At 41.3% G+C, this 63,653-nt stretch overlaps 3 protein-coding genes across 4 annotated transcripts; all 3 read right to left on the bottom strand.

The window, feature by feature from the left end:
* Positions 1 to 20,526: 20,526 nt before the first annotated feature.
* On the bottom strand, positions 20,527 to 25,105 carry LOC106659214 (synaptic vesicle glycoprotein 2A-like). 2 transcript variants are annotated; one of them, XR_002763459.1, is made up of 12 exons: positions 24,102 to 25,105; positions 23,769 to 24,014; positions 23,505 to 23,682; positions 23,298 to 23,419; positions 22,957 to 23,201; positions 22,726 to 22,874; positions 22,485 to 22,647; positions 22,249 to 22,366; positions 21,932 to 22,091; positions 21,578 to 21,705; positions 21,162 to 21,484; positions 20,527 to 21,039 (listed from the first exon to the last, which is right to left on the bottom strand). XR_002763459.1 is itself a non-coding variant. In XM_023459005.1 (11 exons), exons 1-11 carry the CDS (start codon positions 24,139 to 24,141, stop codon positions 21,405 to 21,407), a joined length of 1,629 nt encoding a protein of 542 aa, XP_023314773.1. In that variant the 5' UTR covers positions 24,142 to 25,105; the 3' UTR covers positions 20,527 to 21,404. The 2 variants fall into 2 exon arrangements, 1 of the variants encoding a protein (XP_023314773.1); XM_023459005.1 differs by having other exon boundaries at positions 20,527 to 21,484.
* A 1,374-nt stretch (positions 25,106 to 26,479) lies between these two features.
* LOC106659213 (synaptic vesicle glycoprotein 2B-like) lies at positions 26,480 to 30,990 on the bottom strand. Its single transcript, XM_014381633.2, has 12 exons — positions 30,469 to 30,990; positions 30,315 to 30,374; positions 29,305 to 29,466; positions 29,049 to 29,226; positions 28,861 to 28,982; positions 28,443 to 28,687; positions 28,212 to 28,372; positions 27,929 to 28,085; positions 27,690 to 27,807; positions 27,455 to 27,614; positions 27,258 to 27,385; positions 26,480 to 27,179 (listed from the first exon to the last, which is right to left on the bottom strand). The coding sequence occupies exons 1-12, from the start codon at positions 30,482 to 30,484 to the stop codon at positions 27,079 to 27,081; spliced, it is 1,608 nt and encodes a 535-aa protein (XP_014237119.1). The 5' UTR covers positions 30,485 to 30,990; the 3' UTR covers positions 26,480 to 27,078.
* Positions 30,991 to 58,737: 27,747 nt separating this feature from the next.
* LOC106659216 lies at positions 58,738 to 59,546 on the bottom strand. The gene is made up of 2 exons (XM_014381636.2): positions 59,244 to 59,546; positions 58,738 to 59,170 (listed from the first exon to the last, which is right to left on the bottom strand). Exons 1-2 carry the CDS (start codon positions 59,501 to 59,503, stop codon positions 58,807 to 58,809), a joined length of 624 nt encoding a protein of 207 aa, XP_014237122.1. The 5' UTR covers positions 59,504 to 59,546; the 3' UTR covers positions 58,738 to 58,806.
* Between the last annotated feature and the right edge of the window lie 4,107 nt (positions 59,547 to 63,653).

The raw sequence follows: 63,653 nt of genomic DNA, 5'->3' as shown, positions 1-63,653 counted from the left end.
AAGACCACAGGTGAACACGAATTCAGTGCAAAATTTTTTCAGTGTACGTATAGCGGTACACCACGCGCTTGTACGGGCTAACCACCGCGCGAAACCTATGTGGGCTGTTTTTTTCCCCGCTGCTGCTACTGCTGCTGCTGCTGCAGACGCTAATTACATTTTAACGATCTTTTTGCAGACGCACGCGCGCGCGTGGCGCATCGCCCTGTGACATGTATACACGCACGCTCGTGTGTGTATGTGTGAATGGAAAAAATGAGAGAGAGAGAGAGAGAGCGAGAGAGATATAGAGAAAAATTATATCGTTGTCGTAAAACAAGCGGCGCGCGCGCTGAAAAGAAAATAATATCATGCCGGCGGAGCGGGGATGGTGGGGGAGGAAAAAAAAAAGGAAAAACGCTACAACTCTCGACGCGCGCGCGGTGATCGCGATAAATTTAATGGAGGGCCTTTTGTGTGTCCGCGATCTCGAGTGAAGTATGTATCAGCGAAGAAGATTTTTCATTTTATTTTCCGAAGCTTAAACCACGTGAAATGTTCAAAAAATTTAATCGATTTTTCGAAAACCGACCACCGCGCGTGAAACTTACACATGTAAGATGCCGAAGCCAAGTCGACGAGAAAAATCCAACGGTCCAGCCGGCGTTGGCAATTTTCTCCGCAACGGGGAATCAAATCTAATTACCGATGGCGAGAGATATTTACTCCTGCCTCTGCCTCTCCCTTTCTCTCTCTCGTGGAGTACGAGATTTGCCGGTATATAGGGGCGAAAAAAAAGCCGCGCAGCACACGCTATTTTCCACGGACGCCCGCGCGCCGCGGCATCTTCCAGTTCGTTTGCTCGTGTACTCGTTAAAAATTCTCATTCGCCTGGAGACCGCAAGCTCGAGGCCGCGCGCGTACACTTCCGCACTCGGCGGCGGCTCTACGTTCATTAGAAGAGAGAGAGAGAGAGAGAAGGTGGAGAAGGAAAGCAGCTCTTGCAGCTCTTGCAGCCAGCTGTCGAAGCACGAAATCCCAGACGGCGTGAATTTTTTACTTTACTCACTCAAGGCTTCTCGCGCCGTATAATAAGAAGAAACGTCGTGTTTATATGCTGCGTATATATACACACGGCAGGACTATATGTGTATATACGCAGCGACGACGACCCGTGGCTCGAGTCGTTTCTCTAATGAAAATATCGATGCTGTGAAATTGCAGCTCGAAAAGAGGAACGGAAATAAAACTACAGCGCGTGCTCCTCTATACTGTGCACACACAGGAAGCGCTTAAAGCTTATTACGAGCTTTGACGGCAATTTTCCTAAGGCTTGGAATGGCCCTCCCCCCTATTATTATTTAATGCGCGACGCAGCCAAGCTCCCAAGTACCCCAGTGGTGGCCCGATCTATATATTTTTATAAAGACGAAAAGGCCGTACTTGGAAATTCAAGACACGCGCGAGCGCGCGGGTCGATCTTTAACAGTTGAATAAACTTGAATTACTTACTCTTAATAAATGGGATTCTTTTTATTTGATTGAAAAAATTGATGAACATGTTTCACATCGGGCAGCTGTTCATAAACAGTTCATTTAAAAAAATTTTTTTTTAATTTTTTCAATTTTTAATTTGTATTTCGTTTGGATTTTTTTATTGAAAATCACGTCGTTTTCGCTTGACACCACTAGGTGGCATCTGCTCGCGAGCATCGCTCTTATAAGCGACTGAGCGAGGAGAAGTTTATATTGAGAGAGGACCCTAAGCCTAAATCCTAACTTTATTAATTTTCTCGACTCGATATTAGCGAAGAAGATAATGACGCCACAGGTGATCTTTGTTCTTTGTTCTTTTCGAAAAGTTTCTGGGACCGGTTACAGCGTTTCCGGGCAGGACGGAAGTGACAAACTATGTACATTTTTTCTTGAATCAAAGTGTATTCTTTTCGAATATTTCGACGATCTGTCTCGCAAGTCGGCTCAGTATGTGCAGGCGTACGTTGTCTATAAAAATTCGAAACATCTACGCCGATGTATACAGCTACTGTACGATATGCGTCTCGCGAGTAAACAACTATATGTAACAAACGAACGGAGCAGGTGAATCGAATCTCGACAAATCTAGACGTCAATGAGGCGTGGAGCTATTCATCGATTAATTTTCACCGAATAAGAATAATTTTTGTGTCTGAGACTTTACTCTTTCTTTTATTTTAGGAGTCGAAATTTCGGACAGACATTTTAGAGATAAGCATTTTTTTCAGCATCACTGCGTAATACATACGATTTTTAATCTCTCTCTCTCTCTCTTTATATTATTCGTTAATTTTCTTTCGTCACGCAAAGTCAACACGGTGAACGTTAATCAATGAAAAATACAGTTTACCAAGTCTCTTTACATATTACTTATGCATGCACGCATTATACACGTGCTGCACAATCAAGTCGGAAAATAATTAGCTTTTCGCGCGCATATTCGTACATATACGTACTGATTGCATTGCTCGGCACACGCGTGTATTAATATACGTACACGTACGCGCGCGATTGTTAACTTTGTTTCGCGAAAGATGCGTCCTTTTGCCAACGCCGCCGCTCGCAGCAGCTGTTCAGCGCGTTTACTACAAATCGAATCTGCCTGGGCGCATGCACGGAGGCGTGCAGGACAATATAAACGGGATACATATTACATGAATAATCAAGCGACTCTCCTCTTTCCATGCGATATTACTTTGTACGATATTCGTGTTCGTGTGTGTATATGCGAGTACCTTACTTGCATTTGTAATCCATGCGAGAACCTAGAGTCATATTGTTGTTTTTTTTTCATCACATATTCGTTCGCCTCGTTGCTTTTTTTTTCATCATCCGATTAATGCTCGATACCCACACACACACACACACACACACACACACACAATCACTCGCGAACACGTTATAAACCGCAACGATCCTCGGTCACCGACGTGTGTTTACACGAGAAAATCGCCACCGCCGCCGCCCGCATACATTACGATACCCGGTGTGTACATATACGAAAGGCCTCGAAAATTTACACGGGTGAAAATTTTCAGCTGAGCCAAGCTACATCTAGCTCGAGCGAAAGATAATAAAATGTGTGTACCGAGGCTAGGCTCGGTACGACGTGTAAGCGAGACACGCTTTTTACCCATTCATATATACCTCCTGACCTTGTTACGGGGCGCTGTTACGTATAGGACGTGATATTTTCAACAGGACCTCGTCTCTCTCTCTCTCTCTCTATCTCGCTGTGTATGTATTACGCAAGCGCGAAAAGTGTCAAGTCGATCCTCGTTCCGAGATTGAATTTTGCAAAAATGGGTAAATTGATACCGAGCTCGAGGAGAGATATCGTGCCTAGAATTTACATTTTGTTTATATTCTGTATACACTATAGCTTTGGAGCTATATACAGTGACGATTAAACCTCGTACCGGCGATACGAAAAATCGAGTCTCGCGGCAAGTCGGGTGTTTTCTTATGCATTTATTCATACACAATATACGTAATACCGTACCTAAATGTATATATATTCGTTGCGAGAATCGCGCGCGCGCGCGCGGCAACAATCATTTTCAAGATGCGCTTCGTATACCCACTCGGGTTGCTGCGCGCTGAATATAATACGCTGAAGATTTCTTCTCTTTCTTTCGTTTCCCTCTTTCTCTTTCTTTCCGTTTCGTTCTCTTTATATGATATTTTGTCGCCGACGTGTATCTTCATTATTGCACCGGCGTATACATACATATATACAAAAAAAAAACAACAAACCACAGCGAGCAGCATAACAAACGAACAAAAGAAACGAGAGAGAGATAGAACGAGGAAGACCGTATACACAACGCACGACGAGTGTCCCGGTCGTCGTCGGCGGTACATCCTCCTCGCCGCAGTCAAAAACTAGGCCCTTCGTTATGCACCATACAGAAATAAAGGAAAAAAAACAATTGCAACACAATGCGAATTTACCCCCGGGACGCCGCTAACTAGGCATCTCGCTCACTCACTCCGTTTTTTTTTTTATTTTTTATATGGCTCTCGTCGTTAAAGGAGTACCACTGCAAGTGCACGAGCGGGGGGGTTGGTGCAAATGAAATATATCCGACGGCGACGTTAGCTCGCGTGGCACGTCAGTAGCAGCAGCAGCAGCAGCGGTACACCGGTAGTGTGTAGCAATGCGTATACATGTGCGCTACGTCATCGACGTTGGAGTGCATGTGAAGTGCGCATATATACTTGCTATATAATAAAAAATTGTTGAAAAAAGTATAACGAATTGCGACAAAAAGACACTGTGTAATTGCGTATTATTATTTTTTTTTGTTCACTTTTTTGTCTTTGATAGGATCGAAGAAACGAGTACACCGAACGATATTAAGTGGGGGGGTGCAATGACCAATTTTCGCACGAGGCGCGCGACTCGGTAAGCCGGAAAAAAGCTCATAATAATATACGCGGGGGGCGAGAGCATAGAGAGAGAGGTAGGTAGGTAAGGAATAATTGCAATTTAAGAGGTAGTCGACGATCCAATCCAATTAAGAAGCTGCTGCACCGAGCTGCTGCTGCTGCTGCTGCGAAACCTCCTCGAGGCGGCACGAGCTGTATATACCAACCTGTGTATACTCCTTTACCCTCGTCGTCATTCTTGGGCGCGCATTATAGTTTTGCTGGCTTTTTTTTTCTCACTCTTTAGCTGCGTTTTCATTTTCATTCCGTTTGGCTTCGGGTTTCGCGCGTAATCGTTGGGCAAAAAAATTAAAAAAACAGTACCGAATGCAAAAAAAAAAAGGCAGTAATCGGATTAATTCCTCCCGAAGAACGAAGAGGCGGGCAGATGTTGCCGCGCGCACCTTTGGCCCCGAAACTACTTTATCGATATTAGATTATAATAGCCACGACGTTTCGTTATAAGACGTAGATTCTCGGTCGTTCGGAAAAAGAAAATGGAGAAACGAGAAAAAAAAATATCGCAATTTTGCATCTAGCAGTTGCAGCTGTACACCCGCTGCTGCTCTCTCGTTTGAGCGCGCGCGCGCGCGGAAAGTCGCGCTAGCGGCGAGTTGAAAAAAGAGAGAGAGAGAAAAAAAAGTAGGTTCATACGAAACTCAATTAAGAGAAACGACGTAACGACTTCTCCGAACGGTCGGGCGGAAAGGAAGTGTGAGAGATGCGCGGGGGAGGAAAATCGCGTACAGTAGAGCTGCAGCGGCGGCAAGCGGCTTATAATACAATTATCAACGAACGACGACGACGACGACGAAGACGACGAAGACGACGAAGACGACGATTCGAATGGCATTAGAGAAGCGTAGTACCCCGAGAGCGAGAAATTGAGTTTGCGGCCGAACGAAATAGAAATGCTTTCCCCCCAGTGCTTGTCTAAATACCTGTATATGTGTGTGTGTGTGCCTATGTGCGCAACGTCAAATAGGCAAGTGCATCTTCGCGCGCCGATGCCGATTCTATTCTGTGTGTGTGTCTATGTATAGCACAGCCACTGTCACTGCTGTCTATCACCCAAACCGAAGGGATTATCCACGCGACGAGGAGAAAAGGATTAGAATAGACTCGGAGGCTGGCTGCAGTTTCTCTCGCTCGCTGCGGCTCGCGTCGATCGATAAAGAGAGATACGTTCGATTGGTTTAGAATTACTTAACTGTATATACTCGGGGCTCGCGATTTTCGGGTCTCGCAGCCACAAGTGCGAGAAAATAGAATCGAATCGTCTTGGTCGCGGGAGAATCAACGACTGCATTTTCTGGGTGAGTTATACGAACGAGTTTTCAAGTGGCCTCGTGAATCAAAAGTTACGTATACTTCCACATCGACTATATCTTTCCACCCGGTGTTTTCAAACTTAAAAGCTCGGTATCTCTCTTCGCTCGAGATCTCGAATCGCACGGGTCTTCGGGAGCGTTTACTCACCCGGTGTCGTCACTTTTTAACGTCACTTCGATACAGCGAGTTCGTGGAAATTTTTCATACGTACAATATTTGCTCCGAGCGCGCATGTATACACGCGATATACGGTAGGAAAAAGCTCGCGCGCTTTCGCGAGAGTGCGTCGGTGGCGTTACCGTTTCCACCCCCCGCTTCTCTCTTTATTTTTTTTTTTTTTTGTTTTTCAACTACTTCATCTCTTAGCTTCTCTCTCTCGCTCGCGAGGCAAGAGAGTGTTTGAACAGACACGCGACACTTACGTTTGTTCTCCTCGCTCGGCTGTATATATACTTCTCGCGTCACTTCTCTCTCCATCCATTCTTCATTTCTCTCGACCCCCTTTCTCCTCGGCGTATAGCCTGGGCCTTTGTGTCTCTCTCTCTCTCTCTTTCTCTCTCCGTGTGTGTGTGTTTACATGTATTTTTTTTTTGCGCACAATAGAGCGCGACGCAGCGCAGCGTACTCGGCGACTTTTCAACCCCTTCTCTCTTTGTGTATAGTATATATGCGCGTTTGTAGGTGTGTGTATACGTGTGCACTCGCACACACATTTGTACGTCAAATGGAGTGTCATTCATTTTCGAATTGCGCGCCGACTGAGAGGAATAAGGGCACTACTACACACGGCGCGCATCTATGATATTTATCTGTGTGTGTGTGCGTTGTATCGTGCATGCGGACCTTGGGCGTGTGTTCGTTTCGCGATCCGAGATTATATAGGCGGAAACAATGAAAAGTATGCGAGCGAGAGTTTGTATCTTGGATTTTTGAGATGTTTGCGCGTCGATCCGAGCTCGACGCGTGACTGCGCGATACTTTTTGCCCCGCGCTAATTGCTAAATGATGCTGGTTGAAAATCGATTAGGGCGTGTGTGATCGTTTTGGGTTTGAGATTATTTAAGCCAAGTAATTAAATAAATAAATTTGTGAATTTTTTTTTAGTTACAGATGAAACGAGGAGCAAATATTTTATCAAACATCCAGGAAGAACATTGAAATCCTATGCTATATTAGTGTTAACGAATTGAAAAAACACCGAACGAAACACATCTCGTTAAAATGCAGCACCGAATCTGAAGAATTTTGCACAAGAGAGTCAATCAGAAAGCATACAGAGCAAAATGAAGATTATGTGTCTTTATTTTAATGGTGAAAATCTTCGAAATTCTCTTAAAATGATTTGTATACGAGTCATCGAAGAATACATATTTTATGCGACCATTTTTACGACAATAAAACAATTTAGACAACGTTTCGATCAATTTAAATTCGATCGTATTACTTTCAGCCTTTGACACTAGATGGCGAGTACCCTCTCATTTGTAAAACTGCAAGTGGCAAAATGAAATTAACTGTATAAGTTAAATTTCGAAGATGGTTTCCAATTGAAAGCCCATTGTCCAATTGTTGACCATAGCTTTTTGAAAAAAACGTTATACTACCAATGTTCCCTCACCTCCCGTTTATAATCAAGAAAATTTTTTGTTCGGCCTCAAACAAGTCATAAAAATATTAAGTTATTTTTCCAGAGTTCTCATTAATCCTTGATTAATAATCAAAACAATCAATTAGCACTTAATATGGCGTTTACTGCTGAAAACCCGCAGTCGAAACAAATCTTGACGATTATTTTTCTCAAGGCAACGATCGCGGGCAATTTTCCATCAAGAAAAAGTGACTATACACGATCGGCTAGAAGTTTTATACACAGACGAAATGATATATACAAGCTGCCATCGGGTTTGTGTACACGTGTACATAATAATATAGACAAGCTCGAGCCTCGAGGGTTTCTCCCGCCGAGCTGCGGCTATAAGCTTTGTTCCTGTCGAGTACATCCGGTCGGGGAAACTTTTCCCGGGCGCGCGCACAACATCCGCTCATCTCTCTCTGCAGTATAGTCGCGGGACGCAGTATAGTCTAGCCGCTCCCGCGTTTTATTATATCGGCGAAATAAAGAGAAAGAGAGAGAGAGAGAGAGAGAGAGAGCAAATAATAAAAAAATAAAAATAAAAAAAAAAGTATAAACGAGCCGCGTTTCGAGTGGACTTTTAAAATGTTTTCGATTGACACATAATATACCCGCGCTGGCATGGCTCGACGTTGTTATCGTAGCGTTTGGTAGAGAGATAGTGCGTGCATATATATATATATCGCGGCCGTTGATGGGTACGAAGTGCGGGCTAAAATTTTCCCGACGAAATTCAATTTATGGCGTAACAGGTGACGCGTGACAAACTGCGTTAAGTGCATTTAACGTTGCGTATCTCTCTCTCGAGCGATGATTTCGTCAAACATTATTATAACTGCCTAAATTTGAACGCGCAATATTGGACGCTCGCACCCCCTACACCCTACCCCTCTCTCAGCGCATCAACGTGTTTATTATACAGAAAAGCTAGCCCGAAAACTTCGGTATATACAAGCGCGAAAACTAGAAATACAAACTTTTCCTATAAATTATCGATCGATTGTGCTATTTCGTACTGTATGCGAGCGCGGCCCTCCCGAAACTTTTGCCGCACGTTTTTGCTCGAGTGCGTGTACAGTCGCTCCCCGACTCGACGTCCACGTAACAAGGACGTTCGAACGGAAAAGCAAGCCGAGACAGCCAAGAAAGAGAGAGAGAACGAAAAAGAAGAAATATCAAGAAGTGTACGCACGCAGCGCGAGACGCGCCCGTCGAGCGCAAAAATTTCATTTTCACAGGCACCAACCGGTGTGTGTGTGTGTGTGTATACGCTATACGCTGTGTATGCAAAACACTCGGTGGAAGTAAGAGGAGGAAGGCAGCAGCAGCGCCCGAGCGCGGCGCGTCGAGCTGAAAAGTCCAGTGACGTTTCGTGTGTATATATAGCGAGCAACATTGACAAAAAAGCAAACAATTTCTTTGAACGAGAAAGGAAACTTTTTTTCTCTCTCTCTTGTATTCTCGCAGGCAGCGCAGCGTCGAGTGCGAAGAGCTCCCTGCTGAGCTTGCGCTCGCAGATCTGCTTCTTCTTATACTTTTTTTTTTGTTTTTTTTTTTTGTAGATGTGAAAATTCTTATGGCATGTTTGATATGGAGGAGGAGAGGGCTAGTTCGTGAAAAATTCGAGCGAGCGAGGGGTACTACAGTGCAAGATTTTTGATTCTAATGACGAATTATCTTAATAATCAATTTTCAATGAATATTAATTCATAAAATCAAGTGTATCTCTTGAATCGTTTGAATTTTCAGTTTTTCCAGCCTCCTTTGTTGCTGCCTTTCCATTCGTCTCGCTCTTCTTCTTTGTCTCCTTCTTTCACGCACCTATATCATCCCACCTTCAGCGTGTCCTGTGGTGTATACTACACAGCGAAGAAAGAAAATAAAAGGTGAAATTGTGAGCTCGAGTCCCACGTCAGCGCGTTGTGTGTACGCATCGCACAAGAGTTCGCGTCGCGGGTCCTGCCGCGCTTGCGACCCAGCGAGCGAAAAAGTATATATATGTATCTGCTCGCAAATACGCAAAGGTTTTCGCATTTCGGAGTTTAAATATTTACGATCCTTTTTCTATCCGTCCTCGGGGCTCGTCTTCAGAGCTTGCTGGACGTGTGTGCGTTATGTGTATACACATCTTTATATATCTGTATATACGTCTTAGCATCAGAAGGACGCTGAGAAATTAGATTTCAGCAGCAGCAGCAGCAGAGAGGGAAAAAGAGAACGACGTCAGCGACTTTCGAGTGCAGCGCTCGAAAAGCGAGGAATACGGCGAGAAAAAAGGAGGAAAGGATCGAGTCGCCATAGCAGTGGTGTAGTAGTAGGATCGCGCAACGGGTGAAAAAAGCTCGTCGCAATGAAGTATATATACAGAGCTCTCCTCTTTCAAAAGCATCAGAGGCAACGCGTCGTAAAGGCAGTTCGAAGTTAAAGGCGAATCGTCCGGTTCATATAATACGTCGCTAGAGCTCTAGCTAGCTCTCTGACTCTCTCTCTCTCTCTCCCGCGCACTCAACAAAGCTGGACTTATGAAGGAAAATGGTCATCTCGTCTCTCTGGGTAGAGCTTTTTATTTTCTCTCACTCGCTCGCTCTCTTTCCCTTGTCGAGCTTCCATAGTAAAAGTTTCGATGTTGTTCGCGAGAATATTATTTTTTTTTTATTTGTCTCGTTTCGTATTATTTATTTATTTTTGTTTTTTTTTTGTCGCTATACAGTCGAGAGCCGAGAGCAATATCAAAATCAAAGTGTATACACGAGTAATAAAATTTATCGAGCCGTAAAAACGCGTAAATTGTTTTCGATGGCGCGCGTTTTTTTGTCTTATATAGGCATTTACGACGCGATTTGATTTGTTTGACTTGCGGAGCGAGAGAACGAGCGACGACGACGACGAGGCTCGAGAAAGAAAGAAAGAAAAAAAGAACGAGAGTATATCGATACCTCGAGTTTCTCGAGATAAGGCGCTGCAGCTGTCGAGATCCTTCTTCTTTCTTTTTTTTTTTTTTCACGAACTTAATTGCGCGAGTGTTGGGTTGTTTTTCTCCATTATCGTCGCGGGACGTTTTAATTTCGAATGGGTTTCTTTCTCGAGATCAATTTTCAGGTAAAGAGAAAGAAGAGAAAAGAATCGAAAATGGAGAATCGGTTCGCGTTACACTTACGGCCCAATATACGATACGTGTTATATAGTACATCTGCTCGATATATTCGAGCTCGATATAAAGCCCAGGCGAGAGGGTACTTACGACATTGTCGCGCGACGAAACTCGCGCGAATTCTATATTTTCACTGCACTTTATATATACCAGCGATATCAGCGAGCGCGTCGGGCGAAGGGGCTCGGAAAATTGGCTCGTTCCGAACGAAAGAAACTCACGTGCATAAAAAATCGATACCTCGAAATAAGTTCGCGTATATATATACGATGTATATACATTGCAGCCGAATTCCATACACGCAACCAAGTTGCGAAGTTACATAGCTGCCTCTCTCGGCTTTATATACACAGAAGAGTCGAGCTTCTATATCCCTGCGTCGAAAAAACTGCCGCCGCTGGGGGTGCATCGGGCGCGAAATGGCGCGCGTCGCGTACACATACAGGTAGTATATACACGGGCTGCAGCCTCTATATACGTAATCCAATCGGGCGCGAGACGACGACGATTTTGTCGCTCAACGAACTCGACGTCTCGGCGGCGGCGGTGAATCTGTGTCTGCTGCTGCTGCTACGACTGGTAATAGGGCGAATTTTCTCCTCGCAGTCGAAAAAATCTGCGAATCTCAGAATTACGCGCTCGTTGCGCACACCTCGCGACACGCGCGAAGAGGCAAATTATACACGTACACACATCTCGTCGTCGTCGTCGTAGTCGTCATCGGGAGCAAGGGAGAGGAAAAAAGTTAAACTTTTTCTCAGCCCCGGGCTTCTGACTTTTCTTCTTCTTCTTACTTCTACTTGCTTCGTTTTTTTTTTCTGTTATTTCCTTCGCACGAGCTCGAGCTAAAAAAGACGGCGCAGCAAAGGCAGCAGCAGCAGAAGCAGCAGGGGGTGCAGCAACGCGGAGCACAGCACGAGGTACGCGAGTCGAAAATGAAACGTTACGTTTATATCTACTCTCGTCTTGTGCTTGAGCTGCTGCTGCTGCTTCTTCTTCTTTCCTCTCTCTCTTTGCCAGCATATAATATGAAATTCGTGCCACGCGTCGCGCGCGTTCAGAGTCAATTTCACACCGCGACTTCGCTCGATTTCGCGATGAAAAATCGTCGCCTTCTTCCTTTTTTATTTCTGCCCTCTTCAACGAAAAGAAAATCTTTCTATATATATACGAAAGCCAGAGAGAGAAAAGTAAAAAAGAAGAGAGAAATTTTTAAACGAGCCAGCGGTTAATTGTTACGGTATTAATTACGTTAATGGGCTAAAGAGTAATCCTTTTTTTTTCTTTCTCTTTTCTCTTTCTCTCTCGTTCTCCTTCTCCAACCCTTCATTCATCATCATCAGAGCGACTTTTTTTCTCTCTTTCTCTTTATGCTATATACCTCCTGCATTTCCTTTACTTTTTTTTTCAAAGCTTTTGGAGACGACGACGACGACGACGACGATCCGTATTGGCCTAAGGGAGCCGAGAGACGCGCTTTCAAAGACTCGGGCACGGCAGCCGTTTCTTCTGTCTTTTTTTTTTCTTGCCACGCGGCACATGTACACACACAGTCACGCCCACACATTCGTACACATTTTGCCAGAGCGTATAGTAGAACGTATTGTACGCGACGAAGCTCGAAGCTCGAGAATTATGCAAATTCGAATGCGTGAGCGCACATCGAGGGTGATTATAAATCGCGATTGTTTGCTGTAGTGTTCCCTGAAGTATATAAAGCCCACTCGATGTTGTGTCGCGTGTGTCTTTGCGGAGTATCAATGCGCAGCGCGTCGCTTTGCCAATCATTGGCTTTATTGTACATTTTTTTTCAATCCTCCGATTGCACTTTCGTCGCGTCGATCTCGAGGCCTATTTCGAGTCAATTTTTCCATTACTCCTCGGCTCTATTTCCTCGCTCGAGTTTACAGCATTCACCAGATATCTCCTTAAAAAAAAAAAAAAAAACAGCCCAAAGGCATGCCAAGATATATATCTGGATATATTTATGCTCTCTCCTCCTCCACCTTCTTCTCTTCACTCAGGGGCAATGTACGTTTATATGTATACCATACCTACTACTATATGTGGAGAGGCTGCTCGCGCAAGCTCGTAGTCGGTTTTACGATCGTAAGCGCCTGACAAGTATCTTGCGTGTAGGATTAGTAGCGGCTGGGGATAATAAATTGCCCGACGTGATTTTACTGCCTCTTGCAGCCCAGAGAGAGAGAGATGGGGGGTGAGTGAGGCGCCCGAGTTTTCCTCTCTCTCTCTCTCTCTCTCAGCCTGTATCATCAAAATTACGAGTCATTTTTAATCTCACCTGGGCGTATATACGTGCCGAGATATAATTTCAAAAGCTTCCTCTTCCTCTGGGTCCCTCTCTCATCTCGTTGTCGTCGTCGTCGTCAACTAGCTCTCGGCTCGCTTCCACCTATACTATATACACGTGTTTGTACAAGACGAGCTTCGTCCTTAATAATATCGACGAGCGAAAAGAGGATTTTATGTACACGAGCCTGTGCTCGTGCAGCAACAGCGAGGCAAATTTTCCTTTTTTTTTTTTTTTTTATTATTATATAACGCGCGTGGAAACGAGCTCTTGCGTAGGTACACGCGGCGGATTGCCTCGGGTACGTTTTCATAAGCTTGTTTTTGAATTTATCCATTGAGATGATGGTATCTCTCTTGTGTCATCACGGGGGGCCGTCACGCTGCGTAAGATGCGTTGATCTATAAAGCATAACGGAGTATCGAATACCGATACTTTTCTGTTCGGGGGCTTTTTTTTAATGTGAAACTTCTTATGGGACGTTTGGTGCAGGGAAAGGTTATAAGTTTCGTAAAAGAACGAGTGAACGAGCGTAATAATCTTATAGGAATATTGACTCCTCAAAGCCAAGAGTGACCATGAGCCCGAAAATATCACTTCTCACACTACAGCTGTCTATGGATTTTAAGAACGAGTTACATTTTTTTTGGGAGAACGTAAGGATCGATATACCAGAATTTGTTTTAGACTGTATCAAAACTTAATATGATCAAAACATGATTTTGAGGTTATCGATTCTACCGACAGATGGAGCAACGCAAATCCGCAAGTGGTAAAAAAATTAGTTGCGCCTATAAATTATTCTCGGCAGTCCTCGATGCATTATTTTCACGGTTAAAATTTCATGTCACGATAGAATCTAGATCAAAATCAAAGAATAATCCTGCACACGAAAATTATTAAACTCCAACCCAAGATATGTAAAAAACAAACGAGCATTCAAATTTCGATTCGCAAAAATGATGGAAATATTTTTATAAACACGAAGAAAGAAACGCAATTATGCGACCGTGTCTTAACTAGGACCTGCGAGAGTTGGGACGATCTCGCGCTTGCGCAGCTCGCCCAGCTATTTTTTTCTAATTATTTACCCTCTTTTTATATTTACAAATTTAAATCAAGACGACGCGACCGCGCGCCACGGCGCATTTAATCCGCGTAATTGGTTCTATGTAGATCAGATGCAAATCACCACGGTCTCCGGTGCAGCAGCGCCGTATATATATATAAATAAGGCTGTATCGTCGTAAAATACGAAGCACTCGTGTTTTTTTTCAACCTATACTATAATGGATCTGTATATACGTATATATATCTATAGATGAGAAGAGAGCCCCGGAGAGAGATCGGTTTTTCCAATTCTTATAGGTATATGTATACCCCGTTCGGCACCGCGAAACAGAGTCGATGGAGGAATAAATTTTGCCATCGCCGCAGTTCGAATTTATTTGCTCTACGCCGCGGTATAGCAGCAGCAGTAGTAGCGTTTGGCGTTTTGTATTGTTTCTCGCGCGCTCGCCTAGCGTCTTTCCTATTCCCGTATATAGATATATACGCGCGCATATAAAAGCCGCATCGATGATATCGATTTGACGACGTTTCGGGCGATTCGCGTTATGTAAATTTATCGCCGCTCTCGGGCTCCGTGGCGAATTCCGAAATGTAGATATATATAAAGCTTCCATCGTTCGGAGCTTGCGAGCTGCGGCATAAGGTACACACGCGTATATCTGCATATATACCGATACAAAAGTTTTCGATGCAATCTTCGAGGTGTCGATTGTATAAACATCAAGAGGTGATTTAATATGGTAAGTTGGCGTGGAAATAAAAGTTGACTCGAGTCTTTTTCCCCACCCCCGCATCGAGGCTCAGAGTTTTCGAACACTTTGCGAAATATACAACTCCGAGTCGATTTTCAACTCTCGAGCTTTCGCGTTTTGTATCCTGAAAGCTCCGCGATGCAATGGTGTATATCGATGTATACCGACGCGCCGTTCGTTCATAAATGTAAGCTCCCTCTCCCGGACCCGTGTGCTTAACGCCGCGTACAGCGCACGTACATTATTGCTTGGCTGAATCGCTCCAATGGGCAAATATCGAACCGGGGCGGGAAACGAGTGAAAAATTCGGCCAAGAAATTCGACTTTTGTTTCCCGTGCCCATACCCAGCCACAGCCTTCAGAGACCGTATTCGAGTCGCAATTTCGACCCGTGCTTCGGCCCGTGTATACACGCTCTTGGTATCAAAGGAAGCCAATCACCGAGCTTCGGCTTGCGGTTTTGTGCGTTTTGTATGGTATACGAAAAATGTTAAGAAAAAGCCTGAAATTTAATGCAGATTTGGAGTTAAATCCGAAATTGAAATTCAAGTAACCGAAATTGAGTTATATTTAAATTCTCGTGAATAAACGTCTTCAAAAAAAACCGGAAAAATGTAAGCGTACACGTTATTTTTAATGCAATAACGAAATAAATAATAGTTAATTCTATACTCGAAACTTCGATTTAAAGTTAATGTTTTAAAAATGATGATTATCGAAGAATTTACAAAAATTCCATCATTGTTAAAGCTAGCTACGACCGCTAGATGGCGAGTACCTTTATATGTGAATCTACTAGTGATTAAGTCGAAGTAATCGTATAACATTACTGAACACAAAGCACGGATCGAATAAAATGCTCGTAGCTTGCACGGTTCAAACAGACTGCTAGTAAGCCTTTTGCTTTATTTTAATATTATCATTTAATTTGAATGTTAATATTTTTAACAGGGTCTAAATTATCCTATCTATAAGAGTCTATGTTAACCGCGACTGCGTTTATACCAATACCCACGTATGCCTGCAGTTCAGCCGTCAAATACGCCGAAAAATTATCGAATGATAATTATCGATTCGCGTTTACGACGCGCGTAATATCGACGCGTCGCGAGTTCAACGACATCGAGAGTTTGTCGCTGTACGCACTCCGTCGTTGGGGCTCGTGCGCTCGCAAACGCACGCCGAACAATCATTCGGACGTCGAAAGGTGTGCTTACGATGAAATGAATGGCGTGTATGGATTTGATTTTCATTCCACCCCGCCCCCCACTCTCCAGTCCTTTTTTTTCCTTTTACATTCAGGACGCGTTTCTCTTTTTAATTGGCAGTTTTTTGTTTTGTGTCGTTGTTTTTCTTTCTTCCTTAACGAACAAACAAAATGCCGATAGCATTATATATACGCGCGTGCCCGGTGCCCCGCGCGTTCGTTTCAATCTGACGGACAAAGGTACGGGAGAATTTATTTTTTTTTTTTCTATAAACTCAGCCGTACACACATGTGGAACAAAGGTGTCGATTGCGTTTCGCGGATCACGTTTTCGGTCGTTATAATCTCTCGCACAAGCATAGTGTATAACTTTCACGGCCGATTAAGCGCGAGCTCGCAGTCACGGAAATGCCCCGTGTGGCCGAATGCAAGATTAGGTCAGCGTTATACACGTCCTGCCGCGCAGTACAGCAAAGTTACGATAGCGCACGAAGCTCGGGCTGTATAAGACAAACACAACGTGTGCCCGGCTTGCGAGAGATTGCGATTCTTATATTTACTTTTTCTCGTATAAATTATTGCATTTTATGCACCCAGTCTCGAGCTTCGTTTCAATTTGCTCGAGATTTCAAATTTGAACGAAAAAAAAAATGATAAAGCTCGCGCGCACTTTGTGTCTCACAAAGAAAAACGCTTGATGGCGAAAATGAAAAGGAGAAAAAAAGAGGAGTACGAAAACAGGAAGAATAATAGCCTCCAAGAGACAGCCGACAGGCACTCACTTACGGTTTTTTCTCTCTCTATCTCTATCTCTCTTTTAAGCGCGTGTCTCCTTTTCCCGGAGAGCTGAAATAAACTCGCGTATAATATCGTTAATTTGAATGTCGCTGGCATAAGCGCGCGGGCGAGCTCGCACAGACGCGCGTACGCAAGCTCGGTATGTAGTAGTAGTAGTAGTAGTAGTAGTGGAGATATAAAGCGCCCGAGCGAACGTGATGCGGCAGACACGTGCTAACCGGCTCGCTCGCGTTTATATACACAGAAAGACTCGTGAGCATAAGAGAAAGAGAGAGAGAAAAAAAGAAGGATGTTCTGCGTTTCACGGTCAATTAGTCGCGGGATTCAAAAAAAGAGTTTTAAACGCGCGTATAATACTGGGCCGCACGAGGAAGAGTGACGAAAGCTCTCTCTCTTTTTTTGTTGTTGATTTCGTTTTCAAGTACGCTGATTATAATTAAAAAATGTATCGGAGATACGAAAAATTGAGAGCGATGAAAAAACGAGCTTACCTTTTGTCGCCGAGAGCCTCAACGATGCGCGTCGCACAACGACGACAGAACCCAAAAGAGAGAAAAGCACAGCTTGTAGCAACACCTTGTCAATTTTTAACACCGGCGCGAGCACACAAACAAAGGATCCGAGCACACAACAACGAAAAAACAAGTGTTCTAATGTTAACAACGAACACCGGTGACCGAGTAGAGCTTTTTTTTTCTTTTTTCAAACGCAGAGCTTACACCACCAACTGTCGCACCTCGTTAATTACAATCGAATGAATAGAACCAAAAAATAACGAAAAAATATCCTCGGACTCGGATTTTATTTTGTCGATCGATTGATTAATTTATTTACTTATTTTTTTTTTTCATCAAGCGCGTCTCGATGCTTTGACGAAGCACCTGCACCTGCACCACCGGCAGCGGCAACAGCAGCACATCGAACTCACAGCGCGTGTGTCTGATCGCGCTCTCCGAGCGTGATACACTGTCGAGTGAATTTCGCGCCGCCTCGGCTTTCGGGGCGCGCGCGCGCAGGGCCAGCAGCGCAGCGCAGCCGGTTTTCCCTCGTCCAAAGAGGGAGATAGATAGAGCGAGTTCACGTGTGTGTGTGTGTGTGACTTGCGCAGCTTGCGACCGGCTCCTGGTATAACACGCGGACGACGACGCACTGCATCCCCTCTATCTCTCTCTCTCTCTCTCTCTCTCTGTACCCCATTCGCAACCCCACGGCGTTGTGTATAGCGCGTTGATTTTGCGAGAGATACAGAGATACGTGTATTAGGGTGGTCCACTTTTTCAAAAATTTTTTGTATCTCGGGGAATCCATCGGAATCAGAAAATTTGAGGTTTAAAATGAATTTTCCCATAAACTAGAACTCAAAAAAATGATTTTAGATGGTGTCGATGAATTTTTGAAGTTTAAAAACGAGCTCCAAAAAAGAAGCAAAATCGGGCTATCATTCGATTTATTTCAAACTCTGTTTAGAGTGTAAAAATAATCTTGACAATACATTTTCTTATTTGTTTTTGTCAGCAGAATTGAATGCTGTAGTCAGTTTTGACCTAGGAGCACAATTTCATTCAAAAAAATACACTTTTTCGATCGTTCTTTTTCGCAAATTCCGCAAAGTTCATTTTCGAGCGAGTGGCAAATGAACAGAAAAAATCTAGAAAATTTTTTGACACCACCAAAATTTAGGATTTTTCATGACAAATCAAATGGTATAAATTAGTATACACTTTGAAATTATTTTAATGCAGAAAAATACAACTTTATCCCAAAAAACGACATTACGAAAAATTGAAAAATCGAAAAGTGTATTAGTTTCTTTCAGGAAATGGCTAAGTAGAATCAACTATGGAAAAAATTGCATGGAACTATCTGATAGGTTTTTTTCTCACCTTTCCAACGCCGGTTTCAGAAGTTAAAAATTCGCAAGATTCGCTGAGATACAGCTATTTTTGTACGATGCATTTTTTAGGCTTAAAATTCAATAATTCTGAGCTAGCTCTATTCATTAAAAAACCAGCGAAGCAGAATTTAAGCTAAAAAATGCATCGTACAAAAATAGCTGTATCTCAGCGAATCTTGCGAATTTTTAACTTCTGAAACCGGCGTTGGAAAGGTGAGAAAAAAACCTATCAGATAGTTCCATGCAATTTTTTCCATAGTTGATTCTATTTAGCCATTTCCTGAAAGAAACTAATACACTTTTCGATTTTTCAATTTTTCGTAATGTCGTTTTTTGGGATAAAGTTGTATTTTTCTGCATTAAAATAATTTCAAAGTGTATACTAATTTATACCATTGGATTTGTCATAAAAAATCCTAAATTTTGGTGGTGTCAAAAAATTTTCTAGATTTTTTCTGTTCATTTGCCACTCGCTCGAAAATGAACTTTGCGGAATTTGCGAAAAAGAACGATCGAAAAAGTGTATTTTTTTGAATGAAATTGTGCTCCTAGGTCAAAACTGACTACAGCATTCAATTCTGCTGACAAAAACAAATAAGAAAATGTATTGTCAAGATTATTTTTACACTCTAAACAGAGTTTGAAATAAATCGAATGATAGCCCGATTTTGCTTCTTTTTTGGAGCTCGTTTTTAAACTTCAAAAATTCATCGACACCATCTAAAATCATTTTTTTGAGTTCTAGTTTATGGGAAAATTCATTTTAAACCTCAAATTTTCTGATTCCGATGGATCCCCCGAGATACAAAAAATTTTTGAAAAAGTGGACCACCCTAAGGTGTATACTATATACGTGCCACTCTGTCAACGCAATCCGCACCAGCTGCCTCCTTCTCCTCCACCCACGCACGTTGAGCCTTGTACTTGCCTTGCGAGTATCGTATACAACGACGACGACGACGCACGCGTATACACGCACACGACTCAGAGCTTATACGTTTTTGTTTATCCTTTCGTTTTTTTTCTTACTCGCTTGTTTTTTTTTTTTTTTTTTTTTCATCGTACCCAACGAGCTCGTGTGTGGATATACGTGTCGTCGTAGTGGCGGCGATGAAAAATAGCCCCGGCGGTTAGCCGCGCCAAAGCCGAGATGCGACCGCGATCTGCGGTATAACCGTATAAGCCCGGGGAAAAAAAGCCGTGTCCCCCCCCGCGGAGTATGAATTTACGAAATTGAATCGCCTTGTATATAGGTGTATAGAATGTAGACGAGTGATCTATCAATCATAATTGATTAAAATTTTATGGGGTATTTTGATAAGATTGATTTTTTGTTTTTTAGCTGAAGTTAGATCGAGGAAATATATGTTTTAGGTCTTAGGAGGTAGTCACGTAACAATGTTTTTTATGGATGAGATGAAGATTTCCAAAAATGTTTTTTATCAGGTATTTATTGAATTTTGCTTGGCAATTATGGTTACGCGTATTTTTAAAAAGTTCTGAAAAACATCTCATATTTATTATTACAAGATCGAAATACGCATTCGTATTTTGGTGAAGCTTTACGAATTTATTAACCCTACTTCGCATTCGTTTGTAGCGCGTCGAAGCTCGCATCGACGGTAGCGGCGAGCTTGCGCGGAACTTTTGCGATGCCGACCTCCGATAAGGACGAGCGATTTATCTTTGGTTGATAGCAACGTCACGTGAAACAGCAGGATCATGCGAGAGTAACTCGTGCGAGCTTTCGAGAACTCGAGCTTTCAAAGTCGAGAATGACATTACCAGCTGCGAGTATGAGAGGCAGTTCGCGTTATCAACACGAGTATTTACACGATCTAGTTCGAGAATCGTCCGTAAAAGAAAGGATAGTGCGAAAAAGACAACATGATATTTATAATTTCATAACAACTTTATTTAATTTACCTAGAATTGTAAAAATTTCATAGCTACCTAAAAATGAGTATAAAAATACGTGTATATTATAAAAAATCAGTATTTCTCGTGTATAAATCAATATCATACGCACCAGTCAGTTTCTCAATCATGCACAATTAAAAAAATAAATAACAACAACGATATAATTCACGATAGTCAGATAGTGTCTCCCGGCTTCGACCGGCCAGACGGCATCGGATTGAACTGCCCCGGAGACTTTGGCATTGGAGCAGTATAACACATTTCACGCACAACATTTATACATTTAGTCAATGATACATTTTAATAGGTCTAGTTGATACTCGTTGATGCGAGCTTTTTAATAATTCGCTACTAAGTCTCTTTTGCGTGTATATATATATATACGTACGCGCTTGTGTCTGTGTGTCTGTGTCTGTGTATAAATCGCACTTTAAAATGTACACGGCATCAATTGATACAATTGACGACGCCGCAACATCGTGTCTTACGTTCTCTCTCTCATCCGAGCATATATATCTCGTTTACTATAAGAAGAAGAGAAAAAAAAATTTGTCAATAAAAAAAGAAAAACAAAAACAACAATAATAACAACAACAACAACAGAAGTAAGATTTGTACGTGCTCTAAGACGCGGAGAGCCGCTTACCCGAGTGTCGTCTTGGGCCACCAACATAAATATATTGCACATTATTACAGAGACCCGACTCGCAGCGGGCCCAGAGAGAATTTTTATCGTTGGATGATCGAGCCCCCTGTATTAATAATAATTATATCATGTAATAGCAGTATTTGCTCTTTTGAAGATGTTGTATAAAATGGCAGTATTTGCTCTTATAATAAAAATTTTTAGTCAGATACTATCTCTTTATATCTTTCTTTTCTTCTTCGGTCAAAATCTGGTGGCCTCGACGACGTCCAGGTCCATTTTCTTCACCTTCTGCACGAGAAACACCGGCATGATTGTGCACACTGAAAGATTAATAAGCGTCGAGTTGATTATTGAAGTTATATTTCGAGCATATCGTTAATTATTAGATTTTTTAAAATGAAAAAATAACTCACGAAACAGGCAGACTCCCAGGCACAGGAAGGTCGAGGAGCAGTCGATATCGATGAGTATACCGAATATGACGTTGCCGACGACGGCGCCTAAATTTCCTACAAAATTGATTACGCTAAGAGACGTCGACCTGTAAACAATACACACACACACACACAATATTAACGAACGATAAGGGATTATATTATTAAACGCGCCGATAAGATTTTATATATATTATTATTAAAATAGCCTCGCGTCGAGAGATCGTATCGCTTATTAATTTTCCTCGTTTCGCTAATAATAATGTGATACAAGCGATGACTCGACTCGACGCTTTGTAATATATAATAATATTTGTATATATTTATATTTACCTCAGGTGCAGCGGCAATATTTCGGAATTGTAGGCGACGATCAGTTGGCCGGCGACGCGGGAGCCGACGATGGTCAGGGCGACCGTGACCAACATCCAGGGTATGTTGATCGCCCAGTTGGTGACGCAGCAGCCGGCGGCGGCGACCAGGAACAAAAAGACTGCCGAGGACGAAAAAAGAAACGACGATTATTGAAAAATTCAGATATCGTAAACAGATCGATGATAAGCGATATATAGCTGCAAGTTGTTATACAGCGCAAATGTGTACTCCGTCGCGAGACCGCAGACAGATGTCGTTATATCATGTGTACTTACCTAGTAGACTGATTTTTCGCAATCTCGTGGTGGCCAGCAGCACAAAGACGAAGCCGAGTGTCACGGCGGTCGTGGCGATGATCGTCGAGTTCACGTAGACGGCGGCCTCGACTTTGGGCTTCAATGGAAAAAAATTAAAGAACGAAGATTAATACGAATTATTATGAAAAAAAGTAATCGATCGATAATCCCACGAAAAGTCGCGGAACATTTTGACGTTTGAAACGATGACTCACCTGTACGTAGGTGCAGCCCGTGTGATCGATGTTCTGCAGTCGCGGATACAGCATCTCGCACATGGTGATGAGCTCGTCCTTGGGATAGAGGTGGCGCGTCAGCACCCTAAAGTGGTTCATGGTGACGTACAGCGGTGGCACCCAGAGTCTCGTTACGTGAAAGCTGCGCGCGACAAATTTTTTTCATGTAATAAATTTGAAATAAAATCGTTGAAAGGGAAATGATTTTGAAATGCCTTACCCCATCATCGCGAAAAATTGCAAAAACAGCACCGTGATCAGCGCGTGGCTGTAAGGCGCGGAAAATACCGATTTGTATCGTTGGAAATTATCGGCGAACAGTTCGCCGATCGGCGTCTTCTTGGCCTCTTGACGCTTTAAATTCGTTATCTACAATGTGCACCACAAACGTATTATATAAATTGTAAGTGATTCATTTTAACACCGAAATAAATTAAAATCGATCACTCACGGGATACTCGCAATTGGAGTCGCGATGATTCCAGCGATACATCTTGGCCAGTATTCTCAGGGCGTCCTCGCGCTTGCCCTGTGATATCAAAAATTTCGGACTCTTGGGCAGCAGACAGGCCGTGATCACTCCGAGAATCGACGGCAGCCCGTTGACCAGCAGGTAGATCCTCCAGGTCGGATAGAACTGGCCGTGGAGCGTGAAGTTCAGCCAGTCGGCACGATGCAGCAGTATCGCGGCCAGAGCTGCGATGGGACAGAAAATTCGATTAGATTCCATGTGGATCTCGAAAACAAGATATATACCGGTAGGACATAATGAAGATTTAATTATATGTTTACCTGCCGGCACGATGTTAGATACGGCGACGAGCAGACCGGCCCACCTCGTAAACTTGGCCTGGTAAGCGATCGCGTGAAACTCCGATAAGTAAGCCATTACGACGGACAACGGGCCGGCGACTCTGTAAATTATTAGAGAGGCACGAAATTAAACTTGGTAAATAATGTCGAGGAGATCGTTTACGAGATACATTATGATGTACTCACATCAGGCCGCTAATGAATTTGCATATAACGTATGTGTAAAAAGACGAAGTGTAGGTCCAGAATAGATTGCACAGGGCGTCCATTAAAATTCCTATTATGATGATGTTTCTTTTGCCCAAGTACGCCGTGCTGTACTCGCGCAGACAGGTGTCCCAGATCGGCCCGGCGACTATCATACCTGCAAAATTTTATAATTACACCGTATGAATTAACAAAGTTTTAAATTACATCGACGACGAAAAAAAAAAAAAAAACAGCTCATACCCATATAGATGACGCAGAGGGCTATGCCCCGGCGAAACATGGTCAGCTCGAACTCGCACTCCTGCGAGTTGAGCACGAACACGGTGCTGGTCGTGTCGATGACGGCCGACCAGGCGATCGGCAGACAGAGCAGGAGCAGGTGTACGTTGTACCAGCCCCAGCCGGTGGCGCGGATCGCCTCGTCGTAGCTCTTGGCCGGCTGACTCGGCTCTCGATGATCCTCGGCGCATTTCTCGGCGCGCAAATCTTCACACGGTAATTCACGGGGCGACGTTAGTTTACACCGGTACAAAAATTGTTGATTTTTGATTTTTTTTTTTCGTATGTACTTACCTATGGTAGCGATGCCATTGGCGAAAATCTCCTTATTCATTTCACACACCGAGCCGAGTATTTGAAATAGGCGAGAACGGACAGGAAGAGATCTTTGAGACGGCGTGCCTTGAACTCGCGAATAGCGTGTTGGCCGTTCAACGTAATGATGCCGACGTAGACGATCGCCGTTGGATGACGATCGACGCAGTAGAGATCGCACACAACGAGATGAGCTCGAGATCGCACGTTTCGTTGAAAATTTTTGGCAGCCCGCCGGTTAATATAGCACCAACGTCGAGTTGAGTCAAGTCTCGCAACGAGTCTATTATATCTCGTCTATATAATATATAGAGCACACGAGCACACGAGCACACTACAATACGATCGCACTTATTATCTCTCTGTGTCGAACTATGACTAAAAAAAATTTCGAGCTTTTGTGGTATATATACCGAGTACCGATGGGGGCGTGTGCGCGCCGATTAACCACGAGCGCAGCGGGGGGAAAAACCACGAAATCGAGCGAGATTAGAGGCGAGAAAGGCGTATACCTGAGTACACGACGATCGATTACGAATTATTAATAAGCATGATGATGATGATGAAAATCCACGAGGAAAGTCGAGAGCCGACGCGCAGAGTCTCGGCACACAGTTCGTGTTTGAACACGTAAAAATAGTAATAAAACGCGTGTTTGTCCAACGAAACAGCAGTCGTCGTATACCGTGATATTATACAGCCCGCGAATCACTTCTTTTTTTTTTTCTTTAATTTTATTGTATTATTTTCCTCCTTGTTGTACCGGTACGCAAATCGAAGGCCGATTTGTGCGTCTTCGCGTGAAAACAACTAACGCGCGAAATTGGAAGTCGTAAAAAAAAATGACGCAAACGTGACAGGTAAAAATTCTCGGATTCGTATAGATCGTAATTTTTTTACCCCCCCCCGCGCGTGTGCACTCGCGTGCCAAAATCTCGGCTCTCGCGCCCGCGACGATGCGCCACCGGCTGCCAAAATCTCGGCTTCTACTATGATTTACGAGCTAATGCTCTTGTATATTACACTCGGTCGAACGAGTGACCACTGCTTGTGCTGTGTACGGTACAGACAGAAGCAGACACCGGTGTGAAGCCTAAGTGACAAACTATCGGTTCGGCTCCCCACCTATTTTCCCTTTTTTTTTTTTCGTATACGAGTCTTTGTTCGAAATTCGTAATAAAGATGGATTATACGTGTGCTGTATGCACCTCGCGTGTGCCGTCATTGTGTTTATGATAAATCGCGACGACGCGAATTATTTAATTGTAACGCCGCTGCGCCTATGTAACTGCACGATTACGTTTTTGGCTTACAGGCCTACATATACGTCCGGGCATAATATGTGTGTTGTTGTTGTTTTTTTTTTTCGGGAAAAACTTCGGTCACTCCTTTGACTCCTTTTTTTCGCATTACGAAATTAAATCATCGGATTTCGAACAATGCGAGTAAATATATAACTCGGCACGTGACGAGAGAGACAGAGACAGAGATAGAGAATTGCGTAATTTCTTCTTTTTTCCTTTTTTGTTAATTTTTTACGCTAACATAATAAAAAACGATTGTCGGCTATATTTAACAGACGATCGAAAATTAAATATCGCCCAATGATTCACGTTAATGCGTATGCGGTGGGTCGCGCGAATCTTAACCGATTTTTCGAATAACAAGCTCTAACATCGAGCGCGTATTGCACGTGCGACTCGCGACTTTTTTTTTTTTTATCGCGAATCGCTTTTGGGTAAATCATGCGAAAGTATCGAAGGCACGTGACGACGATCGGGCCGCACGATTATGACAATATTTGTCTGCTAGTTTATATTTTGACGCACGGTGTAAACTATCGACCGAGATGATTAGTCTTGAGTCATTTATTGCGTATTATATATTATAGTGTTGTTGATAGATCAGCGCCGGATTATGGGAATTTGTGGATTTGTTTTGATTTTAATCCGTGGCGATCTTTTTGAATTACGATGTTTTTTCGGTATAGATATGTATCGGGATTGATAAGCGATTAAAAACACATTATGATTTTTATTGTTTTTATTTTTTGGATAATTCATCGCCATCATCATCCGTATTTGCGTACAATTTCATCAGCTTAGGTTTAATTAGAAAAACACATTTTTACAAAAATTGTGAGACCTTGATAACGAAGATTAGTGAGAATTATGCAGTGAGTCTTTGATGGAGTTCATGCACTGCAGTGTGTATTGATTAGGATCAAAAATACTTTTATCGTATAACCTAATATAAACATTAAAGATTAATATTAATGAATAACATTAATAAATATCAAAGACTAATATTGATGAAAGATTTATTTTTAAAAAAATTTTAATTAATATTTTTACATATTTTTTTTTTAAAGCTAAATGGGTGCCTTCATTTTCAAGTTATCTACCAATGTTAAGTGAAAAAACGGAGAAAAACACATTTTTCAATTCTCATTCCGAAACAATGAACATTAAAGTATAACAAAATTATGCATAAAACAAGTTGCTTTTTTATCTAACACAAAATTAACGCTAAAAAAGTAAATCATAAGTACTCGTACAAATTCCTTTTTTTTTCACACAAAAATTCGATGTGTAACGACTAACGAAGTACGCTTATAGTAACATCGATTATTTATTGTTTTTTACATATCGGCATAACACACAAAAAAAAATTCGTGCACATTGCCCCGCGATTCTCAGACGTGATTTATAATTAGTTAAAAAATTTCGCGATCGAAGTAAACAAAAAAAAATGAGTATTTTTCTTTTTTTCGCCGAAAGAGAGAGAGAGAAGATAATTCACACTTCTCCGGCGGCAGTTCAACACCGCGTGTCGAAACGGGCTTTCCTCGTATATACAAAAAAAAATACACACACAAAAAAGCTCGTTTTTGATGATCGTCGAATTATCATGAATTCTCCTTCGCGGAACGATTGTTTCGTTGTGTTACTATCTCTCAGTAGCGCTCGATTTCTGGTTGAGTCGTCGCCACGTCGGACTTGTCGATTTTGTCCGACTTTATTCCCTTCCAGAGCAGCAGCGGCATGCTTATGCAGACTGCGATCGAGACAAAAATCATTATACGCGATGAATAATTTTTCGATGAATCGATTTCGTGAGTTAGATGCGTCTTACCTAACGCTATACACCCGAACGTGAGAAACGCGGCGTAGCAATTGACGCTCAATAGGAAAGAGAACATTATGTTTCCCGCCAAGGCTCCCAGATTGCCGAAAAAGTTGATTACGCTGATCGCCGCTGGTCTGTCGAGGGAAAATAAATGATGAATTTAACAAAATAAGAGTCGAAATTTGTTTCTTTTTGCCAATTACCTCAAGACCTGAGGAACGACTTCTGCATTATAAAGAATTATGGTGTTTCCCGTTATTCTGGGAGAAACTATCACAGACGCTACCAGGACAAGCATGTAGGGTATCTGCACACCCCAATTGGCTCCGAAGCATCCGATGGTCGACACGAAAAACGTGAAAACTGCAACAGCACACGAAATAATTGCATAAATCCAATTACCAATCTAATCGCTGTATATCGATAAATCCTTCGTACTCATCAAGATTATCTTCTTCTTTGGTGAATTCGCCAGTATCGGAAAGACGAAGCTGAACGACACAGCTGCGGTGGCGATGATCGTGGAATTGATGAAGACGGCGTAATCTATGTCAGGCTATACACAGACAGACAGATCAGTCAAGGTCAATCGTCTCGTCGCGTAAATCAAAGAGCGAGAGAGAGAGAAAAAAAAACGAGAGAGAAGAAAAATTACATCGTTAATAATAACTCTTTACCAAAGTAAAATTGCAGGGCGTGCCGCGATCGAAGCGCGGAAAAATCATCTCGCACAGGGTGACGAGCTCGCCCTCCGGGTAACGGTGCAGCAGCAGCGCCTCGAAGTAATTCATCATGGTGAACAGCGACGGTACCCACAGTCTCATTACGTTGAACCTGCGGGTCAAAGTTTCGGGGATGTATATGCAAAAGTTCGCGTTGTATACACAGTTGGAGAAACGAGTCTCGCAGCGGCGAACTCGAGGGGGGGGGGCGGGGGTAAGGAATATATGGCGCACTTACTCGCTCATGCAGACGAATTGCAGCAGGGCAATCGTGCCGACGACTCTGACGTACGGCTTGGAGAACAGCGACTTGAGATGCGAGATGCTGTCCCTCGTCTTGTCGCGGCAGTAATCGTTGAGCTTTCGCTTGACTTTCTGCTGCCATATCAGCTCCTTGATCTGCGCAAAAGTAGTTTTTTTCGTTCATTCATTTTTTCGCGGATCATTTTTTTTTGTACTCGATGGTTACCGGATACTTGCTCGCCGGTTCGAAGTGATTCATGCAGTACATGATCTTCAGGACCTGCAAGGCCTCCTTGCTCCGGCCCTGGGCCATCAAGAATTTCGGACTCTTGGGCATGAAGCAGACCAGCAGCAGGCCGATCATCGGCAGCACCGAAAAGATCAGCAGGTAGACCCGCCACGAGGGATAGTGACGATTGTAGATGTACCAGTTCAGGTCGGGTGTCTGCGTCAGCAGAGCCGCCGCCAGTGCTGCCCGATCACGAAAAAAAAAAACACAAAGAAAAAAAAAACAAGACCCGACCGTGGGAAAAGAAAACACAATTAACAGAGTCGTTAGAGAGAAAGAAAAAACAGTCGCTGACGTAATTCGCGATCATATACTATATATTCGTATATATTATATTTTCAAAGCAATAAAAAACCTGGGGGCACGATGTTGGACAATAAAATGAGCAAACCGGCCCACCGATTGAACCGCTGTTGATAGTCCGGCGCGTGAAACTCGCCCAGATAAGCCATGAACACCGACAGAGGACCGGCGATTCTGCGAATCATATCGACGATATACGTCATTTATTGCGCGATATAACGAAAATTGATATTTACGTACAGTACTCCGCTAAAGAACTTAAAAACTACGAAGGTGTAGTAGGACGAGGCGTGGGTCCAGAGGATGTTGCAGATCGCGTCCAGGAACAGGCCCGCGATCATCACGTACTTCTTGCCCAGGTAGCCGGTTATGTAGTCGTTCAGGAGAAAGTCCCATATGGGGCCGGCTATCGTCATTCCTACGTGATTTTTCATGTTATCGTTCGAGGATGCGTACATCGAATTACTTGTAATATGGTAATCTTTGAGTTATATACCCATGTATATGATGGAGACGGCTATGCCTCGTCTTAACCACGTCAATTCGAACTCGCATTCCACGGAATTGATCATGAAGGCGGTGCTCGTCGTGTCGATGATGCACGTCCAGCCCACCGGCAGCAGCGCCAGCAGCAGCAACGTATTGAACAGTCCATATCCTGCATACGTTTATTGGCATAAAGATAAGGCGAGAGAAAAAAAAGTTTTGGGTTTACTGAACTCTGCTACTGCTGCCGTGCAGAGTGCGGACTTTTTCTTTGTTCAGTGGAAATTTTGTGGCACCGTTTATAAAAAAAAAAAAAAAAACAAATTGCAACGCAATGCAGGAGATTGAAAAACCGGTTTTCTGTTGGACTTTCTCGAAGATATGTTCGAAAGCATTGGGTCATAACTAAAATTTGACTTTGATTCCTTATCGAAACGCAAAAAAGAATTAAAAAAAAAAAAAAACATTATAATAGTGAGAAAATCATTCGCACAAAAGAGATATATTTTAATTTTTCTCAAATATTTGCGCACATTGTACGTCGAGCCGAGAGAGGCACTTTGAAAGATAAACGATTTCAACACATCGTTAATCGCGTTTAATGAATAAAACCAATGAACTTGTACTCAAGGACATAATAATTTCATCGTACGATTTTTTTTTTAGAATTTCTAGATTTTTCTTTCCTCTCTCTCTCTCTCTCGCGTATCGTATATAATTTCAAATTACGATCGAATTGATTGAAAAAAAATTAATTTTTTTTAATTGTGCCGAGATCGTTTGACCAAAAATAAAAAATAAAAAAATAAAATCTCGCAAAGAGCAAAGCGAGACAACGATAAAAAAAAAGAGTCTCTTTATCAAATCGCGGCTGAAAACGTTTCCCGAAATTTCACACTCGCTCGGAGAGAGAGAGAGAGAGAGAGAGGCAATAAAAAACGTGCAAAAAAAGTTTAATCGCAATAAACTCGAGGCAAGTTTTGCTCGTACATATACTCTCGCAGTCGGACGTCGACTCACCTGTGGCCGCTATTGCCTTGTCATAATTTGCCGCTTGATTAGGCGAATCTTGTGGCTCTTCTGCTCGATCGTAAAAATAGAAAACACCACAAATAGATTAGACGAGTATAAAAAAAAAAGAAGAAGTAGCAGTAGTAGTAGTAATATCGTGTACCCTCGAATATTTCCATTATCTATTATATCACTTATACACATTGCAATCAATAAGACAACTTGCTTGGTAACCGATGTATCTCGCTCGAAGATGCTATTCAAACTATACGTAAGCTGGCGGCGCGGGCACACACATCGTAGCATCCGTTGAACTTTTGCGCGAGGAAAGACGGAGAAGTATCGAATGCACGACGAGCTTCCAACCAGATATCGCAAAGGTAAAAAAGATAAAATGGCACGTATATACGCGCGTATATATCGAAAGATACACGCCGAGATTATAAGATCAGCTTTGCACGAAATAGCGCGTGAATACGAAAAGCGAATATTGCGCGTGCACGATGAATCGCGGAGCCGAGGCCGAAGAAAAATTTTTTTCAATGCATTTTTTGGGAAAGGGGAAGGTGACGAGGAGGTAATGACGAAGATCGACGCACGCGACGACGCGATGCGAAAGCAACGATTGTTTATTAGAGAGACTCGATTGTAAGGAGCAATCGCAGCCGTGTGCTTTTTATACTATTTGCTCTCGACGATCGCGCGGAGTTTGAGGATGCACAGGCTGCAGCTGCTGGTGGTGCTGCCACTGCAGACGATCAGCTGAGAGCTTTGATACGAGACGCGGTCATGTGAGAATCGTAGAAACTCGAGTTTTTATTATATACGGAGCATGTGAGACGTGCCGATATATATATACACGTATTTAAATGGTCTCGCATATTGTGCGTCGTGCAAAAATACAATTTTTTTGTAATTTATTGCTTTGCACTCAAATCACTCTCTCAAATCAAAGCGATTTTTGATTTTCGTCCGCATATAGTGAACTCGTGCGACGAAGCACACGTTCGAAAGCGGCACCTATGTAGATTCATAAATTCTCGAGTCTTAGAATTACGAAGAAGTTATCTAAGCCACGCTGCTGTGTTTGATGAGGTGTGTGTGTGTGTGTGTGTGTGTGTGTGTGTGTGTGTGTGAGTAAGCGCAAATATCAGCGCGAAATAATCTAATATTAAAATTACCATGTCAATAAAGTGGAATCACGTGCCTTAAAAAAAAAAAGAACTAGACGCACACACTATTGTTGTAACATACGTACGTCACAGACGAGCGAGTTTCTGCTGGAAACGATTACGTTATGGACGAGATCAAACGTCGAGGAAGCTTTCGCGAATTACGAAAAGTCAATTGATCGAGGAACGTAATATGCTGTTATAAAATTGCGCGTGTGACAAAACATCGTTGCGTCGATCTGCGATCGATGGATTATATCGATCTGTGCTCGGCCAAGGATTTGATCTAGATTGAAATTTTCGATGCGGCCAAAGTACGATGACTTGAGATTTTCATCTCGACAATAAATGTACCTTGTTAATTACTGAAATAATGAGGTAAAGGTCATTAATACGTAGATATAATCGTAAATTTAAACTAGTTAAATCAAAAAGAAATTAATTTTGATAAACAAGTGTAAGAATTTATTAATCGAAAATTATTAAAAGGGTCAAGGTTGATAAGGGTTAATTCGTAAAAAATAATTAATTTGAAAAAGAGTTGATCAAAAATCACTGATAATTTTTTTCGCTCGTTTTGATTCTCAAATCAAGTATATCTAATTGGATTTACAATCATCGATCGATATCTGCACACGAGACTTACGAAAAAAAGTGAGATATCATCTTTTTGCATAAGACGCCACTTAATCGAATCGATCGAGCAGAACGAAAGTTCATTAGCTTGGCCCAATCGGATCAGCCACGATAAAAGGCGTCAGAGTCTCGAATTTTTCTTTATCGAGAGTAAACATAAACCTCGAATGCACAATCGGGCACAATTGCGAAATTAATACGAATAGTAAATATTTTCTTTGTTACTGACGAAACGAGGATAATTTTTTGGCAGCGGCCAATCAAGGATAGATTTAATTTTCAATTGTTTCCGATAAATTGCGTTCGATTAGGGAAAAAATCTCGGAAATCTCTTTTTGTCGTTAGATTCGCGCCGTGCGGCGCCTCGATCTTTCGAGGCCTTGGGCTGCGTTATCAACCGCAGAGCGTCGAGCCAAGCTCGTTAGGGGCCGAGATCGCGCAATTACCGACTGCGGAGTTCTCGGAAATCCTCAGATCTCGAATGATAATATCTATCAATTAGTAATCGTACGATAAATCTTGCAGCAAAGTTCAAAAAGCTTCTCGATGCTGCATTCGAGTCATACATTAATTAAAATTTATCGATCTTTCGATAAGCTCTGCCGAACGATCGAGCTTTTTCATTCGCAGCTTGGCTCTTTTTGTTGTTTCAGCTCGTCCAAAAGAAAATAATTCAAGATTGAAAAAAGTCACGTTCGCACGAGAAAAGACCGATATTACTTCTTAAAAACGTTCGAACTAGCCAAAACCACAAAAACACCAAGATTAAATCGTTTGTCTCTCTATCCGTGGGAAAGTCGAAGCTTCTCGTAATAATTAATACGTTTTTGATGGGGAAAGCTACTAGACTGATTGGATTCACAAGTACGAATCTTCTGTATCACGCATAACACGACGAAAAACCGCGATATACAAGCTGCAAACGACACACACAGCGCGTGCCATAAATATCTCAAAGTCCTCGTCTCTCTAGTCTCGCCGCGAGGATCCTTTGCCAGTCCTCTTTAATCGTCTTCGCAAATACTATACATATACCGTATATAAAATACGCGCGGCTCGGGTATTAAACGACGCCGGGGTCATAGTCGAAGTTTTATATCAACATTTCGTCCGCCAAATAACGCCGCGCACGGCATAGAAGAGACAAGAGCTGCGGAGCATAGGAATATGCACACACATATAGCAGCAGCAGCGGTGGTGGCACATTCCCCGCGCGCGCGGACACACAATTGGGAACCTCGTGAGAATTTCGCATAGCGTCATCCCTATACTGCATGCCTCCGTACACACGTATTGGCTTGGCTTTGGCTCGGCTGCTGCAGAGATCGCCGCCGCCGCCGCAACCCAACGAGAGAGAAAGACGGTAGTATATAGGACCGCATATATATACACATGCACAGGTCAGCAGCAGCAGTAGCAGCAGCGCATGCGACGGCTATATACCGCATTTGACGGGGTGAATACAAATGCTGCGAGTGCGCGACGTTGCGACTATATCCCTGTGTATGTGTGTAGTCCTCTCATCCTACATATAGCCCACGTTGTCCACCCGCAGCCCCATGGTCTACGTGCTATATATGCGATGATCGTTTCGGGCTATATGGAAAATGCTTTTGTCCGATGCCAGTTTGCTGCTGCTGCTGCTGACCGTCGAAATATTGCGAACCACCCCAGACCAGAGCTCGGCTCGGCTCGTGTTCGCATTGCGAAAGTTATGATTAGAAAAGGAAAAACGAGATGGAGAGAGAGAGAATCGGAGGAAAACTATAGTCGACGAGGAGTTGGAAGCTTACGCTATATAATGGCATACGATAAAGTTTGCTAAATTATCCTTTTTCTTTTATCTTCCCTCGTCGCGCGCGCGTCCCTCCTCCCGCATTCTAGCTTTCTTCTTTTTTATCTTTATTTTTGCTTTTTGCTCGTTTTTGCGGGCGAATTATCACTTCGACGCGCCGAATAACAAAACGTATGGACACACTGCACACACGTACAGCAGCGACCTGTATTATACTTGGGTGCCAATTTTTTTTTGTTTGTGTAACATCCTACAAACAAACTCGAAACAATTAAATATCTTCGTTTTTTTCTCTGTAGCCACTAGCGTGGGTGCAAATTATCGAGGTGGAGCGCGCAGAAAAGAGAGAAAGAACGAAAAAGAATTAAAACAATGACTTGGCACGAGAGGCGAATCCGACACCACCACTGACCCCGCGCGCGCGCGTCTCGCTATTGCATCGCAGCGCGCTATATATAATATAAAAGCGTGCATTATATAGCCTTTCGCCGCACGCGCGGCCTGCAGTGGCATTTAAAGCGGAAATAAAAAGGGAAATCCTAGCGAGGTATAGTAGCGCCAGTGATTGCACACACAGCACACACACACTCGACTTCTCTAGTTCTTTTCCTACTTCTCTCTTTTTCAATTTTTTTCGTTTTCTTTTTTTTTACGTCCGTCGCCTCGAGTGCGAATGAAATTTCAAAGGAGACATAATGCGCGTTATTTATTCTTTCCTTCTACCATAGTGCCTGACCTACACCCCCGCCTATGGCATTAAAATCTCATCCCCCACACACATGGAGAGCTTTTATTTTGCCCGACGAAAGCTCGCGCAACCCAACAAATATACATACATACCATATACGAGTAAAGTACCTTACTAGTCCGCCTGGAAAACGAATTAATGTTTCACTCAACAGACAATCGGGCATAAATACTTAATTACCGCGAACAAACCGGTGTGTGCGGCTGCGGGAGAGAGTTGAGCATTGTATCATCATCGTATACTACTCTCGGCGGGCGATAGATGTAATATATAAATAGCCACTACTGCTGCTATTGCTGCTGCTGCTGCTTCACAAAGATGTAAATATAGAATCACTCGAGCCGTGACCCGCATCCTGTACTATAACACATATACACTCACGATCACACAATCACACACAGCTCGCGTATATCGTACGGCCTGCGATCGTCGTCGAAAAGTTTCTGATAGTATCGTCGGCACAATGTCGCGGTATAATACATATTGTCATTCCGAGCTTGTGCGGCTATATATACGCGCGCGTCCACCTATATACACATATGCATATTGTATCGCACGTACATGTGTACGTATACAGCGTCGCATCGAGTCACCCGCGTGCAATATTACCTTCCAAGCGGTTGTAATATAAGTGAAGTTTCGAGCTGCTGCTGCCCGTGTGCCTGCTGTGCTGTGCTTGCAGTCATAATAATGCAAAGCGATCGCCACCGCCGCCACCGCCGTGTGTGGCGTCATAATACGTTATATAGATTCGACGCGTCCTGCGTCGTCGATGAAAATCTCGAAAATTTAAAATGCAGCCGCCGAGCCGTGGCTGCCGCTCATGTTTATGTAGACGAGTGCTCGAACACGTGTGTGCGTTACGTATTTTTTTTTTTTTTTATTTTTATCTACGTATCGTGGGCTCGATCCAGCTCGTATCGAGGATAATTTCGTGCCATCGATTCGAGACATTCTATACAGATTTATATTAGAGAAAGGTGTCCGTTACAGCGTAATGTTTTTTACGATTCATTCAATGTCAATTTTTCATATTAAATTTAATGTGAGAATTCTTTGAATTTGATTTGGATCATATCAACTTTACATTTTTAAATATATGTCGGTTGAGTAACGAAAGTATCATGTAGCTAAGGATCAATTCGCAATAAACAAATAAATTTGGCTCGAGCGATTACTGAATCTATAAAACTGTTAGCCTAATATGCTTGTTTAGAAATAGTCGAAAGAAGTATTGCAGTATGTCCATTAAATAGTGACTAATGTTGTTGCTATTGAAATAAGATTTCTAGTTAATAATTCTCTACTTAATAATTTGAGAAATGCGTAATTTTTTTGCAGACAACCCGATTATATACAGTCGAGAGTGTTTAAAAGGGAGACGAAAACAGTACTTTCAGTAAATTCCCTTCAATCAGTCGCTTTTACAATATCCAGTTAACGAATATTTGATCAAGGCATTGAGTTTGGAGCCAAAGAACAGAAGGTTACGACGATTTTTTGTGGACAACAACATGATTCCCCTTCTACTAGTAAGCATTATATTAAAATAGGTGATTTTGCGGACGATCTGTTAAAGGTGACAAGAGAAATAGACGATTTCAAGTCACGTATCGACTGGGCCTGGATGATATACTTTAACGTCACTTTGCCACTTGCAGATTTACGAAATCAAGGTAGTTGCCATCTAGTGGTAGATGCTAGATTTAATTGATATTGAGTTATCATACAGTTTTTGTACTATTAATGAAAAAACTAAATCAGTATTGAAACATTAACATTAAATCAAATTGTTCAAATTTGAGTATCAATTAAAATTATTTTTGTTCGTTACTTGTATTAAAAATAATATATGATTGCTTTTTTATGCACTTTTGTGCGGTTCTTAGCAAATTAGTACTAATGCATTAATTTTCAGGGAAGATTTAATATAAAAGTACCGTACATAAAATTCAGTATAGTTTTCTTTAATTTTCATGTGTAATTCATCTAATTGCATGTTATGCAGCCACATCACGAGTCGGAATCAATCGTGAGCCGTTGATTTGACATTAAATTTTCCTTAAGTTTGATGTTTTTTTGTTTTTTCATACTTTACCATTCTTTAAATTTCCTTGCTTCGTTCAATTTCCTAATTTATTTAAATAAAAATTTAATCACAATACTTTGTAAAAAATATTTAATATATGAGTTTATATCCGAACTGCATTTTGATTTTTGCAAAGATAAGTAAGTTTGCCGTATTTAGTTAACGTTATAACGCTGAAGTGTTAGCAGCAAAAAAAAATCGCATGGGTTTTTTTTATGCAAAAATGTTGTCATTACATTAACCAAGTTATAGATCGCTGTATTTGCCCAGTGAAGACCGTGCCCAAGTGTGAACATCCAAGAAATATCGTATCAACTACAACAACTGATTAAAAGTGAAAATATCAGATCAACCATGTGTATAATATCCCAAATGATTAAAACTGAAAACTATGGGCTTATGGATGGCCAAACTTCAAGATGGATACAAATCAAAGCAGAGAAAGAAAAATAAATTTAGAGAACAGAGATGAGCGGGTTGCATTTCTCCGTAAACTTGAAGAATTACTGATCGAACTAGACCCACTTCCGAATTTCGATCTATATATTTGAAATATATTTGAAATCAGTGAAATCAATTTGATACTCATGGAAGCCGCGAAAGGCTCGAGCCAAACGAGGAAACGACAATTAATTACTGCGCTCAGAATCTATATAATTCCTGATCCCTGTTGCTTTGTATGGAGGTTTCTATGAAACAAAGATAAAGCCATCTAGTGGTCAGTCGTGACACGTACGCTTCCAAAATGTACATTACCTACAAAAATGTACATCAGCTTTGGCCAATCGCACAAAAAGTGGAATAATACAACAGTGCAAATGAAATGAATTATAGTTAGTGGGTCATTGAAATTAATCGCAAGGAAAAAAGAAGTGAATTATTTGCACTTGAAATAATTTTTCCTTCATAATATATTTTCCTCCTCGTCTCTTTCTCGTTTTTCTTATACACATTATGCGCGCATAAATATTCAACATTGTTGTACATATTAAAACAGCAGCTCCTCGAGCTTTTATATACATATTGATAAAATGGCGAATAATTACGGAGCCGTATAAATACTGCGCCGCGTATACATATACAACACCCGACGACGCAGCAGATATCGCACGTGAGCATTTATTATTCGATGCGTCGGGATAAATTTTGTTGCGTTGTGTTATATTGCCTATAATGGCACGCGAGTAGCGCGGGAAAATACATCCATATACAAAATCGCTCCAACTGGCTAATCCAGGATTTATCCGGGCGAATAACGCGTCGAAGCTCGTCCTGAACTCGGACTTTGATTTCGCGAACGCGAAAAAAAAGCTCGCGTTGTTCATTGGAAACGCGAAACTGAAAAAAAAATCAAAAACAAAAGGAAAATTAATAAATGCAATTCTTCGTACAGAGTCCCGGCGTTATATACACGAGCTCCGCGATGCGTGTAATACGTCAAGAGCAATGTATATACGCGAGCAAAAATCGATACTTCATCGAAACGCGCGGTATATTATTTCAAAAACCATAACGAGTTGGGAATACCGCTACGCCTCGCGGGTAAATATTATAATAATGATTCCTCGGGCGAAAGAGATATACCTGCATAATAATGGGCACTGACCTATAATACAAAGCGGCGTATAGAATGATTAAAGGCAAAATGATACGCGCGCGAGTGTCAGTGTCCAATTCGGCGCTTCTAAAAACGATAGATATGTTACGCATCGATGCTATTTTATAATATTTACGAGCGATGTCCATTTTCGAACGCACATCGCCGCGATCGATTTTCGCATTATTATTTATACGATCGTCCGAGTACTCGCGCGAACAAAATATGTTCGCGATCCGTTTTATTTATACACACCGACTTTTTGAAAGCTCCGCGATCTGCTCTACTCCGAGTTTTTTTCGGGGTGGGGCGTGACCGGGCGCTCCTTGATTAAAATATAATTGATTCGATCAATTCGAGCTGAAATCCAAGTATATCCATGTATAGGATGTACGCACATACGCACGCATTGATTTTAGGCGCTCGCTCGCACGGCTGGATATCTTAATTGACTTTTAATACAAATTGCTACGCTCTCTGCGAACATCCTGTCCTGCTTTCGAGGGTGCGAGACACAGCGTTATAGAGAGCGAATATGTGTGTCTATATATGTATATTCGAAATTACGAAAACAATATCTGACCCTGACCGCAGCAAGCCGGCATCGGCAGCAATACCCAATATAACGAGCGAGGGCTGTATTTCGCCTGCACATAGGGCAGAGAGACACGAGAGGGCAGAGGGTACATAATAGAAAGCCAGGGAGTTCCTCTTTCTCTTTATATCGTTATATGTAATACACTAACTGTGTGCCTCCACCGTCCTATACGCCCGTCTGCGTGAGCGTGTCTATATAGAAGCGTTGCAAGTGTATATCCTCACGCTAATTAATCGTACGTATATAACTGCCGGATCGTATCCTATACTTACTCATACCTGTGCGCCTATGTGTGTGTGTATATTCAATTAAATCGGGACCTTTGGAAATTCGTATTCGCGGAGATGTGCACAGATGCTGCTTCGGCCCTCCGCCTATAAGTGTATATATACACTCTTGAAGCGAATGAAAGGGGCATAAAAGAGAGATACTCCAACGTGTTTACGCTGTGTGTGTATGTGTACGTGTTCGTGACGTAGGTAGGGATATCAATGGCAACAACCGTCGACAACAACAAGACGATGTCTGTATTAGCCGACGACGACGACGACGACGTATGCCGTCCTCGGTCATTTCCATCTGCTGCAAGCTCGTAGACAGAGAGAGAGAGAGAGTCGCTGCTGGCCTGTGTGTGTGTGTGTATAGAGTCACGGACGTCGCGTTAGCAATGCAATATACATATAACGCGAATATAAACAAGGAGATCGATCAAAGTACACACGAGGTTTACACGTGTGACGGGGGGTATCGTATAGTAGTTACGTACGGTATATACAGGGTTACTCTGCTGCGCGTATACGCGTGGGTGTGTATATGTATTGTAATGCGCCTTTATATCCCGATCTCCGATGGAATGTCAATGAGATGACGAACGGACACCCACCCCTCGATGTCGTTTCTGAAGCGAGATACTCTTGATTATGTATTGGTCGTCTTGTTTTTCTTATCGCACCGTGAAATCGTTATTGTTTTTATTATCATTAACTAGCTGTGGTGACCGATGGGATGACAACGACGAATAACAGAGATAATACCTTTTTTTTTCTATAAATAAAACTCTCCGGCTCCGTATGATAAATAAATAAACCATTAGCTCGGGGAAATCGAGGTGAAAAAATCGCAGGATTTATATCAATGCCGATGAACGTTATAATAACTGTCGATTTGGCGACACTCGTGAAATTCGCTTTTGACACATTTGGTTGAATTGAAAAATTATGATTTAATAATGCATACTTTCACTCACTTTACTTAATTCGAATTTGTGCACAATTAACAATCGTTTCGGTATCTTTCGGCCATTCGACTATCGGAAATAAGAAGAATTGACTGTAATCTTTCCTTTGAGCTTACATCGTGCATAAAAGGTCGATTGGAAGATTGCATCTGATCGACGTTACTGTGTCTGTCCGGTCCGAAAGTAGATCGGCATTAGTCTGAAATGTACTTTTTAGTGTATATATACCCTAGAAAATTTCTCTTGTCACTTGCGAGTTTACAATACTCCATCTGTTGGTGAAATCAGAAATCTCACAATTAAACATAACTGCACCCATGATTACGAAAATCTTGTTACGATACAAAAAGAATTTGCGAACGTAATCTGTTCATATTTCTAAAAAAATGTCTGTAAAAGTGATTATGCTGACGAGTTGTCAATGACATTATATACCCTAAAAAATTTGTCTTGGCACTTGCGGATTTACCATACGCCATCTGTTGGTAAAATCAAAAAGCTTCCGATCGAACGCGACACCACCTTTCATTGCGATAAATATCTGCGTCGATAATCCAAAACGATTTCCGGACCCACTAATCTTGACATTTTCCATAAAATAAAAAAAAAATAAATAAATGAATAAATAAATAAAACTCATTTCGTTCCAAATCAATGAGCAGCTGCGTAAGAAGTCACGATCGGGGCCCAGGCGGTAGTCGCGCCCGTTCCACTACTCGCTGCAGATATATTCGCGCTCGAGGCCAATTATATCGTACATCCCGTGCTCGATCTTTCTCTCTATCTCCGCATCCGACGCATTGTACGAGCGATCGGCCCCCGCCTTCAGGGAATTGAATTCGTCTTATATGAGAAGCAGGTTCTCCTTAACGAACCGATGCCCCCCATCGAATCGTATATAGACGGTACGCGTCCGTCTCTCTCGTAGAACCTCTTCTTTTCTTTATTTCCTTTTTCTTCTTCTTATCCTCGCGATAGTATACGCTAACGGTGCGATATGTAATACTTGGTTCACGCACGTCGAGGCACGATCGATTATTATCATCATCGTAATTTTTGCCTCGTACACTTGTACACACAATTTTCTTATATATACGAGTCGGTTCGTATTATACTACAGAGGATACGAATTGACTTTCATCGAGCCATGCGCTTTAATATGCTTTATTGCGTCCAAGTGCGAGGAATAAGGATCCGAGTCTCGTGTGTATCATACGTATATATCGGTTCGTAATATCGATGACGATCTCGATAACTTTTTGCGTTGCTTATAGCGTATAGATTCGCTTCGTCGACAATCGAGTTATACGTTCGTATATTTCGCGAGAGAGGGTAAAAAAAAAGAGGGGAAGACCCGGCATCACAGTCGAGATCGTATACGAGCGAGCTGCGGCCGCGTCGTACGCATAATAACAATACGACAAACTCCAAGGGATATCACGTTCAGCGGCTACGTATGCAAATGGAACGACATAAAACTGCCTGTAATATATAATTTAAACTCGAGCGCGAGCTTTGGAATCGTATATATATACGTATACGGTCGCGCGGCATATATACATATAGAAATCCACTCGTGTCACTGTAAAAGCAATCAACGGAAAATTCCTCGCTGGCAGTTGGCGTTTTACACACACACACACACACACACAGATGTGAGCTTGCGCGAGCGGAGCTTTTCAAGCGTCCCTCGAGTGACTATTATATACTTTGGATAATTGGCAAGGCCGAAGAGAGAGAGATACGTATATATACACAAACGGGGCCGAGAGAACTTTGCAAGCTCGACGCTCGGACGCATCGCACGCGCGTTTACATCATACACACAGAGCATATTTCGCCGTACACGTAAAGTGCGCGAGAGAGTATATATAGTGTTTGCTCTGCGATGAGAAGTCCGCGCGCTCGTGTGCCATTCATAAACGCGAACCGTGTACGCGACATTTAGAACTCGGTCGTGATGTATACGTGTATGTGTGTGTGCGCGTTTGTACACTCACACACACGTATACTTTTGTTTATATAAAGGCTCGCTGGACGCTGCTGCTGCTGCTGCTTTGTTCGTGTAGCCGCGCGCGCCCATGTTTTTTCGCGTCGCGAGCTTGCGACGCAGTTATGTGTCCGCCTGTCCGTGATGGGCTGTAGCTCTATACACGAGAGCGAAACAAATTAACTTCGGGTACGCGGAGTTCGTTCGCTCGTTCGTTTGTTTACTGTCGGGGGTAGATTTATTAATAAAAAAAATTTAAAAAAGAAGGAGGAAATGGAAAAGTTTCGTAAATTCAAAAATTGCTGCCCCCGCGCGTTTTATAAAGTTAGCCGCGCCGTATATAAATCGTATATGTACACGCCGAGATGAGAAGAATATACAAAGAGCTTCTTTTCCATCGTGTCTTATGTGTGTATATATGCTCGACTCTTCCTTTCTCTCTCTCTCTTTCTCTCTGTGCTTCGGGGTTATAAGTGTACGTGTGTAGTTTTGGTGGCGGTGGAAAATGAAAAGAAAATTCTTGAAAAGACCAATCCCCGTTGCGCCCGCAGCATATACACAGACCTACATGTGCTTCGGCTCTTGTACTTGGATTCTCTCTCTGACTCTCTTTTAGCCGTATAGCACATAATCCACATCAGAGAACGAAGGAAAAGCGGCGGATAGCAGCGACATCTTGACAAAGCCTCGTCGCTTGCGCATACAGCACATATGTATACGGGGACATTCGAATGCAAAAAGAGATAGACGGAAAGAGAGAGAAAGAGAGAAAGAGAAAGAAAAGCGCCGTATATGCACCTCGACCAGCCTCGGCGATGTTTACTCCGTACGACCATTCGGCTGCACACACACATACAGCAGTAGCAGCAGCAGCAGCAGCATCAGAGGTATACAGCGAAAGAGAGAAAGTCCGCTTTTGAAACGTTTAAAGAGTATACGCGGCGATATACACACGGCTACATGTACAGGGACGAAGCAGCTCCGGAGAAAAGCAGCTACGAACATCTCTTGTGGCTTTTTCACCCTGAGCATACAGACGCGTACGTATATATATATACGACTTTTATGTATGTACAGTACGCGTATCGTCGGGTTCACGTACACACACACACACACACACACGTAAGCTTTTCCCTGTAGCTGCTGCTGCTGGTGCGAGTATTTTCTTTTCATTCCCGCGAGACTTTTCCAGCGGTAGCAGCGGCACATTTCGAAACGAAGACCGAACGACGAGCGAACGAACGAAGAAGTAGAAAATAAGGAGGGAGAAGCTGTGTCAGATGGCAAGAGAGAGAGAGAGAGCAAGACGAATAACATGTATCTCCTATCACTGTATATTCGCACTCGGCCGCTCCTTTTGTTTTCGGATATACTCTATACACATTCATCACTCGCTTTTCGATGTCTCTCTCTCGCTCTTTGCCTCATGAACTGCAAGCACACATACACATAAGAGAGCATCGCATCGAATGCCACGTATAAAGTAGCTTATATCTACGGATGAACTTTTTTTCGGTATACAACTCGAAGCGCGGGTAAAAAGATACTTTCCGAGCTGCGGAGCTACGGAGTAGTCGAGCTACTTTTCCGACCCGGATTATAAGTATGTACGAAATTGAATTAAGACTCGGGGAAAGTTTCTTTTTTTGCCTTTTTTACTTCTGAACAGAGATCGCGTTTCGACCGTCGAGCTATGCCGTGAGTATGTGATGCTCATCATCCCGAGTGCAGTATGGCAATTATACTTTTCTTTCTTACACTTTCTTGTTGGAATCGAGCAAACGTTCGGCTCGTTTTACAAATTCGTTTTGCGCTGGCACTACTGCAGCTGCAGCAAAAAATGGACGAGCGATTCGAATTTTCATACCCCTGGCTATATACGCACGATTGGAACCGTTCTGCCAATATACGCGTTGCGATGCTCAAATGCACACACACGCACACACAGGTATATAGAGCGCTCGTATATTCTGCCGGGGGTCGGGCCGCGACTTCATCAATGCATGCAAATAAAGCTAGCCGAGCTCTCGCATGAATACATCTCTCTCGCCTAGACCTATACGAACGTGTGTGTCTGTATAGTTCAGTTCTGACTTTGGGCCACGTCAAAAGCTAATGATACAAAGATAATCTAGTTTCCACACCTATTTCTCGCCTCCGGGCACTCGTGTGTGCTTGCGTGTTCCAGGTAGTATATTCTATACGCTTCTCCCCCGTCCCCGCTGCGTCGTACTGTGTGTGTGGCTGTTCGTTTCGTTCGTTCGTTTGCTGCTGCTGCTGCTGTTTCTGCTGTCGGCGCCGCCGCCACAAAGCTTCAAAGGATTTGGGATTATGCGCGAGGAACGAGCTATTTCGACTGCGTATATGCATGAATGTGTGTGTGTGTGTGAAATAGGGGTATATACTAAATATTACAGAGACGTCCGGGACAACGAGAGGCTGATTTTTGCGCTCGTTACGTATTCCGTAAAGTAGCTTCGTTAATATTTATCCGGGCGCCTCTTTGGGGGGAGGTATATATACGATTCAGGACTGCCAGGCATCGTCGTCTCTATACTGCGCGTTCAAACGAGTTTGGAAGGAATGGCAATCGTACATTTCGTATACGAGTGCGAGCAGATCTTGCCCGCAGACATATAGTAGGGCACATTCACGAAGCTGATCGAGCTTTATATCGTCATCCGATTGGAATCAGCTTGCGCAAGCTCTGATCGACTCTACTCTGTATCTGTTTCAGAGGAAAATTGACTCGTTCCTTTACTTTTTTCATCGTCGCGCGATCGCGAAGCGTCGATCCATCACCGCAGCCTTACGTACCTAATAGCAATTACACACTTTTAAATACCATAATGGTATCCCCCGATCGCGCCATTACTGCCCGCGCATGTGATCATACACATAGGTATATGTATAATGTACGTACGTAGACAGATCGGGTCTTATGTATCTAGATACGGCCGCGAGCTTGGTGCTCGTGAGCGGCCGTTGGCCCGAAAGTCGCATTAAACTCAATTTGGTGCTACTGCTTCTGCTGCTGGTTACAAAATTAAAATTTATAGTTTCTCCTTCTGTGCGAGCGGCCACCATACCACCAAACTCGCGGTGGTTTTTCACACATACATATATATACGAACGAGATAGGGACGTATTTCGCAAAGCAGTGTCGTGTATACGTATATATACGTACGTATGTATGTGGGAACGATTACTTCTACCCTAATCTCGTTAGTCTAAATGAGCCATTAAAGGTTACAACGACTCTGCTGCTGCCGCTGCTTCTGCAGAGAGTCGCTCTAGTACCTCGTACGTTTACGTATATACGCACGTATATATATATGTATAAACCGAATTGCCGCTCGACTAGGTAGCCTCAGCCAAAAGAAAACGACGAGGAAGAATATACGTATGGCAAAAATTATTGGCATGGCTCGGCTGGCCCTGGCTATTCGTCAATTAAGTCTCCGCGAAATGTTGGCTCTTACACAGAGAGTGAGAGAGAATAATTAAGGTCTGTCGAGTGCGCTTTAAAATTCATCGCAAAATACGTTGTTTACGTGCCGAAAGACAAGAGAAATTACACGCGCTGCGGCAGCAGCAAGGGAGGAGTAGGAGGAGGCCTAGTTTAGTCTCGGGTAATGCGTCTTGAGGGAGCAGATCTCTCTCTGAGCTATTACTCGAATGTGTAGCGAAGCTGCAGTGAACGCTTACATATATCTATAGGTCTAACGCGCCCTACACAGGCATATATAGCTAATTAGAGAGAGAAAGACACGTTGGCGCGTTGCGCTGCGGCTCGAGCATCTCCAAGGAGAGAACTCAATGTCAAGCGCGACGAATTTATTTAGTTTGGGTGTAGCAGTCTTGCCGCGCGCACGCAACAGCAATGACATCAACAACGACAACAACAACAACAACGAGAAAAAAAAAAGAAAGAGAGACACGGAGCGACGCAGAACATAAGGAGGAAAGATAAAGAAGCTAAGAAAGTTTTGGCCGAGAATATAACGTGAGCTCTAAACTGCATAGAGCGCAGCTTGCAGCGTTGCACCGCCGAGGGGAGGAGCTGGAGGAGAGCGAGAGGGACACAAAAGTTTAGACGTGATTCGTTTTGCCTTGTCGACGAAGTTTTCGCGATAGCTGCGTTCGTTGTTTTGTCATTGCTCTGCGCTGCTGCGTGCTGCTGCTGCACAACGTCAGTCTCGCGCACTCGAGAGCTTTCGCGAGCAGAGCTTGCATTCTATACTGCCTCTCTTTCTTTTTTTCGAACTTTGCGCGATAGTACGCGCGTCTCTGCAGGCGAGAGACATTGGAGATCAAAAGTGAAGTCTTAAAATATGCCCGTTCGAAGTATAGAGTTCTTTCAATGGAGGCAAATGGTACTTTACATTCCCTTGTGTCACTTCAATATCTTGACTGCGTCGGAATTAAATAATATTTATCAACACACCTGTACTAAAAAATACGAATGTTACAAAATTTCAGTCAAAAATTCTAACTAAAAACCCAGCCGAAATTTTTGAAAGAATAGACTAAAATTTATATAATCGACAGTTTACAATTTTAACAAGGTCGGCACAATCAATGCTGCATCTGTGAATTCGCGAAATGACCATTCATCGCAGTCGCCGGAAAATGTAGAAAAGTCAAGTCGTACAGCGAGGAGACAGAGAACCTCTTTTTGGCCCTCTCCATAAAGTCTATATTGCTGCGACCAAAGGATAGTCCATTAAGAAGTTTTCTCCAGAATTTTATAGCATTGGAAGTTCAGCCGAGAGAGCAGATATAGACGCATATATCCTGTAAGTAGCACAAAGACGCAGAAAACGAGGGACCACTTCAATGCGCACGAGATAAGGTATACGGCGCGTTGCAAAGAGGGTCGCCCTTTGGCAACTCGATAATATACTGCGGCTCGCCCCGCTTGCCACACATATATGTATATATATAGGACGATATCTTCCGCATAATGCCGAAGACGCTGCAGCGGTGGCTTTCCTTATTGTGTAACCAAAAATTTTTCAAACTTTTATTCAAATGGCGCGTAAAATTGACCAATTTTATGCCCGCGAATGCATTATATATGCGCGTTGTAGTTGTACGCGTAAGGGCGAATCGTAGCAGGCCGCGATCCAAATGGAAATTAAACTTCTCCCGCGTACTTTTTCTCCTCTTTTTTTTTTCTATTTCGCACTTTTGTGTCATAGCCCGTCAACTTTCATCCGCAACAGTCGCTCGACGCTGTACATTTACATGACTGTCTCTACCAGAGAAAAAAATAAAAAAGATGACTGCTGCCTCTCTTTCTTTCTCTCTCTCTCTCTCTCTCGCTCTTGCGCGCGTTTGCTTGCTAGTGATCTCAAAGCGAGCTGCAACGCGAAAGTAGATGCGGCAAAAGATATTTTTTTCTCTCCTCCCCTTTCCCGACGTTAAAGGCAGGAAAGAAACGAAGAAGTAGGAAAAGCGAGAGCACGAAGCAATGGTAGAAGCGAACTTTCGCATAATATATAAAGATGCGAAAAAATCTTGAGGCCGATGCGCTACCGCTCACTTCTTCTTCTTCGTCCGTAACTTCCTTTTCTGTTTTTGGTCTAACATTTCCTTACCAAAGCCTTTTTGCCGCGCGTTTCATTCCTGCGACTTTTTTTTTAGTTCACTTATACTTTATATACGCAAAAGAGAGCAGTTTTGTGGCTTTCAATTTGAACATTATCGAAGAAAACGTTCTTTTGCGTACTTGTAAAAAAGTAAAAAAAAAATTATATAAAATATTTTAAAAAAAAAGTTTACCACTTTTACCTAAAATACGCAACTTGGCCGCTAATTTTAGGCTTTTGTAAAAAAATAAAACCATAATTGAAACCAAAACTGAACCCGTTGAGAAATATACTATTTCATTAAAAAATAATAATTATTGAAAAAATGTTGATAAAATAATAATTTATGTTAATAAAAATTATACTATGGTGAAAATATGCTCATTTCTTAGAAATTAGCCTTATTTAGGTTAGGGGCAGCGCGAAAACAAAAAATCAAAAAAGCTCGAGTAATTGGGGCACTTACGCTATTCAGAAGGCAACCATGTAGGTATTATTCGATAGAGGATAGAAAATCATGAGCCCATACAAATTTTCAGATAATTTGGTACATTGGTTAAAAAGATTGGAAAATCTAAAGTTTTTTATCATCAAATCCCGCTTTTTTCAATTTTTTGTCGATCATGAGTGCTATCCCCACTTGCTAGATTAGACCACCTCGGGCATCTCTACTCAATAGACGTGCTCTGGCCTTTGGTGTACGCGTCCCCACTTTGAGCTGCTAGACAATCAGCGCACTTTTATATTGCTATGTGAGCGAGGCGCCCGCCCGTACAAGTGAGTCGTCTCTTGGCAGCCAACCGCTGCACATCGACACTCGTACTCGGTTTTTGACCTAGGGCAACTTCTTAATAGTGAAACTTGGTTAAATTCTGACTCGATCGCCAGGTGGCGCAGCGCCACAAAAAACTCTTTCTCGCAAAAGAAAGAGCCGAGTTCAGAGTACTAGTATAAGTGCCTCGGCAACAACGACATGATGGCTTTCAGAGTTGATTATATCTTTTTTGATGACTCCGTTAATCCTGGCCAATTCCTCGTTGAAAAACAGAGGAAAATCGGCCAAATTGGATGAGGTTGTCGTGCTTTGCACACTCTTTAGAAAATGCATGGATGATTGTAAATCAGAAATTGAAAATTTAAAAGATCGTCTTTAAAAATGTAGCTCAGTCGTTGGCCGTGTTCTTGGTCAACAAAGTCAATTGTTGGATAAATATCAAAGAAGGTTGACTTAGGAAGAGCCATTACGTCTCATTTAGCACTACAAACCGTGATGAGACTCGTACTACGATTAACGATATGCTGAAGTACATTCAAAAATTAAAAGTTCTCCTGGAAGGTCTATGGAACGATTTAAAAAGTATTCCAAGATTTACGTTATCCCACTTTGAGCTAGTCAATTTTTACATAAAATTATTATAGCCAAGAGGCTACATCAACTATGAGTAACGAAACATATTGCACAGTCGCAAAAATTATTCCGATTGCGACACTTCTAAAAAAATTTTTTTTTCTGTTCTTCTGGCAAAAGTGTTTTCTTTCGCCGCTCGCGTAGAGGAAATGTGGGTATTACTGCGATATTTTTTGAGTTGTTTTCCAACCTTCGATATTAAACGTTGTAAAAAGATTTGCCGAATAATTTTTCTTCCTCATAGAGGAAGTTATGTGATAGGCTTAAAAATGAGATTTGGAACAAGACGTCGTAGGAAAATTTGGGTTACATATTTGGAAACTACATTGAATTACCAACAAATATCTGTATGTGTGTTTGTCTTTTTTTTCAATTGGAAACGGTGTATGGCGACACATAAATTAATTAAAAATTATTGTTTCGATCAAGTATTATATCATCAACAATAAAATGTGTGAAACAACCAATGAAAGCTCTTCAGGATTTTCATTTTTCATTGTGTTCTTGAAGAGTAAATGGTTACTTTCAACTTCATTTTTTGGGCCTGCAACACCTGTTGTGGAATAGCCCATATACCCCGAGTTTCTATCCAGATTTTTGGGGGAGATGAACGCTCTGCACTTGCTCGCACTTGAGAATCTGACGACATATATTTTTATCTGCTAATAGTTTAAGTTCGTTGCTCTTTGAATTAATTCGGTAACGAACTATCTCAGCATTGGTCTCTATCGATTTATTTTAGATTCTTGAATCTGTTTTATATCTTAGAGGAGTATTCGATTTACTCCGTATTACAAGTATTTCTCTAGATTTCACCAATTTTATTGCTTTGTTTTTTTCATGTCATCCGATCCCCCAGATCGGGCCGTGGCGCAGCCGCTCGCCGATCCGGCTCTCCTCACGCTTGCTGTTATTTTTGAAATGCTCTTTCTAGAACAATTTCTATTTTTCATTTTATAGTTATTTATTTTTAATAAATCACGAAGGATGTGACAATATCCCTGAAATAATCAATTTGCGCAAAGGTATATCACGACTTAGACTGAAGACCATGCCAAGTAATCCTCAGTCGATTGACGAATTACAAGAAATTGCTGAAAAATTTAGACAGACTCTATCTTCTAAGGCAATTGCAATTAGGACAGAAAGTACGGAAAGGACAAGACCCACACCGCAAAAAGAAAGAAAAAAAATTATTTTCATTAGTTTCACAATATTATGAGTACGTTGAAAATGACGATGTTATGTCATACTTGAAAAATATTAGTACCATTATAAGATTATAAAATTTGGGTTTATAAAAAATGGATTATAAAAAAAAATATTATAAAAAACGTACGTTATAAAAAATGTCATTATAAAAAAAAAATTTATAAAAAATATTTTATGAAAAATGTACCCCAACCAAAATTATTCATGCAAATATAACAGAATGGAGTGTTTAATATAAAATTCATTTGAATTTCACATACATAGCGTCACTGCGGGGACAAACTTGAGTATTCTGTTCGTCGTCGTAAAGAAAATAAACTCAAAGAAATAATTACCCCACAAGTACGCCACTATCAACCGCATATTTAGGAAGGCTTTACATGACAATTCATTCACCCGAATCTTTCTACTTATAAAAAGAGAACGGCCGAAAAGTGAAGCCGCGTAAAACGACCTCTGATTGGCTGACACTGATGACGACGCCCGACGCGAGCCGACTCTATACGAGTGCCTGTGCTGCTAACTGTCAACAGACAGTTATAGTACTTAAGTAATATAACCTCAACTCAAAACACGAATGAAAAAATTGACGCGCGCGAAGCGCGTTTTAAACGTCTAGTTTTTAGTATAATTTCTTACTGTAACGACCATTTGTTACATATACTTTAGTGATTACTTAATTTAATCTAAATCTTACTCAGGGTGATTCATAAATCTTGAACATTTCAATCTCAGTATGACTATTCAAAAAAAAAATTTTAATTTGAATCAATTACAATAGCACTAGAATAAAATATTGAAAAATATCGAAATGATTGTGTATAGCTTTGCAGCTCCTTGGCGATACTTTTCCCCTCTACCGTCCATTGGCCATACGCAGTGATGGGTCATTCAATGAAACTTGACTCAGCCAAAATATTTCACGTAAATTAGGACTGAAATTATAAATCAGAGTGAATTTTTCAGAAACTTGAAAACTCAATGAGACTGCTCGCAACGTGTTTTTGGTGCGACACTATCAATGATCAGTCTTTCAATCCAAGTTGAAGTTGATAAGTGACAAGAAGAAGAAAAAGAAGAACTCGATTTTTTCGCCGACTAGCAGTATTGAATTATCGATAAGAACTTGGTTAATAAATTTGTTATTTTTTTGTTCTGTTAAATTGGCTAGAACAAAATCATTTATAATCCTCTCACGGAACAATCTTATTTTCGAACCTATCACAAAGCTTCCTTTATGGGGAAGCAATAATGTGAATATTTATAACTTATTTTCAGAATGACACGTTGTGAATTGTAGCGTAATAATTCGTCATATCTAAAATGACATAACGACAAAGTTTACAATATATATATAACTGTTATAAACAAAAGAACAACAATTTTTGTTATTGGGAAAAAGCTCAACGGCATAAAAAACCCAAAAATTTACTTTGATAAAAAACTTATAATTTTACATATGAATATAAATAATTAATATTTGGAAAATGAATTTAATTTTAAAATAAAAACGCGTGGAAAAAAAGAATACTCACAAAGATTCTCTGGGTGTAGAGAACCTACAACTCGCTACGAACGCGAGGACAGATCGTGGATCTGCCGATCGATGAGTATTTTTTTTTTTTATTATTTTACAAAAAATCAAAGTTCCGAGACACTTTTTATAATACATAAAGTTGACTCTAGGTTAAACGGTTCAAAGGAACAATCACGGAGCGAAAATCAAATTTTACTTCCTTCTCTGACAAGGTTGTAAAGATGAATGAATCTCGTTTTTTTTTTTGCGATTTGCTCTTTTTTTTTTAAACAACATGAAATTAGTTTTTAGTTCAAATCGATTCAATCACGTTGGCTTAACGAAATTACTCAATTAGCACAATTTTTTATTGAAATTTTAAAAAAACTATATGTATCTATACATAATTAAAATCATCAATCGCTATTTCTTTTCGCAATTGTGATACGCTTAATCGTTGCGTCTTTCATGGACTGTCCTTTGATGCTTAATCAAATGTGACTTTTGTCCAAATTTTTTCTCGCACGTATTACAAGCATAATCTCTGCGACCCTCGTGTACCGTCTTTTGGTGCTTTAATAAATTCGATTTTGGCCCAAATTTCTTCTCGCACTTGTCGCATCCGTATTCTTTCCGACCTTCATGAATTGTTTTTTTGTGGAAAAGCAAAGATGACTTTTGTGTAAACTCCTTCTCGCATTCGTCGCATGCATTAACTTTACGACGTTCGTGTACTGTCTTGATGTGGGAGAGCATATGAGATATTCGTACAAATTTTTTTTCGCACTGATCGCATGCGTAATCTCTACAACCTTTGTGTACTGCTTTTTGGTGCCGAAACAAATCTATTTTTTGTCCAAATTTCTTCTCGCAATTGTCACATGGGTAATCTCTGCGACCTTCGTGTACTATCCTATTATGCTTCAAAAAATTCGACATAGTTCCAAATTTCTTCTCGCATTGATTGCATGTAAAATCTTTTCGACCTTCGTGAACTGTCCGTTGGTGCTTTACCAAATCCGATTTTTGTCCAAATTTTTTCTCGCACAGATTGCAGACGTAATCTTTACGACCTTCGTGAACTGTTTGTTGGTGCAAAAGCAATTTTCCTTTTACTCCAAATTTCTTATCGCATTCGTCGCATGCATAATCTCTGCGACCATCGTGCACTATCCTTTGGTGCTTCAACAAATCTGATTGGAATCCAAACTTCTTTTCACACTTGTCGCATGCGTAATCTTTGCGACCCTCATGGACTGTCTTTTGATGTAAAATCAAATGCCCTTTTTGTCCAAATTTCTTCTCGCACTTGTTGCATGTGTGATCTCTGCGACCTTCGTGGACTGTTTTCACGTGTAAGAGTAAATTCTGTTTTTTTGAAAATTTCTTTCCACAATCGTCACATAAGTAATGTTTGAAGACTTTGGATTTGGAGGCGAAATATTTTTGACCCTCGTGGACTGTTTTTATGTGCAAGCACAAACTCTGTTTATTTCCAAATCTCTTCGCACACTTTTCACATAAATAATCTTTGAAAACTTCGTGGAATATTTTTTTGTGCTTGAGTAAAGTTGATTCATTTTCAAATTTCTTCTCACACTTATTGCATGAGTAATGTTCGCGATCCTTGTGTATCAATTTTTGGTGCGTAGACAAACTCGATTGTTTCACAAATTTTTTCTCGCACTGATCACATGTAAAATCAGTGAGGCTTTTGTGTTCTGATATTTGATGTCTACTCAAATGACTTCGGAACTCAAATGTCTTTTCGCACTTGTCGCATTCGTAATTTTTTCGTTCATTATGAATTGTGTCTCGGTGTGTTATCATTATTGATTCTAGGGTAAATGACTCCTGACAAATATCACAAACGTGTTGTTCGTCGTCTGAAACAACAATATCCTGTTGATTTGAGTTATTTTCCGAGACATCTTCCTCGATTTTTTTCTCACTTTTATCCATATCTAAGCCGAAATGAAACAATGAATCAGTCTACTTAATGTCACAGAAATTGAACGAGTGAAATTGATCTTTTAATGTTATGGCTTGTTTCGTCAAGTAAGGCAACATTCAAACTAATTTGTTTTTACTATAAACACAATCAGTTTGTCAAGGGACTTATGTCAAAATGGTTTATGATCATATTGTTTACAATTAAAGTACCGATTTATCTGTCTATACATAATTCTAACAATATTTGAAATCTAACGTGGCGACGATCGCGCTGAAGCAATCCATCGACGAGCCTGTCTACGCGTCATCAGTGGTCACCCGCACCCCCCGTACGATGCTACACCAATAGACCTTTGAGCTCAAGGCGACTCTAGCTGATGCGGCCGCAGCCCCAATCGAATTACCTATAAGAACTTGGTTAATAAATTTGTTATTTTTTTGTTCTGTTTAATTGGCTAGAGCAAAATCATTTATAATCCTCTCACGGAACAATCTTATTTTCGAGCCTATCACAAAGCTTACTTTATGGGGAAGCAATAATGTGAATATTTATAACTTATTTTCAGAATGACACGTTGGCTTAATGAAATTACTCAATTAGCACAATTTTTTATTAAAATTTTATAAATACTATATGTATCCATAAATATTTAAAATCATCAATCACCATTTCGTTTCGCAATTGTGATATGCTTAATCGTTGCGACTTTCATGGACTATTCTTTGATGCTTAATCAAATGTGAATTTTGTCCGAATATTTTCTCGCACAGGTTGCATGCAAAATCTTTGCTACCTTCGTGGACGATCTTCTGGTGTAAAAGTAAATACGATTTTCGTGTAAATTTCTTCTCGCACGTATCACAAGCGTAATCTCTGCAACCCTCGTGTACCGTCTTTTGGTGCTTTAATAAATTCGATTTTGTCCCAAATTTCTTCTCGCACTTGTCACATCCGTATTCTTTTTGACTTTCATGGATTGTCTTTTGGTGTAAAAGTAAACTCTGTTTTTGTGCAAATTTCTTCTCACACCTGTTACAAACGAAATCTTTCCGACCATTGTGGACGGTCTTTTGATGCCTTAACAAATCTGATTTACCTCCAAATTTGTTTTCGCATTTGTTGCATGCATAATCTTTGCGACCTTCGTGAACTGTCTTTTGGTGAAAGAGCAAAGATGACTTTTGTTTAAACTTCTTCTCGCACTCGTCGCATGCGTAATCTTTTCGACCTTCGTGGACTGTCTTTTGATGTAAAAGTAAACTCTGTTTTTGTGCAAATTTCTTTTCGCATTCGTCGCATGCGTAATCTTTTCGACCTTCGTGGACTGTCTTTTGATGTAAAAGTAAATTCTGTTTTTGTGCAAATTTCTTCTCACACCTGTCACAAGCGAAATCTTTCCGACCTTCGTGAACTGTCCTTTGGTGCTTTATCAAATCCGATTTTTGTCCGAATATTTTCTCGCACAGGTTGCAGACGTAATCTTTACGACCTTCGTGGACTGATTGTTGGTGAAAAAGCAATTGTACTTTTACTCCGAATTTCTTATCGCATTCGTCGCATGCGTAATCTTTTCGACCTTCGTGGACTGTCTTTTGATGTAAAAGTAAACTCTGTTTTTGTGCAAATTTCTTCTCGCATTCGTCGCATGCGTAATCTTTTCGACCTTCGTGGACTGTCTTTTGATGTAAAAGTAAATTCTGTTTTTGTGCAAATTTCTTCTCGCATTCGTCGCATCCGTATTCTTTCCGACTTTCATGGATTGTCTTTTGGTGTCGGAGCAAAGCTCGTTTTTGTCCAAATTTTTTCTCACACCTGTTACAAACGAAATCTTTCCGACCTTCGTGTACGGTCTTTTGATGTCTTAACAAATCTGATTTACCTCCAAATTTGTTTTCGCATTCGTCGCATGCATAATCTTTTTGACCTTCGTGGACTGTCTTTTGATGTAAAAGTAAATTCTGTTTTTGTGCAAATTGCTTCTCGCATTCGTCGCATGCGTAATCTTTTCGACCTTCGTGGACTGTCTTTTGATGTAAAAGTAAATTCTGTTTTTGTGCAAATTTCTTCTCACACCTGTCACAAGCGAAATCTTTCCGACCTTCGTGAACTGTCCTTTGGTGCTTTATCAAATCCGATTTTTGTCCGAATTTTTTCTCGCACAGGTTGCAGACGTAATCTTTACGACCTTCGTGAACTGTTTGTTGGTGAAAAAGCAATTGTACTTTTACTCCGAATTTCTTATCGCATTCGTCGCATGCATAATCTCTGCGACCCTCGTGTACTGTCCTTTGGTGCGTCAACAAATCTGATTTGAATCCAAACTTCTTTTCACACTTGTTGCATGGTTGATCTCTGTGACCCTGGTGGACTGTTTTCACGTGTAAGAGTAAATTCCGTTTGTTTGCAAATTTCTTTCCACAATCGTCACATAAGTAATCTTTGGAGGTGAAATATTTTTGACCCTCGTGGACTGTTTTTATGTGCAAACGCAAACTCTGTTTATTTCCAAATCTCTTTGCACACTTTTCACATAAATAATCTTTGAAAACTTCGTGGAATATTTTTTTGTGCTTGATTAAAGTTAATTTATTTTTAAATTTTTTCTTGCACTTGTTACATGTGAAATTTCCGTGATCTTTATGTAATAATTTTTGGTGAGTGAATAAACTTGATTTTTCCACAAATTTCTTGTCACACCGATCACATGTGTAATATTTTTGTTCGTTGTGAATTGTGTCTCGGTGTTTTATCATTATTGATTCTAGGGTAAATGACTCCTGACAAATATCACAAACGTGTTGTTCGTCGTCTGAAACAACAATGTCCAGTTGATTTGAGTTATTTTCCGAGACATCTTCCTCGATTTTCTTCTCACTTTTATCCATATTTAAGCCGAAATGAAACGATGAATCAGTCGACTTAATGTCACAGAAATTGAACGAGTAAAAGGTATCTTCTGGTATTATGTGTTGTATCATCGGAGAAGACAACACATTCCAGAGAGCACATTCCAACTAATTTGTTTTTACTATACAAACACAATCATTTTGTCAAGGGACTTGTGTCAAAATGGTTTATGATCATATTGTTTACAATTAAAGTACCGATTTATCTGTCTATACATTATCCTAACAATATTTGAAATCTAACGTGGCGACGATCGCGCTGAAGCAATCCATCGGCGAGCCTGTCTACGCGTCATGAAAGGTCAGCCGCACCTCTCGTACGATATACATACGTCCTCGCCAGCATACCACCACTGGCCTTACTAGCAGACGAGCGTAGTCGGCTTTATCAGCGCAGCCATGAGGACGCGAGAGCTGAAGAAGGCCAGGAGACATTAAGAAGATGGCAGAGCCGGTGGGATCGCTCGCCAAAGGGACGATGGACTTACAGGCTGATCCCGAACATCAGGTTGTGGATAGAGAGGAAACACGGAGAAGTAGACTACCACCTTACCCATCTCCTGACTGGCCACGGCTTATCGTTGCATGAGCCAAAAAGTACATAGAGAATGGCAATTAATAGTCGTTTGGTTAAAAATGAAGCACATTGACTATGAAGGAAGATGTAATGATAGTGGAGTTGAACGTTCAAGGTTCACATAATACTCATCTATTTCAACACAATTTTTATTGAAATATTAGAATAACTCATGTTCGAATATCTATACTGCATATTTAAAATTGTCAATCATTATTTTTTTTCGCATTTGTGCCATGCTTAATTTTTGCCACCTTCGTGTATTTATGTGTATGGGCAAACTATATTTATATCCAAATGTCTTCTCGCACTTGTCACATGTAAAGTCTTTACAACCTTCGTGAAATGTCCTTTGGTCGAGAAGTAAAATCCATTTTGTTCCAAATTTTAACTCACATTTGTCACATGCAAAATCTTTCCGACCTTTGTGTATTGTCCTTTGGTGCACGAACAAATCGGCTTTTTGTCCAAATTTCTTCTCACATTTGTCTCGTGCAAAATCTTTGCGACCTTCATGGACTGTTTGTTGATGGATGAGCAAATGCGGTTTGTGTCCAAACTTCTTTTTGCAGTTATTGCATTCGTAATTTTTATTACCTTGCGTAACATACGTAATCTTTGCGAATTTCGTGTACTGTCTGTAGGTGGGAGAGCATATGAGATATTCGATATTTTGCTTGGCAAAGCTTTATGTTATTTGTAAGCTAGATCAAATTTCCGATAAATGACTCGATCAAGTTTTTTCTGATCAAATATGTGGGCAATCACCAATTGAACTTCATTCCTGATTTCATGCGTCTATAATGTATACCATTATGTATATTTGTTTTTTGATAGAATGTTTTTTTGGATATATCATATGTGTATAAAAAATTTGGTGACTGCATAAATCAATTTTTGATTGCAATTTAGGTGTAGTTTCAATGACACGCGAGAACCTACAAATTTATATAGCAGTAAAATACTGCGTATGTGAATTATGTTCAACGGGAAAGATGGAAAAGATCTTCAAGAATCTATCATAATCGCGTGATAATCTCGCTAAAATACTATCAAAGCGTTCAGTCGCTTACAAGGGGTCGAGTTTCTGATAGTTAAATATTTACAAATAATATCAGAAAAAGAGTACAGGTCTCAGACATTTTCTTCGTTCATATCATAGAAATTCACAATGAAAATACAATTATAATCGAGCAAATGATGTAAAACAGAAATTACACTGTTATAGGTATAACTATTTTTGTGCATGACATGCCGATTTTTCAAGCGATCACTTCATAAAACTGATTATTTTAAAATCTAGAAAGAGCCAAACGATACATGGAGGAATGCATGTGATAGCAATATTACTGATTATATTTATTAAAACATAATATTTTTTTTTTCAACATGAAATAATAATATTTAAAACAGACGTCTTTAAAAATAATAATTTTCTGAAGATTTTTTTTGGCTGTTTCAAAAAAATATTCTCACAGATCAAATCTATGGATTTTTCCCGGCTCGTCGTCGTCAATCTTCCTTTTGAGCTGGATGGGTTCCCCCGGGCGCTTCTTATAAAATGTCACGTCGCAATGGTAGATGCCGCAATTGGTTTCCTTTACGGAGGGCAGCACGTTGTAGTCATAAAACGGATCGGTGACCACTTCCATCAGAACGTCCGTGATTACTGGGCCCAAGAGGTCATGAATTTCCACCTGCGACTTCCAGGCGCACTCATCCCAGCTGAAGTCGCGGCTTCTCAGTATCGGGTCGGACCCGTTCTCGATCCATAGCAGCTGCCACTTCTCGTACAGATCATAAGAGGTCGTGATCATTCGGCCCCCCCAGAAATCGCTGCGAATCATTGTATAAGAGCAAATTAAAACCGTTGATTATCGACGTTCAATTTTCTTTCGTTCAAACTCACATCAATCCAACGGACTCGCGATCGATGAGGCCCGCGCAGGTCTTCTCCCGATTCTCAGTGTAGAGGATGCACGTCTTTTCGTCGATGCACTGAGCGCAGCACATTTGCGCGTAATTTTTGTCGGGCATTCGAAAAAAATACGGGAGTGCCGCGTATTCGTCGGACAGGTCGGACAGGTCGATGATCGACGAGCTCGTCGCCTCGAGCAGCAGCAGAGCAACGATTAGCAATAATTTCGACATGACAGAAGACGATCTCATTGGCGTATCGATGACAAGAATCGACTGAATGACAACAACTCGATGTGCTGTTTGTATACCGAAATTTTATCGTCTGCCCTTCTCTCACGTATACTTTCCAAGTCAGTTTCGCGCTCAAAATTTATTCGAAAGTTTTATAAATGTAGTACAGTAGGTGAGTGGTAGTTCTGTCTGTTGTGACGCCGGAATTTCCTATGCCTATACACGTTCTACCACTCTGTTAGACCGGAGAGAATTAATAACGCTCATTTAGTGTACTATACTATTTTCAACCAAATTTTGAAAAATTGCTTTAAAAATTCATCGCGATTCCGCATCGTACTAAAAATGGCATATTGCCAATTTTGTCAATTTTCAAATGCCTCTTTGTTAATTTTAATTGCATCGAGAAGATTTTTTTATCGTTTTTTTAGTGTCAGGAACCATTATAATTGATAAAAATTTTTTTTATTCAATCGTTATTACAATAAGTTTATAACGAAGCATACAATGATCCGAAAATTGCTACGTACGAAATCGTTCCCTTGATTACCTGTAAAACAGATTGTACTGAATAAGATTTCGTCGGACCAGTTGCTATAATACCAGGGGTTTTATTCACATTTTCATTATCATTATCAACATTACCCGGACTTTTACCGGATAATCATACCAGTTTATGCAATAGCTAAAATGAAAATTACACGAATGAATTTCAGCTAATTACGTACATTTTTTACTTGAATAAAAGATCATCTGTACCAACGGAGAAAAAAGCATAGCTGGCATTGCTCATCAACTGACTTGGAATACACATTTCAATAATAACAATCAAAACAGAAGCGAATGCAACAAACATTTTTGCAGCTACGTCCGAACGTGCCGTTACGTCCGAATTTGCCAGTGAAATTACCATCTATATTAACATCGAAATGAGTTTGTTGTAATTATCTTCACTTATCTTTGAATGCTTACCCATATTCCAGTTAAAACATGAATAAATGTGTCTAATACTATTATTCCGAATGCTAAAAGACTCGCCGTGGAATGAAACATCTCAAAAATCTTAAAATCATGAATAAACCGTGATGAAGTTTTCTCGAGTAAAAAACAAATTAATTTATGCAATCTTGATGTTGACAAATTATCCCTTTGAGTTTTCCACAAGTCAAGTAGGTTTTAGTTTCATCAATCCTAAGGATCTTGTAATTGAATTTGTTATCTATTTCATTCGAGTAATATCTAAATTGTATTCTAAAAAATTATTAATTAAGAAAAAAATTATTTAAGGGACTATTATACCGGTTGAAAAAAATTTAAAAAAGCTATTTTCTTGATTCATTTTCTTAGCTCATTTATTTTATTATATATATTGATGTATGTAATGTAGTGAGCCGTGTCGCCGCTAGGTGGCACAGAGTAAAAGTACGGTTCACGCAAATGAGTTTGTAAAGTCTGGGCGTTAAATCACTTTAAGCGCTCTCCTCCGTCGACTCTCCTGAGCGACGAAACGTAGCCGTCGCCTCCCCTTCCTCCAACAACAAACTCTCTTCTTCAGGCGAGCCGCGAAAAACCTCCTCAAGAATCTCGCCGTGCCACTTTTCCACTGGTTGACGGGCCGCCACTAGCTGCTGCAACATCTCCTCCATGTCGGCTTCTCTCAACGGCTCTCCGCCTCCGTTGGGACGCCGGCCTTCGCCTGGCGATGGAGTGCGTTGGCGCGTGCCAACTCCATTGACGCGTCTGCGTTGGCGCGCCTATCTCCTTCTGTCGGCGTTCGTTCGCTGCTGCCACGCCGGCTGTTGCCAGCTGTAGCCCTCGAGCACTGCGGACTTCTCCCAGTCCATCGTGTCCTCCGACGTAATTGCCGACGAACTCGGAAAAACTGGGATGAGCTCGCCCGAGACCTGCACAGTCTCCCTTCCCTCCGGCTCCGATCGAAGGCGAGCGGGTACGCCGAGCTCCATGAGTCGTACATACTGGAAGGAGATTAAGTATATGTACTGTAATGCAGAGAAGACCCGTGGCAAGGCCGGAGCAAGCCCCAGGCGCCATGCCAATGGCTTTGCTGAAACCATTAAAGCCTAGGGTCTCAGTGTTGATGTCATGTCGCTTACCAACCTTCTTGCTCAAGTGTCTTATCCAGTCATCAGACATATAGGTAGTGTCAGTGATCTCGATATGTACAGAAGGTAAAGAACAAAACTGCAGCCCAAAGAGCATTATCATTACTAACCCAAACATCATCACCTTGATGGACATTATACAAGTTTACGGGCTCAAGACCAAACTCCTCACGCACGATGTCCATAGCTATCTTCAAGTATATCAAATTACAAAGGGTGTTTATCAGGTCAGTGGACCTAGTACCAGAAAACATGCCTTGGACCACATGTTTAAAAACGTGATCACCAGGTCTGTCAGGGTCAGGGAAAGTCGCAGTCATATTTAACTTAGACTGAGCAAGCCAATGGTGAGCGACATGACATCAACACTGAGACCCTAGGCTTTAACTCCAAGCTCTTCCTTTAGTTCTTTCAAAAATCAGTTCGATACATACTCTTCCAGCTCAACCACCGCTTGGTGGCTGGCTCTTGCCTCCTCGCTGGCGATTCTTTCCATCATTTTTGTAAAAAGTGATTTTCCAATGAACAAAAATTATACTGCTATGGAAAAAAATATACTCACTCTCTTTGGAAGGGGAGCTGTTGTGCTCAGGCGGTACTTCAGTCTCGTCTGGTATTTTGGTGGTATCCATCTCCTCATCATCGTCTAATCGATTAGATGTTACCTCCTCAAAGCTTACATCATTTTCCTCTCTAAAATGAAATGCAGTTATAATTATAATTATTATTTATTAAATCCACAAATGAGCAAAATCATCTCCACTTAGAGCTTGCTCAATTGGGATTTCAATTAAATATATATATTATGCTTTCTTAAAAAGAAATGTACTCACGGTCTGTTACACCGGTGCAATTAAGCTCAGCCACTTGCGGTCCTTGCGACAATGAAGCCTCTAGTGGCGTGGGCGCATCAGCTGATTGATTAAATAACTTCTGAAGTCTTCCAACATCTTCCTCTGTAAAATGAAGCTGGAGCACGTGCGGACACAGAACAGAGCATCGGTGAGATACTTGAGAGGGCTCTCTCTTCGTGTGATCCGCACGGCACCGAGACAAGCTGAGCAGTGAGGTTAAGCCGGTCCAGACTGGAGGATTCCAAATTACGCACATTTCTGCGCATCTCATCGGGCATCGTGATAATACCGACGCACAGAGCGTGGATACTTGAACAAATGTAATAAAATGTTAATCATATGTTATCATATGTTTTTATATGAGAAAGTTCTGTAACATATTAATGTTCCTTAAATATTTCACAAATTTTTTTCCACGCTTCCTTTTTAGCATTAACGTAAGGTGTGTTGTTACTTTTATTATAATTGTCATTTTTGTATATTTTTAGTTGACTGATAAGTATCTTCCTTTTCTCTTTGGAAAACCGTACCTTATCCGCCATGTTAATGGGATCAATGAAATATATATTTTTACCGGTTATTTATATTTCATCCCTCAATATAACAAACACTTTATAAACAAAGGTTATGACCGATTATTGACGTTTTGTCATCTAGTAAAAACTTCTAGTTGTCTAGAGTTGATTTATCTCATAACCAATAAAATCATAACGTAACTATCATGTCAAATTTTTCGAATTGTCCTACTCTGCAAGGGTTGCATTTTGATGGATACAACTACGGGATCAAGAATGATAAAAAACAAGGTAATTATTTTATTTAAAAAACCGTATCCTTATTCCGCAAACGAAAATGGTTGTTTGCAAAAGGTACGGCTGTATCAAGAAAAAATGTGGAGCCAAATTAAGAATCAATGAAAACCATGAAAGTCACAGCATAAAGCTGGTTGTAGATCACACTTGCCTAAAGAGCTCTCATCAAAGCCTAGACGAACGTCTGTTCAAGAAAGCTATGAAAGGAATTCTATCTAAGTGGAATACGTCATATACTTCCTCGGGCCGAGTTTTAACTTTCGGATCATGACTCAACTTTATATTGTTAACTCAAGTTCGTACTTTATTTACCTCGTCGTTACATCTCGTACTGCTATAAGTAATCCTGCAAAACGCGACGTAACAATGTAATAATCTG

The sequence above is a fragment of the Trichogramma pretiosum genome, unplaced genomic scaffold (assembly GCF_000599845.2).
Source record: "Trichogramma pretiosum strain Unisexual culture from Peru unplaced genomic scaffold, Tpre_2.0 scaffold73, whole genome shotgun sequence".
Classification (NCBI taxonomy): Eukaryota; Metazoa; Arthropoda; class Insecta; order Hymenoptera; family Trichogrammatidae; genus Trichogramma; species Trichogramma pretiosum.
Note: the sequence above shows the minus strand (reverse complement) of the source record. Positions and strands in the feature narration are given on the sequence as shown.

Bases quoted from the DNA above. Each gene is read 5' to 3' on its own strand.
- LOC106659216 (XM_014381636.2), bottom strand. From the start codon at position 59,503: ATGAGATCGTCTTCTGTCATGTCGAAATTATTGCTAATCGTTGCTCTG. The intron at 59,171-59,243 runs GTGAGTTTGAAC...AATGATTCGCAG, and splicing joins CGCGAGTCCGTTGGATTGAT to CGATTTCTGGGGGGGCCGAA.
- LOC106659213 (XM_014381633.2), bottom strand. The intron at 29,227-29,304 runs GTATATAACTCA...AAAATCACGTAG, and splicing joins CGTCTCCATCATATACATGG to GAATGACGATAGCCGGCCCC. The intron at 27,808-27,928 runs GTAAAGAGTTAT...GTCTGTGTATAG, and splicing joins CGCCCTGCAATTTTACTTTG to CCTGACATAGATTACGCCGT.
- LOC106659214 (XM_023459005.1), bottom strand. From the start codon at position 24,141: ATGAATAAGGAGATTTTCGCCAATGGCATCGCTACCATAG. The intron at 24,015-24,101 runs GTAAGTACATAC...TACCGTGTGAAG, and splicing joins CAATGGCATCGCTACCATAG to ATTTGCGCGCCGAGAAATGC. The intron at 22,367-22,484 runs GTGAGTCATCGT...TTTCCATTGAAG, and splicing joins CGGGCTGCACCTACGTACAG to CCCAAAGTCGAGGCCGCCGT.